At 37.3% G+C, this 72,089-nt stretch overlaps 1 protein-coding gene and 2 pseudogenes across 1 annotated transcript; all 3 read left to right on the plus strand.

Moving 5' to 3' along the window:
• The first annotated feature begins 6,298 nt into the window (after nt 1–6,298).
• On the plus strand, nt 6,299–50,617 carry LOC132309264 (agamous-like MADS-box protein AGL62). Its single transcript, XM_059807584.1, has 6 exons — nt 6,299–6,318; nt 6,786–7,026; nt 7,302–7,409; nt 40,906–40,914; nt 50,145–50,298; nt 50,607–50,617. The coding sequence occupies exons 1-6, from the start codon at nt 6,299–6,301 to the stop codon at nt 50,615–50,617; spliced, it is 543 nt and encodes a 180-aa protein (XP_059663567.1).
• On the plus strand, nt 21,643–21,741 carry LOC132310645 (small nucleolar RNA R71; annotated as a pseudogene).
• Nucleotides 35,325–35,423, plus strand: LOC132310759 (small nucleolar RNA R71; annotated as a pseudogene).
• Nucleotides 50,618–72,089: the final 21,472 nt, after the last annotated feature.

Raw genomic sequence — 72,089 nt, forward strand, 5'->3', positions numbered from 1 at the left:
ATCTGAATAAAGCTTGCCCAAAGGATAGTTTCCCATTGCCAAGGATTAATCAAATGGTAGATGCCACCATAAGATATGAGCGGTTAACCTTCCTGGATGCTTATTCTGGTTATAATCAAATTCCCATGGATCCAGTTGACGAAGAGAAAACTTCGTTTGTTACTGAATGAGGGACTTATTGCTACAAAGTCATGCCGTTCGGATTAAAAAACGCTGGAGCTACTTATCAGAGGCTGATCAGCAAGATTTTTAAGGGCCAAATGGGAAGCACTGTCGAGGCTTATATTGATGATATGGTGGTCAAGAGTAAGAAGAAGAGCGATCATTTAGCGCACTTGCAGGATGTGTTCGATGTGTTGCGCCAGTATGGGATGAAGCTTAATCCGGCCAAATGCCCATTCGGCGTAAGCTCCGGTCAATTTATGGGACATGTGGTCAATCATAAAGGAATTGAGGCCAGCCCAGCACAGGCAGAAGCCCTGATCAGAAATGCAGAGCCAAAGACAATTAAGGAGGTGCAAGCACTCACAGGTAGGATAGCTGCACTGAGCCGATTTATTTCCAAGCTTTCGGACCGCTGTAAACCTTTCTTTGATACAATTCGAGGGCACGGAAGGCAAACCTGGGGGGATGAGCAACGACAGGCGCTAACTAGCCTGAAGGAATACATACGTAATCCTCTGGTTCTGTCTGCTCCCGAGCCGAATGAGAAGCTCTTTTTGTATCTTGGGGTATCCAGTATAGCGATTAGTGCCGTTCTGATCCGTTGCAAAGAAGGAAAGTAGTTCCCGGTGTTTTATGTTAGCAAAACAATGTCTGAGCTGGAAAGAAGGTACTCCAGGGCTGAACGAATGATCTTATCGCTGGTCAACGCAAAAAGGAAGCTTAGACATTATTTCGAATCTCATCCGATTGTCGTTTTAACAACTTTCCCTTTGAGAATGATCCTGCACAAACCGGACCTATCGGGGAGAATGACCAAGTGGGCCATTGAATTGAGTTCATTTGATATTGCATACGAGCCTAGGACGGTAATCAAAGGTCAAGTGGTGGCGGATTTCCTACTTGAATGTGATGCTGAAGATTTGGTGGAGGATTATAATTGGTCCTTGTGGAAGCTCTTCGTGGACGGCTCCTCAAATCAAATGGGGGCAGGGATTGGAATCCAATTGCGAACACCAGAATGAACTACACTGAGCCAAGCGATAAGACTTGAGTTCAACACAACCAACAATGAGGCAGAATACGAGGCGTTGATAGCTGGGCTGAAGTTGGCTAAAGAACTAAAAATCAAGAATCTGATTGCTTATAGTGATTCACAACTAGTCATTCGGCAAGTCAATGGGGAACATGGGGCCAAGGATAAGACAATGGAAGCATACCAAACTGCGGTTCTGCGTGAGGCGAAAGGCTTTGATCAGATCAGGTTTATCCAATTGTCGAGAGAGTATAACGAAAATGCTGACCGCTTAGCTTGTAGTGCATCCAGTTCTGGAGAGACTTTGGCTAGGGTCATCCCGGTTGACGTACTGATCCAACCTTCCATTTTTGATGAGCTGCCTAATCCGAGCGCTCAACATGTTAATGTTATACCATATGAGCCGAGCTGGATTGATCCAATCATGGCTTTCATACGTAATGGTGCACTCCCCGAGCAGAAGGACGAGGCAAGAAAAATTAGGTCCAATGCGGCAAAGTATGCCATTGTGCATGATAAGTTGTATAGACGCTCCTTCTCGGGTCCATATTTGAAGTGTGCTACCCCAACAGAAGCTAGACAGATTATGCGAACCATTCATGAGGGAGTATGCGGAAATTATTCAGGAGGAAGATCTTTAGCACACAAAGCAATGACACAGGCGTACTTCTAGCCAAACATGGCACGGGATGCAGAAGAATTCTCTAGAAGATGCGATAAATGCCAGAGGTTCGGGTCATTGATACATCAACCACCTGAAGACCTGCACGAAATGGCCATCCCATGGCCTTTCGCGCAGTGGGGGATGGACGTGGTTGGCCTTTTGCTGACTACAAGATCACAGAATAAGTATGTTCTGCTAGCAACTGATTACTTCACCAAAAGGGTAGAAGCAGAGCTGTACCCTAGTGTCACCCAAACTCAAGTAAGACGTTTCATCTGGAATAATATTATCTGTCGTTTTGGCGTACCAAGGTCAATCGTGATGGACAATGGAACCAACCTCAATAGCAAGTAAGTGAAAGAGCTGCTGGATGAATATGAAATCAACCAGAAGTTAGCAGCTGTCAGTCATCCCCAAGCTAATGGTCAAGCCGAAATCACAAACAGGACAATATTTGCTTGCACTAAGAAAAAGCTAGAGAATGAAAAAGGAAAATGGTTAGATGAGCTTCCGAACGTCTTGTGGGCTTACAGAACAACCCTAAGACGGCCGACTGGAGAGAGCCCATTCGCTATGGCCTACGGCACCAAGGCGGTGATACCAGTCGAGCATTTGGTTCCAACTGTAAGGAGCTTGGCGTGGGATCAAGAGCAGAATGATAGAATGCTGAGGCTTAATCTCGATTTGCTAGAGGAAAAAAGGGATACGGCTGCAGTAAGGCTTGCCTCTTATCAACATACGCTTGTGAATAGCCATAACAAGAAGGTGAGGCACAGAGACTTCGCTCTTGGTGATCTGGTTCTGAAAAGGAAGGTGGGAATAGTCAAAAAGATGTTCTCCCCATGGGAAGGTCCATACAGAATAGCAGAGGTCATAGGGAAGGGGGTGTACGTCCTAGAAACTATGGCTAGAAGGATGGTCAATAAGCCATGGAATGCTACATCTCTAAAAAGGTACTACTAGTAGAAGTAAAGTTTAATTTCAAGCAATACGCACGCTTTAAATTGCATACTTGCAAGTGTACAAAATTCCCAAGTTTTATAAAAAGTCTCTTCTTTGTCAAAAAATTAATTGACACTCTTCCCATTCAGCAAAGTTAGTGGCAGCTAGCACTTAAAGCCGAATGCCAAACACTTGCTCAAAAAATAAAAATAAACCCAAGTGGCAAGAGGCGTTCAAGCCAAGCACCAGGCATTCAGCAAAGTTAGTGGCTGCTGGCACTTAAAGCCGAACGCCAAACACTTGCTCAAAAAATAAAAATAAAGGCAAGTGGCAAGAGGCGTTCAAGCCGAACGCCAGGCATTCAGCAAAGTTAGTGGCAGCTTGCACTAAAAGCCGAACGCCAAACACTTGCTCAAAAAATAAAAATAAAGCTAAGTGGCAAGAGGCGTTCAAGCCGAGCGCCAGGCATTCAGCAAAGTTAGTGGCAGCTGGCACTTAAAGCCGAACGCCAAACACTTGCTCAAAAAATAAAAATAAAGCCAAGTGGCAAGAGGCGTTCAAGCCAAGCGCCAGACATTCAGCAAAGTTAGTGGCAGCTGGCACTTTAAGTCGAACGCCAAACACTTGCTCAAAAACAAGTAAGATAAAGACATAATGGTGACAAGGCCGAACGTTAAGCACTTGTGAAAATACACTGCAAAGCTGAAAATAGAAAACTTGAAGGATGGAAGTCGTATTGAGCAAAAGCATTGTCATTCATTACCAAAAGGTCCCAAGGTACATAGCTCGATACATGAAAATTAAAAAAAAAAAAAAAAACTGCTACTTGATGTCAGTTCTGATGATCTTCTCCAGGCTGTAACCTGTCATTCTCCCCACCATCATCCTCTGGACCATTGAGGTCTTCTCCATTCTCAGCTGCCCTATCATCCTTAGAAGGGGAGTCAAGATGAATCACTCCCTCAGCAGGCATAGGTCTGTCAGCAGCAACTGAGGAAGAGGGCACAATGGTAGAAAGGGGAAGAATGTTCAGGGGATAAAAGGGTGGGACAATTCCTGAGGATACAACCTCTATACACTCAATGAAAATATTCTCAGCCAGGTTGCAGGGTGGGTTTTGATAATTATTTGGGGGGTGGATATCCAGAGAAGCATCTAATTAATCTGGACCAGCACAAGAGCTTGATTCACCTTCAGGGGGAGAATGGTCAATAAAACCGTCTCTGTACCCTTCAGCATACCGGATGGCACTGGTTCTGGTGAAGCGAGCAAGGAGAGCTTTCATACCCCCTTCGACTTTGCCGATCATGTTTAGCAAGGAAGACCGTTCGTTTAAGAGCTTTTCCTATGAGTTCGCATGAGACAACCGTTCAGCAATGAATGAGCGCTGAAGGTCTCCCTTTTTAGCTTTGAGAGAGTCCCTTTCTGTCAGAGCAACACTCTTCTCAGTTTTCAAGACATCAACCTCATCCTGAAGAGAATCCCGTTCGGTCTTCAGGGTATCCCGTTCAGCTCTGAGGGAATCCCGCTCATTTGCCAGACCGTCCCTCTTTGCCTTTAAGTCAGCAACCCCCTTCTCTGATTCGCTCAGCTTAGACTCCAGCTCAGCAACTTTGGCCTCAAGGAGATTCTCTACTTCAATAGACCTTTTAAGGCCCACATAGAGGGATTTAAGCTTTTTGTTCAGAGTTTCAATAGTCTTTTGAAAAGTGAACATCCCGAATAAAGCCTGCATGAAGAAAAAGAAATTCAGGTTAGACTAGCTACTAAAGAGTCATAGCAGAAAAGAAACGTATTTCAATAAAAAGAAGAGTCACCTCCATAGCAGCAGCTGGGAACCGCTGGAACATCTTACCAAAGGATAGCTTGTTTTGAATCTCAAGGTCCTTGGGGGTCCAGAAACCCTTGTAGAAAGCAAAGGAGGTGAGGGGGTCCTTGTATATTGAGTCAGCGGGGCCAATGGTTGATCCATCTTCACGGCTGAGCAAAGGTCGCCATGGAAGAATGGATGGAATCGGACCAGAGGTTCTGGCCGATTCGCTTTCAGGAATGAAGAACCGGGCAGGGGGCAATGGTTCAGTAACCCTGAAGGAAGCTGTCCTGATCCTCCGGGCTGGTGGGATATCACTCTGATCATGACCGCCCTCAGGCATTGGCCTTTTTCCTAAACTTTTTTCTGACAGACCAGCATTAGCTGGCCCTCCAATGTATTGAGAATTTCCAGCATCCTGAGTGCTCTCCGAGGAAGTATCAGACGAGATGTTGGAAGGCATAATGATGGGAACAGCAGGACGGATCTCAGCATGAGTGAGCTCAAAAGGCGCATCAACAGAACGGTTTGTGACTTGAATCACAGTTAGAACAATCACAACTTGCTCTGGGGCAGAGACAGCAAGGAAAGACGATGTGCAAGTAGGTGTAGATGATGATGTGATAGCAGGAGCGTTAGAAGGGGTGGGAGCAGGACGCCTCCTCCTGCTGAACGATGGGATCTGAATGTTCTCCATTGTAGACCCTAAAAGAGAGATGTCAGAAAGATTGTCAGATGTAAGCAAATCAGTAGCTGAAGGGACTTTGTTCAGCACACTTTCTTGCAAGGTGTCTAGCCTAGCCCTGCAGACACTATAAACCAGTTCATCATGGGGAATTTGAAGGCATCTACAAAGAAAAGTGCAAAAACGGGGAAGACAACTTTCGCAGTGGCATTCAGTAGGATGTGTTTTCAGCTTTTTGTAGCCAGATACAGAACATGCTCCAAAGGAAGAAGGGATAGAGAAGGATTGGCCGAGCGGAGTCTGCCAATTCCCACCAACCACGATTAAATTTCGTCTCCAACCTTTTTCAAATGAGTTCTTATCAGTGCAGATCGACCGTTTGTCAATAAGGAAGAAGTGATAGTACAAATCATTTTGTGAAATCTTATTAATCCGATAGCAGAGGAGAAGGTCAATAATGTCAAGATTGAGACCCCTGTCACGATTCAAGAGTATGAGGACTGAAATTACCCTAAGAAAGTTTGGGTTAACTTGTAGGGGGCAGAGCCCCAATTTGTTGAAAGCATAACAAAAAAATGGGTGTAGGGGGAGCCTAATGACGTTCAAGTGAACGGCGGAGAATAAAACTTCCCCAGGAAGGAGACCTCACCAGATCTCCCGTCCAAGTTTATTGGATAGACTCTGAGAGAAACGTCGTGAGGAATGTAATTCTTGGATCGAATGGCGTTCAGGTTAGGGGGAGCCATAGAGAAGGGGAAGAGTCCTAGGCAGTAAAGGCGTCTTTTTAAGGAGAGATTTTAAAAAAAAAACTGACCTTGAAAGTTTGTGATGAACGCAGCAACGGCACAGTAGCTAAAAATCGAAAAGGAAAGACTCGCCGGAGAAATTGAAAAGGATCGCCGGAATGTGTAGGAAGGCAACAAAGAGTAGAAGCGAGATATAAGAAGAAAGGTGAAGGTTGAAAGACCGGAATTTATAAAGAGAAAAAGTAAAGGCAACATGGAACTCAAAAGGTCGAGGTAAAAAGTGGCGCTGCAGATCTTGAAGCTTGGGTTTTTGTGCCAACCGTTCGATTCCTCGTGTCATTGCTCCGAGCCGTCAGACAAAGATCGTGTCTTTTCAATAATCTCACCCTCATTAATGAGGAGAGAGATTATTAGGGGCAGATGAGGGCACCAAAATGACCCGGGCTTGGTATGATCCGTATTGCGAAGGACGGGTCGGGTATGGACAAACAGGATAGAGCAAGTTTGCACGAGATGGGCCCAAGTCCATAAAGTCATTACAGAAGCCCATATTAAAATAAGAAAAGTTAAGTTCAGGCAAAAGGGAGCAGATATGGCCCAGGCCAGAGGAGGTTGTAACCGTCTATAAATAAGGGAAATCGAGAGGGAAAAGAGGTTAGAAAGCATTGGGAGTGAAGAAATTCTCTCTCTGAAATTGGGGGAAATTCTTTGTACTTTCACCTACCATCCAAAAAAACAAGAAAAGAAAAGAAGCCTAGCGTAGGTCGCCAAAAGATCAAAATAGTGAAAATAGAGATCAAAAATTATTTGTATGTCACGTTCTTAAAATGCCAATCAGGGCTTTTCAAGAAAGCAAGTGAGCTTTGCAGTCTTTGTGGTGTAGAGGCTGCAAGTATAATTTTCTCTTTCGGACACCCTGATGTTGAGGTGATGGTGGATCGTTTCATCACTCGAGACTCTCCACCGAACTTCACCTTTAGGGCCGGTCCTAAGATTGACAAAATCTTGAGAGGTCCTAGGCAAACTTAAATGTGAGGCCCTTTAATTACTGAAATACACATTAACATACACATAACGTAGTAAAGGGCCATATTCATTTCGAATTTAACTACCAAATTTTTAAGGACCTAATTTTGAATGGGTTGTGAATTCGTTTAATTAAAGGGTTCTTAGTTTTTTTTTTTTTTTTTTTTTTTTTTTGAACATATCACTAATGGGCTAAAGATCTTGAGGCCCTCTAAATGTTGAGGACCTAGGCGAGCCCTGATCTCCTTGAGGCTCATCACGATGCCAGCATTCGTGGACTCAATTCACACCTCACTCGACTTCAGAATGAGTTAGAAGCTAAGAGAAAAACCGGTGAAGCACCTTGATCGGATGAGGAAAGCTAGCCAAAGCCGATGCTGGTGGGAAGCCCCAATTGATAAGCTTAGATTGCTAGAGCTTGAACAGCTTCGGGACTTCATGGAGGACTCCAGAAATGGTTCGTCTTTTTTTGCAAAGAATAGTTCTGGATCCGTTGTTCCTTTTGAGAAAAAACCTAATGATTTGAGCCATATCATTTCAGGTAGTACTACTCAAGTGCAAGTATCGTATTATTTGAGTGGTTGGTTTGTTAATGTCCTAAATTTGGAGTCTATGTTCGACCCTTACATCCTCATCTTGCTCTGAAAAGAAGAAAAAAATACTACTACTCAAGTACTCGGGGAGTTTTGAATATGGTGGTCATGGATTTTTCTGAAGTTGTATTGTCCATAATGGGTGGCAGTTTCAAGCTAGTACCTCACTAGAATTTGCTGTCAATTTAATTTTCTATTTTTGCAGTTATGGGCGTACATGAATGATGATGGATTCTCACTTATCTAATGTTCATTGATGCAATAATCAACATGGTATCTATTGTTTTATTCTCAGTTACAAGTAGGATTGCTTACATTATTTTTGGACGTCTTACCATGGGATGCACAACCAATCACCATCCGATATGGATTGATGATCATGATGATATGATTAATATTTTGGATTCTAAATGTGTGATCATTAATTCAACATGAACTTATAGAATCTGTGATATGGATGCCAAGGCCTATATATGCATGTAACTAATTACTTACATAAGAGCATCAGGTTGAGTTCATATGCGAAACATTAGTCTAGCTAGCTATTAGGCATGATAAAAAAAACAAAAATGAATTATTGGTGAAATAAAACAACAAGTCGAAAGATAGACTGTAATAATTAATGATGTATTAATTAAAATCCATATGGTATGTAACAATTCAAAAAATATTGTTGTAAAAAAAAAAAAAATTAGAAATATAAATTGTGGACATTGAGGGTTCTTTTGGCAACCTATATTGGTGTTTTTAAAAAAATATAAAATAAAATAAAATCTTATTACCATTGTTTAGCTACAATAACAAAAACAAGAGAAAATAATTTATTTTTTATTACATATTTGGGTCTTTCCTAAGAACATTGGCATCATTGTTCAAAGTGTTACAAATTTGTCAAAAAAAAATAATAATAATAATAAATAAATAAACATGATTGCCAAAAGAAGCTTTAAGTATACAATATTTCAGTATTAAATTTATAGGATAGGAGAACAAATGGAGAGAAAAGAAGGTTGCACATATGTCATACATGAGTTGGGATGGCAACAGGACAGGTTTGGGCGGGTGTACCCTCCCACGCCCCCACAACCGTTTAAAAACCCCACCCTCGTCTCCGCCCAAGACTGCAATAACGAGAGGACTTTCCACCCCATTCCCACCCCTGTTTAACATCTTTACCCCCGCGGGTACCCAGCCCGCCCTGTTAAAGACAAAAAATTCTCCTCCATTTAATTTTTTTTATCAACTAAAATTATATAATTATTGAAAAGATTCATAAAAAAAAATATGGACAATAAATAGTTTAACATAAAATTCAACATTAAAAGCATTCTAAATGGTCGCGTAAGCTACTTGTTCTAGATTTTCAGATTTTGTTGCAAAACAAACTGTCTCAATATATATATATATATATACTGATGAAATATATATACTAATGAAAGAAGGGTATTAATGTGAAATATATATACTAATAAAATGAGGGTACTTAAGTAATTTACCTATATAAACGGGTGGGGCAACCTCCCCTCGTTCCCACACTGAACCCGCACAGATTTTGAATATATCAAACCATTCACGCCTAAACAAGCAAAACGGTCCCCCAAAGCCGCTAAAAACGGGGCGGGGCAAATTGCCATCCCTATACATGAGTGCAAGAAGGAGAAAAAAATTTAAAAAGAAAACAGGAAAACAAAGAAAATGGAAATATAGAGTACGGATGAAAAGGGTAAAAAAAAAAAAAAAATAGATTAATTTTTAGGGAAAAAAATATTTTAAGGGGATGCATTCATAGAATTTTATAAGTTATATATGTAATGAACTAAGAGGGGGAAGGGGTGAATTGGTTCTTCCACTTTCTTTTAGGGTTTTAAACACTTTTCTCAACTAAGATAACCACCACGACTTTTAAAGAGTGCTAACAGATATCACTAGCTAGGGTTTTAAAACCCTAATCCATCACAAGTGTTTTACACAAAACCACAACCACTAGTACACCAGATTTTTACAAGGAAAACCCCCTCAGTAGGGATCAAAAACCTTGGTTATTGGGTACATGCATACCCAATGCAAAATCCACTAATTGTAATGCAAGTTGATACACACTCTGCACACACCCTAACTCACACAATGTACACACAACATTCCCTCTGTCCTAAGCAACCCTACTTGGACCAAATAAACTCTCGCAGCTCATCAAATACATAATAGAATTTGTACAACAAAATACTAAGGCTATTACACAAGATTAGAGTGAGTATATAGCTCAACGTATATATCAGTACAAGTATTTTACAAGTTTTTGCAGCATATGTGGTCTGAAGGGTAAAATTGGAATGCACTCAATACAGACTTGAGCTTGGTTCCCACAACCTTATATCAACAATATACACTTGCTCAAATAATAAACACAATGGGAATAACAAGGTATAAAAAAGATAGTACTCAAATAGGCTTGGTTTCTGTAGAAAACCCTAACTGTCAAGGTATAGAAGGACAAATCCGAAATGACCATTTCTAGTTTGAAAACTCAACCTGAATAACCTCAAATCATCTAAACAAACTTGCTTAAATGTTGTTCATGGAGTTCATAGCAAGATATCAATATATATAACTTAGATTGGAAGCATAAACCAGAAAATCAAAACATATTTGAACGTTGAGAATATGAGAGTAAACCTGGTTTCTACAGTTGTGCATTGACAAAAAATATATATATCAGCCTTCAAGAACCCCTATGATGCCTCACACCAGTATTAAGCCTTTGCACCAGCTTCTTACACCAGAAAATCTACACACAAAATGCCTTGTTTTTTATCTTCAATTGTGTACACTCAATATATATAATTCTGAGAGCCTCTTACTTAATCAAACACTCAATTATTATCATGTTCTTGAATGTTTCGAGAGTTATACCCAATGCATTTCCATCAGGGCTCTCGACTTTCACAAAAGAGACACATAACTGCTATAACTATAACATTGTATATATAGTACTAGTACAATGAGATGAAATCTTTCCCTAATGAGAAAAGAAATGTGACACATTCCACCAATCATTGATAGGGCTGCAAATGAACCGAGCCGAGCCGAGCCGAGCTTGGGTCTGCTCGGGCTCGGCTCGTTTGTTTACAGGGTCTGCTCGGGCTCGGGCTCAGCTCATGACGAGCTTAGAAAATCGAGCTCGGGCTCGGGCTAGTCTTAATTTTAAAAGCTCGGGCTCGGCTAATGAAATTTTTTTAAAAAAAAAGTTTCTTCTCAAAATTAATTAATATTCCACAAAAAAATCAATGAATTCATGCTCCATCATTGTAATTATAATAAATCAATGCTAAAAACTTTTAGATACCATCATTGTAATTATAAAAAATCAATGATTTCATGCTCCATAACAAATCAATGCTAAAAACTTTCAAATACCTAATTATAAAAAATCAATGATTTCATGCTCCATCATTGTAATTATAATAAATCAATGCTAAAAAGTTTCAAATACCATCGTTGTAATTATAAAAAACCTGGCGAGGACAGTAGACAGCGATGACAGAGAACGGCGAGGACAGCAATTTGTTGGACCCTACTTCTACTATTTAACCCAATTAAAGTTATAAAAAGAAACTAAGAAATATATTTTATAATAAAAACAAAATTGTGATGTTTAGCTTTAGATCAACATGATGATGATTCTCCAATATTAGTTTGTTTGATATTATTCTTGTGGTATTTAGCTTTTAATATGTTAATTATTAATTTAAAATAATTATCATTTCTACCGATAATGCTTAAAAAAATTGTAGAATAATTATTGATTCTGTTAAAATTGTCTTTGATAATCTATTTAGTATATGTATATTAGTATATATTAATCAATATTGTACTTTGAAGACACAAAGTGGATTAGTGGTAGCCTGGTAGGAGTGTTAGGAGTTATATTCTTTCATGCCCAAGTCTTGGGTTCGAGCTAAGCTAAGTTATGTTTTTTAAGGTGTCACTTATTATATATTATATTATATTATATTATATATATATATATATATATATATATATTTATATTTATATATATATTGCGAGCCGAGCTCGAGCCTTGTTCACGAGCCTCAACGAGCCTTGCTGAGCCCCTATTCACAAGCTTTTATGAGCCGATCCTAATGTTGTTCGGGCTTGGCTTGTTTAGTAAACAAACCTAAAAATTGGGCTCGGTTTCAGCTCATTTACTAGCAAGCCGAACCTAAGCTGAGCCTGGAACGAGCCAAGCCCGAGCTGTTCATGAACAGCTTGGTTTATTTGCAGCCCTAATCATTGGTGAGGGTATATTTTGATATTCCTTGTGTGAAAGGACCACAATGTCTTTGCCCAGCTCATTATTTTTGTATACTAGTGCACGCACATATTTTGCATTTCATATACACTCACAACAGCTGTGGAAAGAAGAATTGTAAATTTGGTTCCAAAGAAATGAAATATGGTTCATCAGCTTTCTCTTAAAAGAACCATAATGCACATGTCAGTCATGTGCATAATATACACAGAAGGATCAAAATGCCCATATGAATGACACTTGTCACATTTCTTAGAAAAATGTAATGCAGTGAGTATACTAACAAATTGAATTTCTGATCTCAGTGAAGCAATATAGCATCCAAAGCAAATATGAAATGGTCACACACGTGTAAAAAGATTGAAATGCCCTTGAGTGTGAATGCGGTCATTTTTTAAGAAAAATGATACATCCTCTGAATTTAGAGGATACCGATTGAGCGTTGTAGAGATACACCCTATTCACACATTCCCTAGTCAACATGTGATACCACCGAATTCCTATATGTGGGTTAGGCAGGCCCATGCCCGAATACCCGAGGATATAAAAAATAAATCGGTAAATCGAACACTGAGTACAAAATAGATAAATAAGAATAAATAAATTTCTGAAAGAAAACTAAAATGATAATCATTTAATTGAAACCTCATAATAAAATTTCATTAAATAATAAATTATTCTGATACAATTAATCCTCCATTAATACAACTCGGGAATCCATACTGTGTGGACCCCTAGAAAAATCCAAAACTGAACAATTAACAGTAATGACTGTCTACATGAAACAAAAATGAATCTCCTAAATAAACTCAGAAGAGTGAAGTAGACTGATCCCTGTTCAGCACGAACAATCCTCTACATCTAAAGAATACCTAAAAAATAATGGTGGATCAGGCCCAGAAACAAGTTCTACTCTATTACAATCCAAGTAGAGATCCAATACACGTATACACCTTAGTCAATCCAATAATAACTAGTAGCCGTATATATATATATATATATATATAGATACACACTAAGGGACTCTCACTGGACTACAAGGCGGTCTCAACCTGCTTAGTAGGCAACATACAAAACGCACCTGAAGTAGGCCTGAGTACCTAGACCTTACAGGGTACACCACTAACCATCATAGCCAGCTATGCATCCCACTGCATATACGTTCCCTAACCATCGATCATAAGACTCAAGCTCATATTATGGAATCATAATCATATATATAAGTAAACCATCCTAATCCAAAACATAAAATAAACATCCGGTATGTCATCCAACTGATTCAGTTGACCTGACATGAATATATGTAGGATTTAACATTTTAGTTAATCCATTCCGTTATACATGAATAGGTAGGACTTAACGTTTTTAATTAATCCATCCCTAATATGCCACCATCCCATACTGGCACATATAATGCATATGATCCATAAATGATACAACAATTCTAATATCAACATCAAATACATCCAGAAATAAGCATAATAGACATCAGATATATACATGATCAATTATGCAGCCAATATATGATTAAAATCATATAACCTCCATTTAAATTACTAGAATAGTTTTAAGCAATTAAATCATCCACACGATCCAATAATTGATGAAATAAGTAAAATAAAATATCAATTAAATCCAGAACCAAGCATAATAAAATCAAAAATTAAATTGAATATATTATACTACTAATACACGATAAAAATCATACAACATCCATTTAACTTGCTAAATTAACGTTAAGCAATTAAATCATCTGTTTACAATATGCAAATTATTTAAATTTCATATTGTTCAAGTCCATGGCATATTATTATAAATTATGCATCCTGAGTATTTAACATGTCCATCGTAGTCATTTACAACTCTTAAGTTGACCTATACAGCCCTGAAATACCCCAAAACCAAATACAGTAGCCAAAACCCATGCATAGGTGAAGTCCGAGGAGTAGAGCCGCCTCTACTCCAAGTATAGCTGAATCCATTCTCAATGGAGTCGCCTCCATTCGAGTAGAGCCGCCTCCACTTCGAATGGAGCCGCCTCCATTCCTGTTATTTTCCATCTTCTTCATCGATGGCATCCTCTGATCACTCCGACCATTTTTCTTAAGGTTCCTAACGTTCTATTCTAAGTCCCAGATGATCCCAATAAATTTATAAAGTCCATATGCATTATAAACACAAATTAAAACAAAGTTCCATGCAATTAATTTCAAGATTAATCAAGAACACATATAAATGCACATATACTGTTTTAATTCAAATTAAGCATTCATATTAAGTCGATTTAATATCTAATTCACCCTAGAATTAACCTAAGCATGTATAGAAACACGAAATCTAAGGGAGAGAGTTAGAAGAAGAACTTGCCTTAAAGGTTTTGAATTAAATCCCATCTCCTTCTTCTCTGGCTAATTCATCAACTCCGATAGCCTTTGGTTGCCGTCGTTATCCTCCGCTGAATTGGATAACCGCCATGAACAACCTCCTTCCTTTCCTCCTAAGGTCAAACCAAATCCTTGGCCGAACTCCCCTCTTTCTCTCCTCACATTTTCCTTCTCAAAAGGTTCTCTGTAAAACTTCTCTCTAAATGATATAACTCGCGTAATATAATTTATAGCCTCCCACATACCTATACTATTGTATATATACACAACATAAAACCCTAATCCTAGTTTAACCCTAAGTCTGCTAAGAAAAAATAAGGAGAAGGAAAGTTTATTAAAAAACTTTACAATATATATTAACTATATAAGTGATAAAGTGATATAAATATATATAATATATATATATATAACTTATAATTATATACATAATACTGACTATATTTATTAATATTAACTATTTAGAATACTAGTAAATATAATATCCAAATATACATATATATCTATGTATTACAATCCATAGGTAAATATTCGTACCCATTAACCTCCTATCCAAGGTGAGTGAGATTTGCACTCTTTGTGGTGTAGAGGCTATAATAATAGTTTTCTCTCTTACAAGGCCGTCGCTTGCACATGCCAAATTGAAGTTGTGAGTGTGGTTCAATTAAATCCTTTTTGGTCAATTTTGAATTTATAAAAACCACTACTACTTCTACTACTAACATAGCAAAAGTAAGTAGGGATCGCCCCAAGGGATTTGCAAGATACTACGGAATCAATATTGGATTAGTAGGTCGAATGATCATAAAAAGGGTTTGGTTGGTTGAATTAAGCTAATGATTCAATTAAAAACATGCAAATTAAGAACAATCTAAAGGTTAAGGTATAGAGAATGAGAGAAAAGTCTTGGGGCATAGAGTTCACCACTAAGCTTCACTTCACTAAACATTTAGCATTTGTCAATTTAGGGAGATTCCATGTTATAAATAAAGTGTGTGTGTGTGTGTCATTAATTGAAATACTAAGCATGGATGAGAAATTAAGCATAAATTGTCTAATCAATCTAGTGAGTAGCACAACCTATAAAACTAAACCATTAAACATTCAATAAACCCACAATTAATGCACACATAAAAATCTAGAGAAATGTACTACTTGTACTCATAAACATGTATCATCAAACAACAAGAATGGATTATCTACCTATTTAGGAATTTAAAGCAACCACACTATAACTAGACTAATGACAAGGAAATTAAACTAATTAAGCTAAGGAGGTAGCACGATCCATCAAGAAATAAGCATAATATATCAAATAAAGAATAAGAGTAATCAATTAAGCTCCATGCCTTGACCATTACTAGATTTATAATTCCAACACACATAGACATGCATCAAACTCATAAAATCTAGTGTAAGCACAGGACCATTCATTCTAGCATACATAGACATATGGATAGAAATAAAAGATTAATTGGAAGAATTAATCCTTACAAATCATGTAAAAACTCAAGATCTATATATATTCATGGTTAAATATTATTTACAACATAAATCCACAAAAACGACAAATACTAAGTTTATGAAGCAAGCCTAGGGGCTATCTCTAGCCCCAAGAGAGGGATTTAGCCACTCAATCGAAAAAAAGGCGGTGTTATCCAACCCTCAAGGGCTATTTTCAATGTAGGCACTATTTTCTTCTTTTTTGCTTTGCTCCAAAAACCTTAATTCTAGAGAGAAAAAAATATCTAATAGCTATGTCTAAAAGTTAGAATAATTGGGAACCAAAATTAGCAACCCTATAGAATTGGTTTCATTTGATTTAATTACAAGTCTCTTTGAGTAGGCAACAAGTCAAAAAATAGGCCTTTGATTAGTGCAAACTTGCAGCTACAAAAGTTAGTGGAGTTCGGGCGCGCTCGGGAATTAGACAGCTCACTTCCAGTTGGGTCTTCGATCGAAGATGACGTAGCAAAGATATTTTGATAACTGGCAACCTTATCCATTGAGCTGGCACCGCCTTCTTTTCGATCAATTGTAGATATCTTCGATCGATCAAGGCTTCCTTCGATTGATCGAAACTTGAACAATGCAGTTTTTTTTTCTGACTTCTTCTTAATTTTCTTCTTGACTCCAAAAAGGAGATAAAAGGTTTTTTTTAGCCTGTTTAAACCTAATTGACCTGAAATAGATAAAAACACAAATTAGAACTAAAACGGGAAAGTAAGATAGATGAATGGACTAAAATATACTAGCTTAGGTACTAAAATCCATCACATTTGAGCACTTATTACATCCCCAAACTTAGATATTACTAGTCCCTAGCAATGAACTACAAAGAAAAGAAAGAAATAAACAACTATACAACTATGAACTAGAAAGTAATGCAACAAGCCTCTTAAACCCCTAAGTTACCCATAGTAGAGGAGTGAAGTCTCGTGAGGGTTTCTAAAAATGATACCCACAAACATTAAGCTCTTTCTCACTAAAGAGGCACCAACATACAAAACAAGCATTGGGAGAAAATTACCACAAGTATGCAATTTTTCAACCATTTCCAAGCAACTCTCCAAAATTTCAATAACAAGCAAGCAAATATGGTCCTCCACACATCAAGAGAATGATCATGCAAATCAAAACAACTCTAGAATCTTTTTTAAGTGAACTGACATCAAATATGTTGTTATCTTAGCCAACTAATGAAATGGTCACAACCAGCCTCAAGCTAGCACAAAAATCTAGTACCGATCATTAAGACAAAGAATGAACCTTTTGTTAATGTGTTTATTTAACTAGGTGCACTTATTATTTTCACTCAAAAATTTATTTATTATTATTTTTTTATAGGATCAAAGATGGAAGCATGGTGCAATGTAGTGATCTTTTAAGCTTTCTAGAAGATTCATGAGGTGAACGTTAGGTCAATAACTCCCAAACCAAACGGCTTTACGGCACTAGGTATAGAGACACCCCTAAGAACTTACAAGCTCAAATCAACTAGGCTACAAATCAAAACAACCACCATCTAATCATTTTCTACTCCTTACCTTTGGTAAGAAGTCCTCACTTTATTTGCTTTTGCAAATTTTTTTTTTTTTTTATTATTTAAACCTAGAGTTTGGGCCCTCCACATTTCAGCGCGAGAAATTCAATGCTTGATAAGGCTATAATTCTGGCTACTTAGTTAAAAGGGTTTGTTATCTACATTTGTCAAGAATGAAAGTTTTCAAAGCATTACTAGCTCAATTGGGATATAACCTAATTAATAATCAACAAAGCATGTACCCCACAGATGAATGCTAGTGTACGCCTGTGCTAGTGTAGTGGTGTTGTTCGTGTCGCCCCACCACATCAAGCTTGAATGAGTGTGTGCATTATAAGGCGAGGGCCAAGAGTTTTACATTTATAAAAGTCACTACTACCTTTCACTATAAATATAGCAAAGGCGAGTAGGGATCGTCCCAAGGGATTTGTGAGGATCGAGCAATATTGTGGAATCGTTATTAGGGCTAGTAAGTCGAGTGATCAAACAATTGGTTGGTTGGTTGATTAGAGAGAATCTAAGTTAAACTAAGTGATAGCAAAAGAATGCAATTAAGAGTAAGTAAGAGAGAGAGATCTTGGGGTTTAGAGATCACCACCAAGCAATGCATTTCTACACCATTGCCAAGTGATTAATGAGGGCAAATGTTATGTTGCAATATTGGTGTGTATGTGTTTGGTTGATTCAACAAGCAAGGATGACTAGTTAAGCATGTATTGTCTAAACATCATGTGAAAAGCACAATATATCTAAGAAATGAAGCATATATTGTTTAAACAACATGTGAAAGGCACAATAGATCAAAACAAGTCATTAATCCTTTCATTAAGCTCACAATCCAAATACAACACAAGGATAGAGACATATGTTACTTGCATTCAAAAACTTGGATGATCAAACAAAAAGCATAGATTATCCTCCCATTTAACACTACACTATAACTACACTACATCTACACAACTAGCATGAAAATAAACTAGGGGAGAGGCACAATCCATCAAGGAATAAGTATGAACCATCAAGAGAATCACAAGAGCATTCCTTTAAGCACTATGTTTTGACAATCTCTAAATCTAAAGCATCAATACACATAGATATGCATCAATAACACAAAATTTAGAGACAAGCACATGAACATCTATTCTAGCATACATAAACATATGGATAGAATGAAATAATCAATTAGAAGCATTAAACCACATAAATCATTGAATAAACAAGATCTATCTATATCAAAGTGTCAAAACATAAATTACAACATTAATCCCTCAATAATACATAAGATTAAGATATAGAAAGCATGCTTGGGGCTAACTTTAGCCCCAAGAGGATGTCTAGCCACTCATGGTGATGTTACTCCAACCCTCAAGGGCTAACTCCATAGTTAAATCTGCTCCTTGTTGATGAAGAACTCCAATGGTGTCTTTCGCCTCCTCCTCTATGCTTCCTCTCCAAGAGATGATATGAAAATAATACTGGCTCTCTTTGTAAAAAGCAATCATTATCCTTATATAGGTAAGTCAAAATGACACTCAAAATGAGCTGGGGTCGTGCACACAATATTCCCTAATGATTGGATAAAGGTCAACTTTCAATGAGATAGAAATTTAACTTTTTCGCACTGGAGGAAGTTCGATCGATAGAACCTTGGACTTGGATCGATCAAACTGGCTGAGATCTATCGAACTTAGGCTGGATCGATCCAACTGGTTTATCTTTTTGGGAAAAGATGAATCCGAGATATTTTGGAGAGATATTTATGGGAAAAGGACAAAAGTGGTTAGTAGGTGGTACAGCTGTGAATAGGATCAATCATTTGAATAAGGACAAAAGTGTTCGATCAATCGAAGAATGCTGTTGGATCGATCGAACTTTTGGACTTTATGCTTATGGGTCTAGGCTTGGATCTATCTTGAAGTGCTGAAATCGATCATTGTTCGATCAATCGAACCTTGAACTTAGATCGATCGAACTTTGCTGCTTGTCACCTTTGGCTTCATTTGCTTCCTTCTTTCTCCACTTAGCTCTTTTCTTTGTTTAATCCCAGAATTGCTTCAATTAAGCTCTTATTTGGCTGAGTTAGCTTATTTTCGGGATAAGTGCCTGAAAATGGAAATAATACGAAATCAATCTAAAACGGTAAAGTAAGATAGATAAAGGTACTAGAATGTCTAAGCTTAAGGGGTTTAAATACGCACTTTTCAGCACTCATCACACCCCCAAACTTAAATATTGCTAGTCCCTAGCAATGAACTAGAAAGTAAAGGAATGAAATGAACAACTATACAACTATGAACTAGAAAACAATAAATGGTTAACGCCACTTTCGTAGGGAACACGATTGCACTTAGCATATGCAACAAGCCTTTTAAACCCCTAGGTTACCCCTAGTGGACGAGTGAAGTCTCGTGAGGGTTTCCAGAAATGGTACCCACAAACATTAAGCTCATTCTTTCAAAAAAGGCACCAATATTGCAAACAAGCATTGGGAGAAAACTACCTCAAGTATGCAATTTTTCAAACATTTCCAAGCAATCTCCCAAAATTTCAATATCAAGCAAGCAACTATGGTCCTCCACACATCAAGAAAATGATCATGCAAATCAAAACAACTCTAAAATTCTTTTGAGTGGACCGGCATTAAATGTGTTGCTATCTAAGGCAACTAAAGAATTAATCACATCCTTACCCTCAAACTAGCACACAAATCTAGTACCGAGCATCAAGATAAAAAGTAGACCTTTTATTAAAGCTTTATTGTTCTAGGTGCGCTTATTCTTTTCACTCGATTTTTTATTTTTTTATTTTTTTATTTTTTTAATAGGATCAAAGATGGAAGTATGGTGCAATGTGTTGATCTATTAAGCCTTCTAGCGATTCATGAGGTCGAGCGTTAGGTCAATGACTCCCAAACCAGACGGCTTTAGGGCATTAGACATTCAAATACCCCTACGGACTTACAAGCTCAGATCAACTAGGCTACAAATTAAGACAACAACCATCTAATCATTTCTCACTTCTCACCTTTTGCGAGAAGTCCTCACTTTTTATTGCTTTTGCAACTTTTTTTTTTTTTTTTTGGAAAGTTCAATTATTATCCTAGAGTTTGGGCCCTCCACCTTTTGGCTCGAGAAGTTCAGTGCTTGATGAGGCTAGAATCCTGACTACTTAGTGAAAAGGGGTTGTTATCCACCTTTATCAAGAATGAAAGCTTTCAATGCACTACTAGCTTAATTGGGATATAACCAATTCAATAATCAACAAAGCATGTACCCCATAAATGAATGCTAGTGTGCACTGGTGCTAGTGTAGAATCCTAGAATGAATCTCACAGCAATCACAAAATTAGGATGATGTGGACCACAAGTTTAAGCAAGATATTAATTTTTCAAAAAATTTACTCCTAAATGGTATTCATAAGGCATACATGGAGTATTGGACTCTCAAGTCAAGTAATTTTTAAATTTTAAGCAATATAATCCTCAAAAGATCAAAATCATAGCTAGATATGGACCAATCATAGAAATATCCATGATTAATTCTTCAAAGGCGGGACTTCTAGTATTACCTTGGGAATAAGATTGGTTGGGAAAATGAGAGTTAGCAAATTGATTCCCTTGTGATTGATAAGGTTTATAACCTTGGGATCCTTGGTTTTGAAGTGGAGGTGGAATGTACTGCCCTTGAAAACCGCCTTGGGAAGGGTTTGAACCCTCTCCTTAGTTTTTCCAAAAGAAATTTGGATGATTTCTCCAACTTGGATTATAATGAGTACCATAAGGATTGTTCCCTTAGTTAACAAAAGCCGCATTGACTTGTTCATTAGGTTCATTTTGCACTTGTCCGTGAGGACAATGAGAAGTAGAATGAAGAACACTAGAACAAGTCATACATGTTTCATTTGATGCACGATGAGAATGGTTAGGGAAGGAAGATACTTGGTTCGCCGAGTTTTGGTTAATCAAAAATTGATCAAACCTTTAAGATAAAGACTTCATTTCGGCGACTATTTCATTTGAATGGTCGACTTGATGTAAGCCAACACTCTTCCTACCTTGTGAATTTCTACCATTCTTGGATGATAGTGTTCTATGTAAAGAATTTTCATTCATGCTCTCATAGAGACGCCACAAGTCATTCTCGTGCCTATCAATGTATGAGCCACCCATGGAAGCATCAACCATGCCCTTATAGTTGTCCGATAAGCTGTCAAAGAAATATTTAACTAATTGCCATTTGGGCATGTCATGATGTGGACACTTCCTAAGCAATTCATTGAAGCTTTCTCATGCCTCATAAAACGTTTCTCCATCCCTATGTGAAAATTCTCGAATTGAGGTTCTCATGGCATTGGTCTTAAAAACTGGATAGTACTTCTTCAAGAATTCTTGTTACATTTCCGCCCAAGAAGTGATTAAAAAAGGCCTAGGATTGTTAAACCAATACTTTGCCTTGTCTTTTAAGGTGAATGGAAAAAGTTTGAGTCTTAAAACCTCTTCCGGCATGTTCGTATATTTTACGGTGGAACATACTTCAAGAAACTCATCCAAATACTTGTAAGGTTCTTCACTTGGAAGTCCATGATAGTTAGGACGCATTTGAATGGTTTGTGGCTTAATTTCATAATGATGTGCTCTAAATGGAGGCAACTGGATGCATATAGGTGCAATATACTCATTAGGCACATAATAGTCTCTTAAAGCAAGAGGTGGATTAGCTACTTGAGGTGCAATATAAACACCTTGGTTATGAATTCCTTAATTGTTGATGGAAGGTTGTGGAGCATACATTGGCCTTGGCATTCCATATGGAACTTGGCCTTGTTGTTGTGGTGGTTGGTGAATGAATAGCCTAGGCATGCCTAATGGTACTTGTATGTTCTCATTGTGCACATTGGGATGAAGGATACCTTGTTGTTCTATGTGACCAAGGTCCTCAACATGATTATCATTATGGTCATCCATTGATAGATTGGCTCTATTTAAACTTCCTCTTCCCCTAGGATTTCTAATGATAGATTCAAAATGCAAATCAAGAGGGACAAGAGTTGGTCTCAATGAACGACGTCCATGTATGCACAATGCAAAACACAACAAACACAAAGAATGACAAACACTATGCCTTCACCATAATGCAATTAAACTTCTTCCACAAACACTTAATTCATACTCCCATGCTTTAACAACAATGATGCAAGACAATTAAAAATAAGCCTCCACGCGGGCCGACGATTTAACTAAGGGATTGAGTAAAGAAAGTCTCACAAAGGTCCTTTAGCACTTCAACTCCAAATTTAAAGCTTAGCTTAGCAAATTTTTAGAATTTTTAGCTTTTTACTTTCTTTGCTTACTTGAATGCTTGATGGCTTCTTTGCTTGCTTCCTCTCCAATAATACACCTAGTTAAGTAAGAACAACACAATAAGTAACCAAAAAGAAAAATAAAAATAAAAGTAAAGACACAATCAAAAGAGTACTAATCCTAATCAATTCCACAAATTCGACATTGCCAAATCTAATCAATCAAATCCCCGGCAACGGCACCAAAAATTGGTGCGGTTTGTGTCGATACCGCCGCACCACCGTCAAGCTTGAATGAGTGTGTGCATTATAAGGCGAGGGCCAAGAGTTTTACATTTATAGAAGCCACTACTACCTTTTACTATAAATATAGCTAGGGCGAGTAGGGATCGTCCCAAAGGATTTGTGAGGATCGAGCAATGTCGTGGAATTGTTATTAGGGCTAGTAAGTCGAGTGATCAAACAATTGGTTGGATGGTTGGTTGATTAGAGAGCAACTAAATTAAACTAAGTGATAGCAAAAGAATGCAATTAAGAGTAAGTAAGAGAGAGAGATCTTGGGGTTTAGAGATCACTACCAAGCAATGCATTTCTATACCATTGACAAGTGATTATTGAGGGTAAATGTTGTGTTACAATATTGGTGTGTGTGTGTGTTTGGTTGATTCAACAAGCAAAGATGACTAGTTAAGCATGTATTGTTTAAATATCATGTGAAAGGCATAATATATCTAAGCAATGAAGCATATATTGTTTAAACAACATGTGTAAGGCACAATAGATCAAAACAAGTCATTAATCCTTTCATTAAGCTCATAATCCAAATACAACACAGGATAGAGACATATGCTACTTACATTCAAAAGCTTGGATGATCAAACAACAAGCATAGATTGTCCTCCCATTTAACACTACATTATAACTACACTACATCTACACTACTAGCATGAAAATAAACTAGGGGAGAGGCACACAAGAGAATCATAAGAGCATTCATTTAAGCACTATGTTTTGACAATCTCTAAATCTAAAGCATCAATACACATAGACATGCATCAATAACACAAAATCTAGAGACAAGCACATGAACATCTATTCTAGCATACATAGACAAATGGATAGAATGAAATAATCAATTGGAAGCATTAAACCACATAAATCATTGAATAAACAAGATCTATATATATCAAAGTGTCAAAACATCAATTACAACACTAATCCCTCAATAATACACAAGATTAAGATATAGAAAGCATGCTTGTGGCTAACTCTAGCCCCAAGAGGATGTCTAGCCACTCATGGTGATGTTGCTCCAACCCTCAAGGGCTAACTCCATGGTTGAAATCTGCTCCTTGTTGATGAAGAACTCCAATGGTGTCTCTAGCCTCCTCCTCTATGCTTCTTCTCCAGGAGATGATATGAAAATAATATTGGCTCTCTTTGTAAAAAGCAATCCTTATCCTTATATAGGTAGGTCAAAATGACACCCAAAATGAGCTAGGGTCGTGCACACAATATTCCCTAATGATTGGATAAAGGATAACTTTCAATGAGATGGAAATTTAACTTTTTCGCACTGGAGGAAGTTCGATCGATAGAACCTTGGACTTGGATCGATCAAACTGGCTGAGATCTATCGAACTTAGGCTGGATCAATCCAACTGGTTGAGTTTTTTGGGAAAAGACAAATCTGAGATATTTTGAGAGATATTTATGGGAAAAGGACAAAAATGGTTAGTGGGTGGTACAGCTGTGAATAGGATCAATCATTTGAATAAGGACAAAAATGTTGGATCGATCGAAGGATGGTGTTGGATCGATTGAACTTTTGGACTTTATACTTATGGGTCTAGGCTTGGATCTATCTTGAAGTGCTGAGATCGATCATTGTTCGATCGATCAAACCTTGTACTTAGATTGATCGAACTTTGCTGCTTGTCACCTTTGGCTTCATTTGCTTCCTTCTTTCTTCACTTTGCTCTTTTCTTTGTTTAATCCCAGAATTGCTTCAATTAAGCTCTTATTTGGCTGAGTTAGCTTATTTTTGGGATAAGTGCCTGAAAATGAAAATAATACGAAATCAATCTAAAACAGTAAAGTAAGATAAATAAAGGTACTAGAATGCCTAAGCTTAAGGGGTTTAAATACGCATTTTTCAGCGCTCATCATGTAGAATCCTAGAGTGAATCTCAAAACAATCACAAGATCAAGATGATGTGGACCACAAATGCAAGCAAGATGTCAATCTTTCAAAAAATGTACTCCTAAATGGCGTCCACAAGGCATATAAAGAGTATTAGACTCTCAAGTCAAGTAATTTTTAAATTCTAAGTATCATGATCCTCAAAAGATCAAAATCATAGCTAAAACTCCTAAATCATATCATATGCATAGAAACTAAGTGCAACATGTCAAATGCTAACATACCCCCAAACTTAATTTGTACATTGTCTTCAATGTACAAAGAAACAACAGATAATGAAAAGAGTATACCAAATGACTATAGCAAATAGGACCCGGCAACAGAAGCTTAGCATTGGAAAGCGCACCCCCAAACTTAGATTCCGAAAGCCTGTCTGAAAATGATCACACTAGAAACTGTCAAAGTATATGCATCGATGATATAAATGAGATATGAAATGGAGAACTGGGCGTAAGACCATCGCATATAGCAATATAAAGCTCAGAATATCCAAAACCAAAATCAATGATATCATAAATCCCAAAAATCCATAGATGCAAATAAATCAAAAACAATATCCAAAAACCATGTGTAAAGCATCAAAACAGTGCAAATTTCCATTAATATCAATGTAAATATCTCAAAACAGTGCAAAAATATACCAAAAATATCAGAGTATCAAAATGTAGTAGGGCAAAAAATGAGCAATAGAGATAGAGAGAATAGTGGAATTATGGTGCAGCATCCGGCGCAAGCATGTCAGTAATGATCTGGAGCATATTTGGCATCTCCCAGCTATGTCGAGTGAGAGACGTCTGAATGTCTATTCGCATTTTCAAATGTCTCTCCTTGCATCTGCTACAGCTCTAGTCAAATCGTCAGATCGCCTAGCTAAGTCATCATGCCGCCTCACTAAATCATCATGCCGCCTCGTCATGTCAGCATGCCACTCCTTCATGTTAGTTTTAAAAGAAGTAAAATCTTAATGCAGCTGAGTCAGGTCAGCTCTGTGGCTGAAATCTGAACTGGCATGATGAGAGCGAGTGTCGGCCTGTGGCATCGGCCTGTGGCATCGGCTCTGTGTGAGGGACATGTGAAGGGCCTGTTGTGTCAGTTTTTACTTCAATAATAAATAACCACTCGCAATAGAACAAATCTTTGTAAGATAGTACTATAGAGAGGGTGTCGAACCCACAGGGAGATGAGTGTATTATGTTTTGCTTTTAACTAATTTCTATCGGTTTGCAGGTAACTGGTTGAATTAATTGATTGGTTGTCACGATTATAAACTAAAATTAGACTGAAATTAAACTAAAGTGATCAGAGAGATAAAGGTCTTAGGGCTTTGACTTCACCACAACATTCATACTATGGTTAACTATTTCAACTCTAGGGATTTAAAAAATTATATTTCAAATGAATTGAACTCAATAACATTCGTTCAATTCGGTTTTTAAAGAAAGATATTTTACAAATTGCAGTTAACTATAACCTATTTGCGGTTAGCATGGACTATCCACCTACCTACTCTAACTAATTTTGTAAACAATCCATCTTTCCTAAAGCATATACTATGAAAACATTCATTTATAAAAAACATTAGAACACCATTACATGACTTCCATTCTTATGTTTGGCAGGGCTTCGCTAGATACCATCCAATAAGAATGGGTTGAGAATAAAATACGAACAGTTATATCCAAGACAAGGTAATAACAATTTGACAACTATTTAAAACATTAAAATCTAATTGAGTTGTCTCAATTGCTCATAATCATGTAATCAGAAACATAATATATATTAAAAATAAACCAGAGTTAAAACAATCAAACCATAGTACTACATTGGGTTACATCAGTACCCTAAGAGAGGAATTAGCTACTCATGACGATGCCGAATATCATCTGTGTTGTAGTCGTCTTCATCGTCACGGATGACATTTCTCTTCTCAGGATCTACACCTTCTAAGGTTATGGAAACCCTAAAAGCCGCCACCACAGTATCGGCCTTCTGAATAATACGAGAAAAATGGACTTCTTCTATCAAGGTTTGTGCCTTCTTTTATAGAAGAAAATAAAGGTTTGGTGGGTTTTTAGGTCTAGCCCATCTGGAGTGAAAATACGACTTTGAAAAGAATAATCCCGTAACTTTAAATCAGATATATCATGGAAGGCTCGAGCTTAGGAAGTAGAGCTCGAGCTTTGGGAACAAGGCTCGAGCTTCAATGAATTATAGCTTGAGCTTCAAAAGATGGTGTTTGATCTCTAATTTCATACTTAGTCAAATTTCTTCAACTTTTTTCCGAAGCGTCTTTTCTTTTAACAATTAGAATATTCTAGGATTCTCTTCTTTTAACATTGCTCGATCCAAACTTCATAGGGCCCGAGCTTTATGTACTCAAGGCTCGAGCTTTGAATGATGATACTCGATCCTTGAGGTCTAGCACGAGGCCCTGGGAGCTTGGTTCTTCTTTTAAAATCGACTCTTCAAATTCTGACGCCTTATGCTCGAGCTTGAAGGCCAAGGTTTGAGCACCCTGAGGTTAGGCTAGAGCACCACTGAGTAGGGATCGAGCTCTGAAGGTCCAAGGCTCGAGCTTCAATGCCTTATTGATTTTTCTTCTTTTTCTTGTAGGGCTCAAGCCTCAGGACTTAGGCTTGAGCTTTGGTTCTTGAATTTTTCCAAACTTCACTATTTGAGCTCTCGGCTTGCTTTGGATGACCGGCAACGACTCTGTAAGCTTCAATATCAGTCTTTTCATCATAAAGTCCAGTTTTAACCATTTCTCTGAGAAAGTACCTATAAACACACATTAAACATAAATTAGTCTAACAATGGATAGAAGTATCACTTTAGGCCTTAACATACGTATATTTAGGGGCTTGAATATGCAATATACAGTGCTCATCACCGGCCTGCTGAGATGGATGAGGAGGAAGAGGTGGACCTAGCTGCGACGTGGATGTGGAAGTAGTAATACAATGCCTCTGTCTAGGTTTATAGGAAGAAGGTGATCCCTAGGATCCCTCTGCTGCTCCCTCCTCGGCTCTCTGCTGAGCTCCCTCTCTTTTTTTCTCTCTATTCTTTCTGTTTTTCAAGCAAGCATTGTAAGTCTTGATCCACTATTTTTTGTTATAAACCCTCTTCTCTCTCTGCTCTGCAGGCTCTGGGATCTCAGCTGGGTCAAAAGAATAGCCCTGGTCAATTAATAGTTATGTAATCAGATGGCCAAATGGTAATGGCCAAGCATCAACTTTGGAATTGTGCTTGAAGATCAGATTTTCCCAGTACTTGTGGATAATCTCCCAAATAAGAGTAGGAATGGATATCCAGCAGCCCTGACTCAAACAGTATAGAGCCTGTAGAACCCCTTCTCCCCTCTGTGTACCATGGCCTAAAGGAAAGGCATTGAGATGCAGCACAGAATAGAAGAACCAGTAGCGGAAATCAATATCAACCCAGTCTGCAAATATATTACCTTCGAAGGTAGCCTGTGAAGAGAGTGTAGCAACCATGGTCATCTCAGTAGGGTAAACTAGAATGATGGGGTACAGTGTATCCTCAAAGTCAGCGACCAATGGTGAGAGATGGGGGCATCGGTAGGTAGCAGCAATGGCAGGGATAGAAATATCAATGTCCTGACCATATATAGTCGTATACATCAACTGACAGTCATCCTCATCCATCCAGAGGTACTGGAAAAATAGAGCAACCAACCAGGGATAGACTATAGTGTCTGCCAGAGTCATAATAGCATCAATGCCCCTACAGGTGAGATCATCAAAAAACCATTGTGTCTGTTCTAACCCAGCAAATAATTCTCTATCGAATCTAAATTTCAGTTCCAATTTCCTACCGAAGAAAGAGAGAAAAGGTACTGCTCTGATAGTGGGACCCTGTGCCTCCATGAAAGATGGCTTTGAAGATGCAGATGTAGATGCAATATCCTCGGACGATGAAGATGACTCCTCCGCTGGAGATGGAAGAGGCTATGGAACTCTGGCTACTTGCTTTTGGGCAAGAGTCTTTTGCTTACACTGTATCTGTAAAAGCAACAAGTGTATAAATCAGTGCACATGTATAAAATGTGGTAAGCATCTGATAAGAAAACACAAAGCATGCCTAAATCAAGTTGAAACAGAAAATAGACATATAGGATCATGCTTGTGCAAGAAGTGATCAGGAAAGCTTCAAGAATATCATTCAATATGCTTCAATAAGACAAAAATAGATTATGACACAACAAGCAGTCTTAGATACGCAAAATAATGCAATGATAGCATAGAAGGGCAAAAAAGTCATTTTTGGAAACATTTGAGCAAAAATGGGATCAAAAGGACAAGTATAGGATGTGATATGCATAAAGTATGCAATGTGCATTCACAAACCTAAAACTCAAGAAGATTATGCAATTTCATAGCAAATAGACCCTGGGATGGTATCCTATCAATTCCTAAGTAAAAATGTCTACAAATTCAACATTTAAGACCAATGGAGCAAGTAGGATAACATGGAGAATATGATCATGGCAATTGTCTACCTAGGACTCGAGAAGCATGTATATCATGAAATAAAGACTAAGGGAATTGCATGGTTGCAAAACACTTCAATCGTAGGCATGTTATGATACACAAGTTAAAAAATGAACCCGAATATAGTATGCAACTATATGGCATGTATCTGAATGATGCACAAATAACAAAGTCAAACTCCAGTCACAGAAATATTTCGTACTCCATTTCAACAAAATCAAAATCCTATGATCACTCATGGCTCTTGATCCCCTCTAAGCAATATATAAGTAGAAAATTGATCGTTTATGGCTCGCAACCCCCTTTAAAGCTTAAATGAAGCGAATGGTCAAAGAATGATAACAGCAAGAAACTTACCCTTTTTTGAATCAAAATCATAACCGGCAATTAACCTCGGTCTCAATCCCTTATTAGCTTTTCATAAATGGATCACAAGTATATAATCAAGCAAATGGCATTTTGAAAGATCAACTTTCCAAGACAAAACAACATACTCCCAAACTTACTTTAAATTGCATTTTAAAATTCAAAATAAGGTCAAGAATAGATACTAAGGCCAGAGAACAACAATGACATCCCAGACATGTATTTTGAACTCTAAACATTCATTTCCCTCCCCCAAAGTTATTCAAAGATCAATGCCAAAAAGATTTATTCAAAATTTGCACACTAACTTTTAAAACCATCAATGTGACAAAAGTGTGTGCAAAATGTGTATATACAAGCAATAAGTTGTAAATTATTCCAAAAAGCACACAATTATTCAAAGAATATCACATTTGACAAGTTTTAAGCTTTTCAAGCAACATTAGACATTTGACTTCAAAAAGTTTGGTTTAGAAAGTCAATTTTAACACATTTTTCAAGAAAGTTCAAAATCATAACAATTGAGCTCAAAATGTGATGACCTTGTGGGCGGGTGTGCCGTGGGTGGGTGGGAGAGACACTGTCAGGCTACCACACTGGCGAGCTACGGGTGCATAGTCCCACATCGCCTGGGTAGAGGAAAGGTGAAGTGCTTATATATAAGTGTATCACCTCCAATTAGTATGAGGCCTTTTGGGGTGAAGCCCAAGAACAAAAACCATGCGGGCTCAGGCCTAAAGCGGACAATATCATACCATGTGGTGGAGCGGGTCGTTACAAATGGTATCAGAGCCTGACCCAGCCGGAAGTGTGCCGACGAGGAAGTCGGGCCTCCAAGGGGGGTGGATTGTGATGACCTTGTGGGCGGGTGTACCGTGGGCGGGTGCGAGAGACACTGTCAGGCTACCACACTGGCGAGCTACGGGTGCACAGTCCCACATCGCCTGGGTAGAGGAAAGGTGAAGTGCTTATATGTAAGTGTGTCACCTCCAATTGGTATGAGGCCTTTTAGGGTGAAGCCCAAGAACAAAAACCGTGCGGGCTTAGGCCCAAAGCGGACAATATCATACCATGTGGTGGAGCAGGTCGTTACACAAAAGATATCAAACTTATACCCTAGCATGCCAAGAATCAAGAATTTAGCACAAACAAGTTCAATAGCACTAGCACTTAGCACATGCATTAGGATGAAAAGGAAACAAACAGAACAAGTTTCAACTCATTTAAGGGCATTTTGATCAACTTTGAAAATTTTTAACAATTTTGGGGTATATTTGGAATTTTGAAAACTTTGAGGTCCAAACATTCACATGCATTATAGATAAGCATCATAACAAGAATCATGCATTGAATATTCAATAAAGGAAGGAATTAAACAACTCGACTTCTCATTTTCAAAACAAGTTCAAAAATTCCTTTTTACATTTTAGAAACCAACAAATGTGATCACAAAGGCATTTAGGCATTCAAGAATCAATTTGCCAAAACAATGCACCTTAACCATGAGCAATAATCAATTTAAGATCAAAAACTTTCAAAAAGTTCCATTTGAAATCACATTTATGCATTTTATTATGACTTTGCATTTTCAAGTTCAAAAGCACAAGTTTCAACTCAAGTCATGCTTTATGCATTTAAAACAACCTAGAAACAAACAACATCCATGCATTTCATACTCAATACAGACAAATGAACCAAGTTGGGAATCATGTTCATCAATATTCAACTTCAAAAGCCATTGCAACTTCAAAATTTTCAAGAATTTTTCAAGTTAAAAAGGTTAACAATTTCAATTCAATTCTTTTAAAATCAAAACCATTTTGACAATCAAGCTTTCATTTCAACTTACAAAGCAAACATTCCAATTTCATACTTCAAAATTCCATGGCAACAAACTTCAAATTCCATTTACAAGTTGAAATCTCAAAACACTTTCCAAGGACTTGTTATTTTTCTTTTTCAATTCCAACATTTAACTTTAAATCTCTTTTCCAATTTTCATTTCAATTCTAGTGACAAAAATAAACCAAGTGCTATTAAAGAATTTAAAACCAAAATTTAAGTTTATTTTTGCAAAATTTCGGTATTAGTACCTCTTAAATATGCATGCTAACAAAAATTTCAACAAAGGCACAATAACATGCATATACACAATCAATTAAAATCAAATTCCATTAAACATTCATAACTCAATCAAGTCAAAGTCTCAAACTCCATTCAACAAGGCAAAAGGGACACAACCCACAACACAATCCACATTACATTTTGTCCATTCTCCTTCTACTCAACGAATTATACCCATACTCCATTCACAAAAGGGGCACATCCAAAAGTCAAAGTCCAATTTTAGTCCATTCTCTTTATTTTCTTATTTCCAATTTTTTGAAATTTTTTTTTTTTATTTATTTTTTTTATTTCCATTTCTTGATTGAACAAGTATTTATATACAAAAATATATTCATAGAAAGATAAAAATAAAATTAAAAAATGCAAAAATAAAAGGAAAATTAAAATAAAAAATAAAAAATAAAAAAATGAATTTTAACATTCCCGGTTCAGAAATGAGAAGAGGAGATGGAAATGGAGAGATTCAGAATTAACTCAAGAAATCTGGCCTAACCGTGGCCGGAAGTGACAACCGGAGTCTCGCAGGGGAGCTTGCCGAAAATTACAGAGAGTCGCTGGAGACGATTCGGCTTCTCCTTGGCCCAAATCGGCCATAGAAGAGTGATGTGAGAGCTTCCAAGAGAGATTAGAGCGAGGATAGAAAGGGAAGGCTCGAGCTTAGCCGAAAGCTAAAAGCTTCGCCCCGGAATCAATGGATGGCGAAGACCTTGGGCTCCTCTTTGGGGCTCGCCGGAGGTTGAGAGAGAAAGGAATAGTGAAGTTGATACTTCACTAGAAGTTGAGGGAGAGATTGGGTGGAGGGAGTGAGAGGAGATAAGAGGGTTTATGGGAGGAGAGAATCAGGGAGAGAGAAAGAGAAGGGAGGCCGAGAGTTAAGAGAAGAATAGAGAGAAAAAGAAAGGAAAAAGAAAAGAAAAAGGAGGATAGAGAAAGAGAAAAATTAATAGAAAAATTTGGATTTTTGGAAGGCCAACGGCCAAAGCAGTTTTCTCAGAATTTGAAAAGATGTAATCTCAATCAATTAAAGAGGTCTTCAATTAATTGAACAGTTACTTCGATCGATAGAAAGGTACTTTGATCGATAGAGTGGAAGATGAACAGCTTGATTTTAAGAATTTCGATCGATCCAAATGTACTTTAATCAATCGAAATGATGAGATCTTGAGAGCAATTTCCAATGCAAAATGGGCCTCAGCAAAATTCGATCGATCAAAGAGGAGAAACTGCTCGGAAACTTGAATGATCAACTCGAAACATATCTAGACGACGCAAAAAAGAACAAAACAAGAAATGAAGGAGGAATAGGGTCAAAAAAACCCTATGAAGTACTAGTGTTTAACATTACTAGAAAGACGTTAGGTTCTTTTAGCCTAGATCAAAGATCTTGTTAGACATCCCCTTCTGAACGGGGTGAATTGAACTTCAAATCCCACCCAACAAATCATTCCCAAAGGAAATTGTTGGGTTTGATTCAAGTGCACTTGACGACTTTTGATCAAAGAAACTTTTGTTCTTTCAGGCTCTTTCAACATTGGAATTCAAGACAACATCTTTTGAAAATTCATTCAAAGGCAAAACATTTGATTTTTCTACACAAGGAGCTAACTCATTTTTATTAAGTTTGCTTTCAAAACTTTTTTCCACAACAAAAATCTCTTCATGCTTGTCCATTGCATTAGGGGTTGGATTAAAAATATTCAACTTTACCTTCATTATCCCTGTCCTACAATTGATGCTAGCATTAGCGGCCAAGAAAGGACGGCCAAGGATAACTGGTATTTGGCTCTTTGGATTGGGAACCAGTTCCATGTCAATGACTACGAAATCGATCGGGAAGAAGAATCTTCAATTATACCCCGAGGCTTTTTGATAGATCGGTCGGCTAGTTGCAAAACTACCGACGTTGGCTTTAGATCGCCCAAGCCCAATTGGACATATACCGAGTAGGGAAGAAGATTTACACTTGTCCCTAAATCCAAAAGAGCCCGATTAATGACATGGTCACCTATAGTGCAAGATATAGTTGGTGAACCGGGGTCTTTGAATTTGGGAAGAATGTTGTGTTGCAAAATGGAGCTCACTTGCTCGATAAGGACAACTTTTCTTGGTGCTTGGCTTTTGTTCTTTCCCTTTAGAGTGCATAAATCTTTTAAAAACTTGGTATAACACGGAATTTATCTAATTACATCCAAGAGAAAAAGATTAATTTTAACTTGCCTAAACACATCAATGATTTCATTCACCTTACCTTGTTGTTTTTCAAGAGATGTGGATGCTTTCAAAGCATCCGAAAATGGAGCCTTTGGCTAAAAAGATTTTTCAAAAAATTTTTGTGAAGCATTTTCAACAACGGGGTCCTTTGCACTAAATGAAGGAGGAATAAGATGTGAAACGGGATGGGTGTCAACACTAGGTAGCACCAGTTCACTCTCTTCATTGGAAACGTCAACTTGGTTATCAATTACCCTTCTATTTCTCAAAGTAGTCACCGCATTAACTTGTTCAAGTGTAGGACCTTCCAAAGGGGAAGTTGTCTCCACTACAAATTGTTGCTTAGGTGGGGGGGTTAAGAGGCATCTTTCCTTTTTCTGTCACATTCAATGTGCTAGCTATTTTCCCTACTTGGGTTTCTAGCTTGGCAATTGATTGTGAGTGAGAATAAAGCAATTGAGTGTTCGCCTCTAAAGTACCTAAAGCGGACAATACTTTTTCCTCAAAAGCGGGACTTCTTGAATGACTTTGAGAATAAGATGGTTAATTGGGAAAATGAGAGTTTGAAAATTGATTTCCATTGGAAGCTTGATAGGACGGACAATAACTTTGAGAATTTTAGCCTTGCAAGTGGGGTGGAACATACTTCCCTTGAAAACCACCTTGGGGAGGGTTTGAGTCTTCCCCTTAGCTTTTCCAAGAGAAATTGGGGTGATTCCTCCACCCAGGATTGTAATGATTGCCATAGGGATTATTCTCTTAATTCACAAATTCGGCATTGACTTGTTCATGATGGTCATTATGCACATGTCTATGGGGACAATTGCAAGTAGTATGCAACACACTTGAACATGTCATGCATGATTCATTAGAATGATGATGATTAGGGGAGGAAGACACTTGATAAGCCGAATTTTGATTGATAAAAAATTGATCAAACCTTTGAGTTAAAGACTTCACCTCGGCGACTATATCATTAGAATTTTCCACTTGATATAAACTTGAATTCTTTCTTCCTCCATTCACATTTCTATCATTCTCAGAAAACAATGATCTATGCATTGAGTTTTCACTCATGCTTTCTTATAAACGCCATACATCATCTTCATGTTTGTCCAAATACGAACCCTCCATTGAGGCATCAACAATGCCTTTGTGAGTGTCTGACTAACTTTCATAAAAATGTTAAACTATTTGCCATTTAGGAATGTCGTGATGAGGACACTTCCTAAGCAAATCATTCAACCATTCCCATGCCTCATATAACATTTCCCCATCCCCTTGTGAAAACTCTTGAATTGAAGTTCGCATGGCATTGGTTTTGGAAACGGGATAATACTTTCTCAAGAACTCTTGTTGCATTTTCGCCCAAGAGGTTATAGAAAGAGGTCTTAAATTGTTAAATCAATACTTTACCTTATCTTTTAGGGTGAATGGAAAGAGTTTTAACCTTAAAACTTCTTCCGGCATGTCCGTATATTTTACAGTGGAACAAACTTCAAGAAATTCATTCAAATGCTTATATGGTTCCTCATTGGTTAGCCCAAAATAATAGGGAAGCATTTGAATGGTTTGTGACTTAATTTCATAATGATGTGCTCTAAATTGAGGAAAACAAATACATGTGGGTACATTGTATTCATTAGGCACACAGTGATCTTTTAAAGCCATGGGAGGATTTGCAATTGGTGGCTTTATGCGATGACTCTGGATTTTTACAAACCCAGTGTGTCCTGTGATGACCCGAAATGGATCCAAAATATGGAAGCTAAACTTAAACAAGTCTATAGATATGTACGTCATCCCTGAGACACAAAAACATCCTTCCGAGGTGTCCCGGACTCAGCGGAAGCAAGAGCGAAGTTAGGGTTCTAAAGCCCTCCAATGAATGAACCAAAGGCAAAATTGTCATTCTAAACTGAAATGAGTACCATCGTGCACACCATTGGAAAGACAACAAAAAATTAACAAGGATGGACTTAAGAATAACTTGATTCAGAGTCTGGACGATAAAGATAACAAGTCTTAAAGTCGAAAGAAGAGAAACCCCATCCCGGTTCGAACCAAATCCTGACACTACCTCACTAAAATTTGAATATCTTGTTCTATAAGTAGAATCCAAATCTACAATTAGTACTATTGGAAAGCTTATTTCGACGCGGTCAATTTAGACTCAAGAATGGACCAATTCGGAGTTAAAACAAATGATATATGATAATTTGAAGTCAGAGGTGAGGTGCTAAAAAAAGGATAGACGAGCGCTCGTCATAGCGCTCGTAAATGAGCATGCCAAGTCAGTGCCCACTGCCCTGATTACGAGCGCTCATCCCCCAGGGACGAGCACTCGTCCTGTAGACAAGCAAAACAGCTTTTCGAACTTGAAATGTGATTTTGAGGACTTTCCGGACCTTTTTGGAAAACAGTTGTGAAGTAACCCCCCTTAAAATCATGTTTTCTGGTCAACCATGTCAAGACCAACATTTATTTTTCAAGTAATATACCAAAAATGCCCTTAAGATCAGATTTAGCAAAAATGTGAAAATGAATGTTACTCTAAGTGTTCATTTCATCAAGAATGGTGTTGTGTGCCAAAGTGAACATGCACGCATATGTAAAATGATATAGTAGACACACTACAATGGCCTACGGCCTCATTACAATCCATTTACAAATTTCGACATACCAAACCTCCAATTTTCACAAAATAGGCTATGAGGGCACTACTTGTGTTTTAAAACATACTTGTGAACTTTAAAGTTAATGGCCCTTAGCCTTATGTCATACATACAAAATAAGTATTGACAAGTGTACTTAGATACACATTACACATCAAGGAAGCCATCCTAGCTTCAAAAATATCATACATCCATGGTATATAAAATATATCATACAAAAGTAAAGCATGCTAAACAAGGGCATGTCAATATACAAAAATGTTCCAAATTGTTCATCAGGCACTAAGGATGACGAGCATTCGAGAACATAGTTTCCTTACCTGTAAAATAACCCAAACAATTAGAGGGAGTAATCAAGTTACTCTTAGGAAGAAGCATATGCGTATACCCTAAATTTTTAACATCATTGTAAGATTAATATAGACGAATACAAGGGATCATTCCACTTAACGTCTATGTTTAAGGTGTTCTAAGGGATCATCTTAAACTAACTTAAATGATTCTTTAACAACACAATATCAACATCAATGTACTTAACAAAATCAATTCGCTAATAACCACATTCACAAGTCACAATTAAGCACTGGTTGTCAACTTGGAATTGAATGCGAAATCAAATAGTGGAAAACTTGAACATCAAATCTCGGATAAAGCTAGGACCTAAATGGTTATTCTGGGCATTAACCCGTTGGGAATACCACCCTAGTGTGCACTATAAATGGGGAGAACTCATACCTCCCGCACTAGAGCCAAACTCTAGCCATGTCATTTGTAACAATGTCCCAAGAGAAACCAAAATATATCAAGTTCAAAACTCATACACAATTATTAAGGCAAATATACCACCTTCCATGCACAAGTATTTTAAAACCACACAAACCGTATCTTAGGGTTCCAAGTCTATAATGGTATAATAAATGACAAGTTCTCCTCATGATATAATGTGCAATAAAATACCACTAACTTATCAATTCAAATCATGCCTCATTAATAAGCTTTATATACTAAATCTTAACATTATAGTAATAAGTCTCTAAAATAATTGCAAATAGCAACCAACAAGTATATAGAATTATCATTACAATAATTATAGCAATTCAATTTAACAAGACTTGCATATAACATCAATAATTCTACAAGAGTTCTATATTACTACCACATGTGAAAATACTAGTATCTAGCATACCACTAAATCATATACTCTTTTTACATACATATCATACATGCTTCAATCAATAAACCCTAAGTCAAGATGCGAGGGTTTCCTATAATATGCAAGACTATCATATTAAAAGTATATACACAATATATATTAAACCCCAAAGGATTTAAAACAGTTGAAGTATAAACATACTACCACCCATACCTCAATAGATAATTGAATCTTTATAATCCAAAGCAACCAAGCTCAAAATGGAAAACAAATCTAGGGTGTTATAGAGGAGAGTGAGAGGAAACTTTTACTTCCGAAGGTTAATGGTCTTAGATGGGTGGAAGGAGGCCAAATGAAACAAGAAGCTCTAAACCAAGCTTTCCTTCAAAGGTGGCTAGGTTAGGGTTTTGAGAACAAGTGAAATGAAAATGATAAAGTGAAATGTGGTGAGCGGAGGATCTAGTATTCCTCCACTCACTGTATGCTCTTACACTACCTCTCACACATACACAATGCAAGACTTAATTTGGTGTATACACTTGTCACCGATGCATGGCTCCTTCCTAAGCTTAATTCTAAGCCTGCACTTGTCAACCATCCAAGCCAACAAGTGCACCTATCCTAGGCCAACAAGTGGGTGAATCTCCACCCTCCACATTTCACAAGGTTATGCTTCCAAGTAGCTCCACCCTAATGCCAACAAGTGGCTTCATGAGACTGTTACACTTGTCACACTTCCCAAAAATTACAAAAAAGTCCTTTTACAAAATATCTTCCAAATTAAATTGCAAGATGGTCCCTAAGATGAAAAATAATTACTTTGCATAATTTCACTAAAACCCCAAAAATTAAAAATATTTCTAAGAAAGTATGCATCCATGCCCTTTACGAAAAAGTAAACAACTAGTATGTATTTTCTACGAAAGTAAAAATACAATTACCTTGGAAATCAAATATCATGGATGCATGCAAAGCCGGAATCAAATCCAAGCACAAAAAGTGAGGTTATGCAAAGAAAAACGATAAACGGGAAAATAACAAAATAGAGAAAATGACGAAAAAAGAAATTACCGAAAAAAAAAAGAAGGAAAATGACCAGGTCATTACAACCTACCTTCCTTAAAAGGATTTCGTCCCCGAAATCAAGTTGTACCTGAAAGAGAGAACAAACTGGGATACTAAGAGCGAATCTCCTATTCAAGCTCCCAGGTAGCCTCCTCAATGCAGTGATGTCTCCACAAGACCTTAACCAATGGAATGGTCTTAGTCCGTAAGACCTGCTCCCTTGAATCAAGAATCTGGAATGGACCCTCCTCGTAGGTCACGTCCTCATTAACAACATCTCTCTATCATAAAATATACGATGGATCCGGCTCGTACTTCCTTAACATAGAAACATGAAAGACGTCATGAACCCTATCCAGGTCTGACGACAACGCCAAACGATAAGGAACTTCACCGACGTGCTCCAAAATCTGAAATGGCCCAATGAACCTAGGAGACAACTTGCCTGTCTGCCGAAATCTCAGAAGTCCCTTTTATGGAGAAATCTTGAGAAAGACATGGTCCCCAACCTCAAAAGACAAGGATCTCCTCCTCTTGTAAGCATAACTCTTCTGCCTGCTCTGAGCTGTAGCCAACCGTTGCCGAGTCAACTTAATCTTTTCTGTCATCTCAAAGACAATATTGGGACCCAAGGCGACTGTATCACCTACCTCGGTCCAACAAACTAGAGATTTGCAAGGTCTACCATACAATGCCTCAAAAGGTGCCATGCCAATACTGGTCTGGTAACTATTATTGTAGGCAAACTCAACCAAGGGTAAGTAGTCTTCCCAACTACACCCAAAATCTAAGATGTAAGCCCGTAGCATATCTTTCAATATCTGAATGGTACGCTTCGACTGACCATCAGTCTGAGGATGGAATGCCGTACTAAAATGAAGCCTCGTGTCAAGAACCTCCTAAAAACTCTGCCAAAAGTGAGACGTGAATCTGGGATCCCTATCCGAAACAATGGATACGAGAACCCCGTGAAGCCTAACAATGTGCCCCACATACAATCCACTAAGTCTCTCTACATCATCCATCACTGCCATAGGCAAAAAGTGAGCCGTCTTAGTTAATCTGTCAATAATGACCCAAACGGCGTCATTCCCTACCTTGGATCTCGGAAGTCCCGTCACGAAATCCATAGTGATTTGCTCCCACTTCCACTATGCCATTGGTAGTGGTTGCAACAAACCCGCTGGCCTCTGATGCTCTATCTTCACTTGCTGACAAGTAAGGCATTTAGCCACGAACTGAGAAACATCCTGTTTTATACATTTCCACCAAAATTGTCTCCGCAAATTGTGATACATCTATACCACCAGGATGAACTGCGAGTCAAGAATTGTGAAAATCCCGAAGAACAATGTCACGATAAGACAAAGGAATAAACATCTTCCCTCTGTACCTGAGACCACTGTCTAAATGCAAGGTCTAACCCTCTACATTCTCGCCGCCTGAAATCCGATCGTGAATGGACTTCATCTCCCCATCCTCCTGCTGTGCCTCAATAACGCTGCTAACAAGAGCTAGTTGAGCCACAAGGCTGAACAAGATAGCCGGTGAAACATCCTCATATGACTGTAAACCAAGATCTGCAAGCTCTTCTAGCATCTTCCATCTGTGGACGGAAATGCTAGCAAGAATATTCCTTGACTTCCTACTCAATACATCGGCCACCACATTGGCCTTTCCCAGATGATACTGTAACTCAAAGTCATAGTCCTCCATAAACTCAACCCATCTGCGCTGTCTCAAATTCAAATCCTTCTGAGAGAAGAGGTATTTAAGACTCTTATAATCGGAGAAAACCTCGAACTTCTCCCCATACAAATAATGTCTCCACCCTTTCAGGGCAAAGATAACCGCTGCCAACTCCAAATCATGTGTTGGATAGTTCAACTCGTGAGTCTTTAACTGTCAAGACCCGTAAGCTACCACTCGTTCAGTCAGCATCAGAACACACCCTAAGCCTTCTCGCGAAGCATAACAATAGACCACGTAACCCAAACCACGTTCAGGTGTGATCAAAACTAGAGCTGATGTCAACCTAACCTTCAATTCCTGAAAAGCAAAATTACAAGCCTCATTCCATATGAACTTGACTCCCTTGCGAGTAAGTTGAGTCATAGGTGCCGCTAGATAAGAGAAATCCCAAACAAATCTCCTGTAGTAGCCGGCTAGGCCAAGAAAGCTCCGAATCTCAAACACTATTTTCGGACGCTCCCAATCCATCACAGACTCAATCTTCGATGGATCCACTGCAACACCACCCCCTAACACTACATGTCCAAGAAACTTCACCTTCGGTAGCCAAAATTCACATTTCTTGAACTTGGCATACAATCAATTATCCCTAAGGATCTGCAAAATTACTCTCAAGTGATACTCATACTCTTCCCTCAAAACTGAGTACATAAGAATGTCATCAACGAACACCACTACAAATCTGTCAAAATAGTCCCTGAATACACGGTTCATCAAATCCATGAAAGCCGCTGGAGTATTGGTCAGACCAAATGGCATCACCAGAAACTCATAATGGCCATACCGTGTACGAAAAATGGTCTTAGATATATCCTCATCCTTAACCCTCAACTGATAGTAACCCAACCTCAAATTAATTTTTAAAAAGCATGTCGTTCCCTTCAATTAATCAAATAAGTCATCAATCCTAGGCAAATGATACATGTTCTTGATCGTAGCATGATTCAACTTGCGATAATCGGTACAAAGTCTCAAAGACCCATCCTTTTTCTTCGCAAATAGAACCAGTGCTCCCCATGGTGAAGCACTAGGACGAATAAAGCCCTTAGCTTTCAAATCATCCAACTGACCGTTCAGCTCATCAAGCTTTACCGGTGCCATACGGTACGATGCCATAAAGATGGGTGCTGTACTGGGAATGACATCAATGGAAAAAATAACTTTCTTTAAAGGAGGTAACTCTGTCAGTTCCTCTGGAAAGACATCAACAAAATCCTCAACAACTGCTAGAAGAACACGGCCCAAACTACTATCCTCGTCAATTAGCAAAATAGCCAAGTAGGATCTGTGGCGACTCCAGTCACCAATGCTGAAAATCATCATCGGGTGGGAATCACTCCGATCTCCCATAAAATGGAAACAATCTCCCTTGGGACTGCAAACAGACACCTTCCGCGGAAGCAATCAATCGTAACCCGAAATAATGATAACTAATCCATCCCAAGAATGACATCAAAGCCCGTTATATCGAGAACAACGAAATCGATCTCTTAGGTCCGCCCAGCTATCTCAATAGTACAACCCCGACAAACACGATCCAAAGATACTGGACCCACAACTGGCGTATCAACACAAAGAAGACTGTCCCAAAGTGTGACTTCCGGACCCAATGAATGTGCAAATGATGCAGAAATAAAAGAATGTGATGCACCTGTGTCAACAAGAACCCAGGCCCAAGAACTGAAAACTGGAAAGATACATCGAACTGAAGAGGTCCCTGCGGAAGCATCCACCTATGGAAGAGTGTAGGCTCGTCCTTGAGCCCCTGAGCCATGCTATGAATTGCCATGATAGTCTGACTGACGTATAGAAGCAGTAGGAGTAGAACCCCTGGCTGGATAAGTGCCAACTGGCGCCACTGGCGCCACTGGCTGTGGTGCCTGGGAACTCTTAAACCAAACTAAACCACTGCAGACTGTGCCTGTGCTGGTACCATCTGTGAATTTGTGCCACTACGTGGCTTATTCAACAACTTTGGGCAATCCTTATTGAGATGACTTAGTTGCCAGAAGCAAGCTCCCTGCCCTGTTCTTGTAGAAACTGATGACTGACTGGCCTGTGGTCGAAGCTGTGGGCAGCGAGGCTTGATGTGCCCCGGCTACTGACAATGGTGACAGATCACACCCCAAGTTGATCCCGAAGATACAGGGATAATGGGTGCGGAATGAATCTGCTGTGGTACCCCCTGTGAGTGCATACTATTCCTTGCCTTAGCCTTCTTCCTCTAACTCCCGAAAGATGATAGAGTGTCTCCGCGAGGCTACTTATGTGAACCCCTAACTCGTAACTGATCCCGTTCCTCTGCCTCAGCTAGCATAGCCCTCTGGACCACCTCTCTGTAAGTCCTCAAATCAAAAATTAAGACCCGTGGCCTGATGTCAAGATGTAGTCCATCCTGAAACTTCATTGCCCTGGCCTTATCTGTCGCCACAATATCCTTAGCATAACGAGAGAGAGAAGTAAATCATGTCTCGTACTCAATGACACTCATGGTGCCCTGATAAAGACCTGTGAACTGTATCCTCATCTCCTGCCTCATAACCCTAGGAAAGAAGTGCTCGAAGAAAAAGTCTCTGAACTCATTCCATGTCATCAACTCAATATTGTGGACATTAGTTATAAACCTCCACCAGATGTCTGCATCTCCCATGAACATAAAAATAATTAAGGAAATCCTCAACCTGTCCGTGGGTACGGCCATATTGTCCAACTTGCGAACCATAAGGTCCAACCAAGCCTCTGAGACTAACGGATCTGAACTCCCTACAAATGGGTCAATCTTAACCCTCTGTAGTCGCATGACGTACTCCAGTGCCTCATTGACTATCGGTGCCGGTGCCGGTGTCAGAATCTGTATTCCTACCACCTGCCTACGTATCAATTACTGTAGAGATTTTGCAATCCCCTAATTGATTCCTTGAGCCACCCGCTCCTTGTAAGTCGGTGCCAATGACGGATTAGCATCCACACCACGAATTGAAATTCTGGGCCTCACTGGACCCCTTGTAAACTCGGTGTCATTCATGTACTCCTCAATGCCCTGACATGAAGACTCTCCACATGTGACAACCATGATGCTAGATATACGAAAGGAAAGAAGTCAATAATAACACAAGTTATTATGACCGAATGCAATTCACACTACGAGTGCATAAAACACGAAGCAAGAAAAGGTATGCAACATACAGTCATGCTAAAGCAATCGAAGAAAGTCTTTAGACAGTTAAACACTTAAGCAAATAAGCATACATGTCAAACAAAGATGCTTCTTAAACACATAAACATATAAGCATAGAGACATGTCATAATACCAAACGTATTATCAAAAAACACATAAACATGTTACAATGCCAAAACATGTTACCGAAGGCATGTGAAAATATCAAAGTAGATCAACAAAAGCAAGATATGAACCCAAAACCCGTCGTCCTAAGGTATTCAAACCTAGGAACTCTGATACCATTTACGACGACCCTAGATTTTTACAAACCCAGTGTGTCCTGTGATAACCCGAAATGAATCCAAAATGCAGAAGCAAAACTTAAACAAGTCTATAGAGATATGTACCTCATCCCTGAGACACAAGAACAACCTTCCGAGGAGTCCCGGGACTTAGCGGAAGCAAGACCAGAGTTAGGGTTCTAAAACCCTCTAAGGAATGAACCAAAGGCAAAATGGTCATTCCAAACTAAAATGGGTACCATTGTGCATACCATTGGAAAGACAACAAAAAAATAACAAGGATGGACTCAAGAATCACTTGATACGGAGTCCAGACGGCAAAGATATCAAGTCTTAAAGTCGAAGGAAGAGAAACCCCATCCTGGTTCAAACCAAATCCTGACACTACCTCACTAAAATTTGAATATCTTATGCTACAAGTAGAATTTGAAGCTGTAATTGGTACCATTTGAAAGCTTATTTCGATGCGGTCAATTTAGACTCAAGAACAGACTAATTCGAAGTTAAAACGAATGAGATATGATGATTTGAAGTAAAAGATGCAGTGCTAAAAAAAAGAATGGACGAGCGTTCATCCAAGGGCGATGAGTGCTCATAAATGAGCACGCCAAGGTAGTGCCCACTGCCCTGATTACGAACGCTCGTCCCCCATGGACGAGCGCTCGTCCTGCAGACAAGCAAAACAGCTTTTTGAACTTGAAATGTGATTTGAGGACTTTTCGGACCTTTTTCGGAAACAAGTTGTGAAGTAACCCCCCCTAAAATCATGTTTTCTGGTCAACCATGTCAAGTCCAACATTTATTTTTCAAGTGACATACCAAAAATGACCTTAAGATCAGATTTAGCAAAAATGTGAAAATGAATGCCACTCTAAGTGTTCATTTCATCAAGAATGGTGTTGTGTTCTAAAGTAAACATGCACACATATGTAAAATGATATATTAGACGCGCTACAATGGCCTTCGGCCTCATTACAATCCATTTACAAATTTTGACATACAAAACCTCCAATTTTCATAAAATATGCTCTAATGGCAATACTTGTGTTTTAAAATATACTTGTGAACTTTAAAGTTAATGGCCTCGGCCTCATGTCATACATACAAAATAAGCATTGACATGTGTACTTAGATACACATTACACACCAAGGAAGTCATCCTAGCTTCTAAAATACCATACATTCATGGTATACAAAATATATCATCCAAAAATAAAGCATTCTAAACAAGTGCATGTCAATATACAAAATTGTTCCAAATTGTTCATAAGCCACTAAGGATGATGAGCATCTGAGAACATAGTCTTTTTACCTGTAAAATAACCTAAACAACTAGGGTGAGTAATCAAGTTATTCGCAGGAATAAGCATATGTGTATACCCTAAAGTTTCAACATTATTGCAAGATTAATATAGACGAATACAAGGGATCATTCCACTTAACATCTATATTTAAGGTGTTCTAAGGGATCATCTTAAGCTAACTTAAATGATTCTTTAACAACACAATATCAACATCAATGTACTTAACATCAATTCGCCAATAACCACAATCACAAGTCACAATTAAGCACTGGTTTTCAACTTGGAATTGAATGCGAAATCAAATAGTGGAAAACTTGGACATCAAATCTCGAATAAAGCCAAAACATAAATGGTTATTCCGGGCATTAACCCGCTAGGAATACCACCCTAGTGCGCACTATAAATGGGGAGAACTCATACCTCCCGCACTAGAGCCAAACTCTAGCCATGTTATTTGTAACAATGTCCCAAAAGAATCCAAAATATATCAAGTTCAAAACTCATACACAATTATTAAGGCATATATACCACCTTTCATGCACAAGTATTTTGAAACCACACAAACCATGTCTTAGGGTTCCAAGTCTAGAATGGCATGATAAATGACAAGTCCTCCTCATGATATAATATGCAATACAATACCACTAACTTATCAATTCAAATCATGCCTCATCAATAAGCTTTATATACTAAATCTTAACATTATAGTAATAAGCCTCTAAAATAATTACAAATAGTAACCAACAAGTATATAGAATTATCATTCTAATAATTATAACAATTCAGTTTAACAAGACTTGCATATAACATCAATAATTCTAAAAGAGTTCAATATCACTACCATATGTGAAAATACTAGTATCTAGCATACCATTAAATCATATACTCTTTCTACACAAGATATATACATATCATACGCATTAAATCAATAAACCTTAAGTCAAGATGTGAGGGTTTCCTATAATATGCAAGACTATCATATTAAAAGCATGTACACAATATATATTAAACCTCAAAGGACTTAAAACAGTTGAAGTATAAACGTACTACCACCCCTACCTCAATAGATAATTGAATCTGTATAATCCAAAGCAACCAAGCTCAAAATGGAAAACAAATCTAAGGTTTTGTAGAGGAGAGTGAGAGGAAACTTTTACTTCCCAAGGTTAATGGTCTTAGCTGAGTGGAAGGAGGCCAAAATGAAATAAGAAGCTCTACACCAAGCTTTCCTTCAATGGTGGTTAGGTTAGGGTTTTAAGAACAAGTGAAATGAAAAAGATAAAGTAAAATGTGGTGAGTGGAGGATCTAGTATTCCTCTATTTATTGTGTGCTGTTACACTACCTCTCTCACACACACAATGCAAGACTTAATTTGGTGCCTACACTTGTCACCAATGCATGGTTCCTTCCTAGGCTTAATACTAAGCCTACACTTGTCACCATCCAAGCCAATAAGTGCACCTATCCAAGGCCAATAAGTGAGTGAATCTCCACCCTTTACTTGTCATAAGATTATGCTTCCAAGTAGCTCCACCTTAATGCCAACAAGTGGCTCATAAGAGTGTGACACTTGTCACACTTTCCAAAAATTACAAAAAGGTCCTTTTACAAAATATCTTCCAAATTAAATTGCAAAATGGTCCTTAAGACGAAAAATAAATACTTTGCATAATTACACTAAAACCCCAAAAATTAAAAATATTTCCAAGAAAGTATGCATCCATACCCTTTACGAAAAAGTAAATAACTAGTATGTATTTTCTACGAAAGTAAAAATACAATTACTTTGGAAATCAAATATAATGGATGCATGCAAAGCCGGAATCAAATTCGAGCACAAAAAGTGAGGTTATGCAAAGGAAAACGATAAACAGGAAAAAAACGAAATAGAGAAAAGAACTAAAAAATAAATTACCGAAAAAAAAAGAAAGGAAAATGACCGGGTCATTACACTTTACATGAGCTCCATTATTAGCTTGGACATTTAGTGGTGGAGGCGGCACAAAGAATAGCCTAGGCATTCCAATTTGTACTTGGCCTTATGGTTGAGGAGCAAAAGGTCAAGGCATGCCTATTGGAACTTGCATATTATCATATTATTGCACATTAGGATGGAGAATGCCTTGTTGGTCTATATGACCAACGTCTTCAATATGGTCATCCATTGATGCAATGGATTCATTTGAATTGCCCCTACCCCTTGGATTGCGCACAATTAACTCAAGATTAAGATTCAATAGAATAAGAGGAGGATTTAAATACCTACGACCATTCATGAACAATGCAAATCAACACAATCAACAACACAACAAATAGCAAATACTTCTCCTCTACAACACAAATCAATCAACAACAAGCCTCCACATACAATGATCCCATACTCCCATGCTTTTCAACAAATGCAAAAAGTAAGTTACCTCCACACGGGCCGATGATAAACAATGAAATAAAATTGTCTCCACACAAGCTGATGATTTGAACTATGTAAGAGGAGTTTAGAATAACTCATAAAGATCCTTAAGCAACTTCAAGAATTTTTAAGCTTTTTGCTTTGCTTTTGCAATTTTTTATTTTATGTTTTTTATGCTTGCTTTGAAGTTCCTTTGCTTTGCTTCCCTTACTCCAAATACCTAGTCAAAGAGTGACAATGTGAGAAATAAAATAAAAATAAAGTAAAGCACAAATCAAAGGAGTACTAATTCCTAATCAATCCCTAGTAATGCATTGCTAATCCTCGGAAATGGTGCCAAAACTTGACGAGGCTGTCGCTTGCACATGCCAAATTAATGTTGTGAGTGTGGTTCAATTAAAGTCTTTTTGGTCAAATTTGAATTTATAAAAACCACTACTACTTTTACTATTAACATAACAAGAGTAAGTAAGGATCGTCCCAAGGGATTTACAAGATACTACGAAATCAATATTGGATTAGTAGGTTGAATGATCAAAGAAGGGTTTGGTTGGTTGAATTAAGCTAATGATTCAATTAAAAACATGCAAATTAAGAACAATCTAGAGGTTAAGGTATAGAGAATGAGAGAATTTTTGGGGTATAGAGTTCATCACTAAGCTTCACTTCACTAAACATTTAGCATTTGTCAATTTAGGGGGATTCCATATTATAAATGAAGTGTGTGTGTCATTAATTGAAATACTAAATATGGATGGAAAATTAAGCATAATTTGTCTAATCAATCTAGTGAGTAGTATAACCTATCAAACTAAACTATTAACCATTCAATAAACCCACAATTAATGCACATACAAAAATCTAGAGATATATACTAGTTACACTCATAAGCATGGATCATCAAACAACAAGAATGGATTGTCTACCTATCTAGGAATTTAAAGCAACTACACTACAACTAGACTAATGACAAGGATATTAAACTAATTAAGCTAAAGAGGTGGCACAATCCATCAAGAAATAAGCATACTCCATCAAATAAACCACAAGAGTAATCAATTAAGCTCCATGCCTTGACCATTACTAGATTTACAATTCCAACACGCATAGACATGCATCAAGCTCATAAAATCTAGTGTAAGCACATAACCATTCATTCTAGCATACATAGACATATGAATAAAAATAAAAGATCAATTGGAAGAATTGATCCATACAAATCATGTAAAAACTCAAGATCTATATATATTCATGGTCAAAACATTATTTATAACATAAATCCCCAAAAATTACAAATACTAAGTTTAGGAAGCAAGCCTAGGGGTTATCTCTAGCCCCAAGAGGGGGATTTAGCCACTCATGGTTGGTGTCATCCAACCCTCAAAGGCTATCTTCAAAGTAGGTACCATCTTCTTCCTTTTTGCTTTGCTCCAAAAACCTTAATTCTAGAGAGAGAAAAATATCTAATAGCTATGTCTAAAAGTTGGAATAATTGGGAACCAAAATTAGCAACCCTATACAATTGGTTTCATTTGATTTAAATACAAGCCTCTTTGAGTAGGTAACAAGCCAGAAAATAGGTCTTTGATTGGTGCAAACTCGTAGCTACAAAAGTTGGTGGAGTTCGGGCGCGCTCGGGAATTAGACAGCTCACTGCCAGCAGGATCTTCGATCGATTGAAGCTTGTTTCGATCGATCGAAGGTGACGTGGCAAAGATATTTTGAACTCTGGCAACCTTATCCATTGAGCTAGCACTACCTTCTTTTCGATCGATTATAGATATCTTCGATCGATAAGGGTTTCCTTTGATCGATCGAAACTTGAACAGTGCAGTATTTTTTTTAACTTCTTCTGAATTTTCTTCTTGACTCCAAAAAGGAGCTAAAAGGCTCTTTTTAGCCTATTTGAACCTTATTGACCTGAAATAGACAAAAACACAAATTAGAACTAAAACGGAGAAGTAAGATAGATGAATGGACTAAAATACCCTAGCTTAGGTGCTAAAATGCATCACTTTTGAGAAGTTATCACAGTCCTACAGGGAAGGTACTCTTCTATTTCGGATACCCTAATGTTGAGGCAATAGTGGATCGTTTCATCATTCAATACTCTACACCGAACTCCAAAACTCTCCATCGAGGCTCATCGTGATGCCAGCATTCGTGGACTCAATTCACAACTCACTCGATTTCTGAATGAGTTAGAAGTTGAGAAAAGCTAGCCAAAGCTGTTGCTGGTGGGAAGCCCCAATTGACAAGCTCGGATTGCTAAAGCTTAAACAGCTTAGGGACTCCATGGAGGAGCTTAAGAAGAATGTTACAAATCAAACTGACAAGTTTTTAGTCAAGGCTAGAAATGGTTCGTCTTTTTTTGCAAAGAATAGTACTGGATTCGTTGTTCCTTTTGAGAAAAAACTTAATGATTTGAGCCATATCGATTCAAGTAGTACTTTTCAAGTGCAAGCATCGTGTTGTCCGAGCAAATGGATTGTTCATTACGTTTGGAGGCCGTATTCGACAATTATACTAATCATTGACCCCTAACATTCTTGCCCTGAAATTAAAAAATAATAATAATAATAATACTACACTACTCGAGTTCTCTAGAGTTTTGGATATGGTGGTCATGGATTTTTCTGAATTTATATTGTTTGTTATTGGTGGCAGTTTCAAGTTAGTATCCACTAGACTATGATGTCAATTTAATTTTCTATTTTTCAATTGTGTGTACTTAAATGGTGATGAATTTTCACCTATCTAATGTTCATTAATGCAATAATGAACATGGTATTTATTCTTTTATTTTCAGTTACAATTAAGATTGCTTACATTATTTTTGGATCTCTCACCGAGGGATGCACAACCAATTTCCATTTGATATTGATTGATGATTACGATGATATGATTCATATTTTAGATTCTAAATGTATTATATGATTTAATTAGTTACAACATGAACTTTTAGAATTTGTGATATGGATGCCCAGGGAAGTACACCTCCCGAATCTTTCCAATGCCGCTATACCCAAGGGCGAATCCAGCATTTCTGAATAAGGTGGGCTGAAGCCCACCTTCGTCTTGAAATTCAGAAAAATTAAAATTATATTCGATGTTTTTTTACTCACGGTGTTACATCCAATTTATAGAATAGGACCTAACAAAAATAGGTAACTAATTACCTACCAATCAGCCCTAAATCAGGGAGTAAATATTTCAATCCTACAACTATACTATAAGAGATAAAATCTCAACACTCCCCCTCAAGTTGGTGCATAGATGTCACACATGCCTAACTTGTCTAAAATTTTGGAAAACACTTGATTTGAGACTGCTTTGGTGAGAATGTCGGCTAGTTGATCCTCAGATCGAATCTTTGCCAACTCCATATTTTTTCCATCTAACTTCTCCTTAATGAAGAATCTGTTTACTTCGACATGCTTCATACGATCATGTTGAACTGGATTATGGGAAATATCACATGTTGCTTTATTGTCACAATATAGTCGAATAGGTTGCCTAGGTATATAACCCAAATCCCGCAAGAGTAGTCTTAACCACAATGTTTCACAAAGTGCAAGAGCCATACCTCTGAATTCAACTTCGGCACTCGAGTGAGCAACAACATTTTGTTTCTTGCTTCTCCATGTAACAAGATTACCTCCTACAAAAGTAAATTAACCAGAAGTAGATCGCCGATCATCTATAGCTCCAGCCCAGTCAGCATCAGTATATGCATCTATGTTTTGATAACCAGCATTTTTAGTGAACAAAATTCCTTTTCCAGGAGCAAATTTCAAATACCTCAAAATGCGCATAACTGCATTCATATGGCTAACAATGCTCAATGCATAAGCCAGATCCGGTCTCGTATGTGATAAGTACATCAATCTCCCTACAAGTCTTTGGTATCTTCCTTCATTAGCAGGTACTTGATTGGACTCAACACATAACTTCAGTCCTTCTTCCACTGGTGTCTCAGCTTGTTGACATGCTGTCATGCCAATCTCTTGTAATAGATCTAAGGCATATTTTCTTTGAGATAGAAAGATTCCTTTATTAGATAGAGATACTTCAATCTTAAGAAAATATCTCAAAGAACCTAGATCTTTCATTTCAAATTCTCTGGACAAGTACTTCTTGAGAGCCTTCATTTCTTCAGGATCATTCCCTGTAACCACCATGTCATCTACATATACAATGAGTGCAGTGATCTTTCCCTATTGTTTCTTCAGAAATAATGTATGGTCGGAATTGCTCTGACAGTAGCCAAAGGCTATCATAGACTTTGTGAATATAATGATTTCTTTAACCTACAGACCTTCCGACTATACTTTTCGGGTATCATGCATCCTGGTGGGAGATCTATGTAGACTTCTTCAGATAATTCACCATGCAGAAAGGCATTCTTCACATCGAATTGTTGCAATGGCCAATCCAAGTTCGCAGCTAAAGACAACAAGACTCGAATTGTGTTGATTTTGGCTACGAGTGCGAACGTCCCTATGTAATCGATGCCATAGGTTTAGGTGTAACCTTTCGCCACCAATCTTGCTTTAAAGCATTCAACTGTGCCATCGGCTTTATACTTCACAGTGTAAGTCCATCAACATCCAACTGGTTTCTTTCCTGGTGGAGGATCAATGAGTTCCCAAGTTTCATTTTTCTGCAAGGATTTCATCTCCTCATTCATAGCTGCTTTCCACCTATGGTCAGCTAAGACTTCCTGCACACTATTAGGAATAGATATAATAGATAATTGATTTACAAATGACAAATTTGATTCTTACAAACGATGGTTCGACACATAATTGCTCATAAGATACTTAACTTTACTAGAAAGTTCGGGTTCATATGTAGGTTTAGGAATACCTCTTGTGTGACGCGGTGGTAATTGTTTTCTGAGTGGCTCATGCACTAACTCAAGAACATTCTTAGCAAGGATTGGTTTGATATGTCAGTTGCGAAGGACTTGAACTCGGACAACGATGGGCTTGGAGCCATACTTTCCATTGGTGTTGGTGCCATACTTTCCATTTCTGGGCGTTCATCACCACTTTGATACAAACTTATACCACTTGAATCCAATTTGCCCAATTCCTGATTGGTTGGGCTAACTTATGAGTCATCAACACTAGAATCGCCGTCCTCAAAAGTGTGATAATCATAATCTAGAGTCTAAATTTCGTTCTGGTACTCCCCCTGAAGTTCAGACGTAGAGAAAAAATACATTGAGTCTTCATGGAAGACAACATCCATTGTGATATACATTCATCGAGTTAGAGGGTGATAATAGTAATACCCCTTTTGATGAGTAGCATATCCGAGAAAAACACATCGCAAGGCGCGAGGAGTTAGCTTGTTGCGTTGATGCTTATGGAGGTGTACAAATGTTACACAACCAAAGACATGAGAAGGTAGATTTTGGACCGTTGGGGCAACAACTGCGTCAGTGAGAGCTTGCAGTGGTGTTCAGAAGGCAATAGAGCTGGAAGGTACTCGATTGATGAGATATGCTGCAGATGTAAGTGCTTCTCCCCAATACGATAATGGCATATGCGCTTCTATCAATGAAGCACGAACAACCTCCAACAATTGTTGATTTTTCCGCTCTGCGCACAACCCCGTTCTGCTGGGGTGTATTGGAACAGGAGGTTTGATGAATAGTTTTATGTGCTTCCAAATACTGTTGAAGGTCACTACTCTGATATTCTCCACCATTGTCACTACGGAGAACCTGAACATGTGCATTGTATTGAGTTGCAACCATTTTATGAAACTTCTGAAATAATAAAGCCACTTCACCTTTGGACTTCATTACGCACAACCAGGTGACTTTGGACGGACCCTAAACATCAGAATGTACAATCATAAAATGAAGCGGACTTTTATGCAAACATAATGGATACGAAACACGGTGGCTCTTTGCTAGTGCAAAAACATCACAGCGGAAACTAGAAACATCACATTTTTCAAACAAACTAGGAAAAAAAAAAATTCAGATAACCAAATGAAGCAAGCCCCAGACATTGATGCCACAGCCAAATTTCAGATTTTTTTTCCTCCCCCTCAAAACAATCCACTGTCAATGCTTGTCGTAGCTTGTTGGAACTTTTGGACATCAAGTCCAAGTAATACAATGTAATACCCCTAATTTTAAAATGATAATCTTGGTATTTAAATTATTGTTTAAAATTGCTTTTGTTTTTTCCTTTGGTTTGATTTACTTATTTTAATTATTTTAAGCTGCATTTGTTTACTTATTTGTTTTAATTACTGAAATTGTTTTAAATTAATTTGGTTACTTGTTTAATTTACTTCAATTTAATTAAGTTAATTTGTTTAATTGATTTGTTTTAATTAATTATTTTATTTAAGGATTTAATTGTTTTAAGTGAAATTAAATTTAATTGGATTCGTTAAATTATATTTAATTGGTTTCAGTAGGTTGTAACGTGACTATAATTTATGGGGTTTATAGTTTTTCATAGACAGCCGACAGTGTATAACCTAGGTTTGCCTATGGACCGTATTATACATGGATTATGGTTTAAAGTTTAAGGTTATAAATAGGCTTATAGGTGGTTTAGGGTTGAAGGGGAAAGAAAATAAAACCGTGGGTTTTCTGTGGAGGCATAGAGGAAACAGAGAAGGAGAGAGCACACAGAGGTTCACCGGAGAACTTGGGAAGAACCGTCGGTGTAAGGCAAGTTTTATATCTAACTCAATCCCTTAGGTTGCGTGTTCTTTGCATCACTAATTCAGTTCCAAGAAGTAATAACGTTAAATTAATATGGTTGCACAGTTAGTTGTTTCAAAACAGTATGTTTCTATGCATGCGTTTTTCTTCCGTCTATAAACTGTTTTTGCTTGTTCTTCTTTTGGATAAATTTTTATTAACAAAGAATGAATTTAAATAGCTTTAGAAAACCTTGGGGCTTAGTTTTAATCAGTAGTGAAGTTGGTTTAGAGGAACAAAGCGGTCAAATACTGCCGGAGTGGAAGGAGACGACGCACAGAGGAGGAAATGGGTCACCAAAGCACAGAGCAGGCTCCACACAAAGTGGAGCCGGCTCTAGGATTTAGTGGAGGTGGCTCCACCATTATTTGGAGGCAGCTCCACTTTGTGTGGAGCATGCTCCTCCCAGTTTTTCAGTTTTTTTATTTTGGTTTGTTTTCTACGAACCTAGGCTACTGTACATGGATGTTTGAAGTTTCCAGAATGTATTAGAAGTGGTTCTAGGGGAAATTAGTGATGTTTAAACCCTTGGTAAATTTGCAGAAGGCATGGAAATTCATAAATTATCATAAGAGGCTAAACAGGAATATAGTCTGAAACTCAATAGGGTAGTTTTCAGGTTTATTTTGATGGTGATGATCAGAATTGCTTAGTTTTGAATTAGCAATTTTAACTTAGAATTTATATGTTTAAATCATGTAACAATGATCTGAGATTAAGCATGTCAATTAATATAAATTCGGTTAATGCTTAAGGTTAAACTAGTTGATATTTTTCGAAGAACTATGTATATCAACTTATGGGATGTTGCGGGGTGGTTATTAGTAAGCATGTTAATTCTGTTCTAATTATTACTATGCTTATTGTGGATTATAGAATGGTTACAGTTATTCTCGGATATTTATATTTGTTAGAGAATTAAGTACTGGATGTATTGAAACAAGCATGCTAATTATAGATTCCTGTTATGCCTATGTTTGGATAGGTTGATATTTATATGTGTTAATGTCAATGATATTACCAATAATTGGATGGATGGTGTATACTTGCTATGGATTGGTTGATTAGTTGATGTTGAAATGTTTACTGTCTTATATATTATCAACACTGGATGGATGGATTGTATGCACCGGTATGGGACGGTGTCATACTAGGGGGATTAACTCAAAAATGCTAAGTCCTACCTACTCTGGATTAAGGAATGGATTAACTAAAAGTTAATCCTATTTTATTTGTAGTGTTAAGGCAACATATAGTTGAGTGACACTACTATGGATTTTGGAATGGAATTTAATTATATATTTTATGGTGCCACGATGTGAGCCTAAGTCTCAGAGTCGTTGGTTAGGGAGCGTATATGCATGGGGATGCATAGCTGGCTACGATGGTTGGAGGTGTACCCTGTTTAGGTCAGGTACACATGCCCACTTTGTGTGCGTTTTAGCATGTTACCTCTACTCAGGTTGAGACTGGCCTATAGGCCAGTGAGAGTCCTTTAGTGTGATTATGTGTGTGTGTGTGTGTGTATATATATATATATATATATATATCTGCGAACTATTTAGCTATTGTTGAACTGGTTAGGATGTACATGCGTATTGGGCCTCTGTTTGGGTTATAGTAGTATAGAACTTGCACGTGGGCCTGACCCACTTCTATTTTTCAAGTACACGATAGTTCCAGAATTAGATGTGTTCGTGCTGAGCAGAGGTTTCTATTCACTCTACCGACGATGTAGGACTTCTCTTCGTAGCTTACTTCTGGATGCCTTATCAGTTATTTTTATTACTGTTTGGATTATTATTAAGGGTCCACTAGAGATGGATTCCCGAGTTGTACTCTTGGAGGTTTTGGAATTGGTTTATTCAAATTTTAAGTATTTAACTTTTAAGGATTGTCTTTTAGTTTTCTTTCAGCTATTAAATTTTTAATTCTTATTTCATTTAGTAATCTATGTTCGTTATAACATATTAATTGTTTGATATCCCTTGGGTTTGGGCCTGGGCCTAATCAACCCGTGTCTCGGATTTGAGGGGTATCACAGTTGGTATCAGACCACTCTAGGTTCAAGTGTCTCTAGGATTGGAGTTTGTGAAAGACTATCATTTCTCTATACAGTACCATCCAGGGAAAGCGAATGTGGTGGCGGATGCACTCAGTCGCCAACCTATTGGTAGTCTTTCTGCCTTATTCACCACTGAGTGGAAAACTTTGAAGAATATAGATGAGTTGTCGGACGCTTTTATGGCTTGCATGGTGGTTACACCTTACATCATTCGCAAGGTTTTACAAGCACAACTCATCGATCAACAGTGTATCGACAAAGTTGCAGAGATAGCTTCAGGAGAGGTTCTATTCTACTATGTTGGGGCTGATGGAGGTTTGCGGTACAAGGGTCAGTTAGTGGTACCTTCTGCTGATGATTTGAGGAAGGATGTGATGACCGAGACGCACCACTCTGAGTTCTCTGTTCATCCGGGAGGCGACAAGATGTATCAGGATATGAAGCGGCAGTTTCGGTGGGCAGGTATGAAGAGGGACATTGCTCTTTTTGTCTCACGATGTAGTACTTGTCAGATGGTCAAGATTGATCATCAGAGACCGCCAGGAACTTTGCAGCCATTACCGATATCGAAGTGGAAATGGGAGAGCATTTCTATGGATTTTGTGGAAGGTTTGCCAAATTCCTTCAAGGATCACAATTCCATTTGGGTCATTGTGGATAGACTGACTAAATCAGCTCACTTCTTGCCTATTCACACTGACTACACTTCGGAGCAGTTGGCGAGGCTTTACATTTCAGAGATTGTGAAGTTGCACGGCATTCTATTGTCTATTATCTCGGACAGGGATTCGAGCTTTGTGTCTGGATTCTGGAAGAGTTTCCAGCAGGCTTTGGGTACAGAGTTGCATCTTAGCACTGCTTATCATCCTCAGACTGATGGACAGACTGAACGGGTGAACCCGATTATGGAGGATATGCTTCGGTCATGTGTTCTTGACTTCAAGGGCCATTGGGAGGATTACTTACCACTTGTGGAGTTTGCTTATAACAATTGCTTCCAGAAGAATATTGGGATGGCACCATTTGAGGCGTTATACGGCCGACCATGTCGATCGCCTGTTTGTTGGATGAAGGTTGGTGAGAGCAAATTCTTGGGTCCTGAGTTCATCAAGGATACTTCTGAAAAGATTGCTCTTATTCGAGATCGCATGCGTATTACTCAAAGTAGGCAAAAGAGCTATGCTAATCGTCGCACTCGTGCTTTGGAGTTTCAGGTTGGGGATCAGGTTCTACTCAAAGTGTCACCTATGAAGGGTGTAATGCGCTTTGGGAAGAAAGGGAAGTTGTCACCGCGATTTGTCGGTCCATTCATGATTACGGATCGAGTTGGAGCTGTCGTTTATCGGTTAGCACTTCCGGATAATTTGGATCGCGTCCATAATGTGTTCTATGTTTCCATGTTACAAAAATTTCTGCGCGATGAGGATCGGTATCAGCATATCGATGTTGGGGAGATTGAGTTGCAGCCATATGTAACTTATTTGGAGCCACCGTGTCGTATTGTCGACCGTCGGGATCAAATCCTTCGTAACAAGGTTATCCCTTTAGTTCGTGTTCAATGGAGTCATCACAATGAGGCTAAGTCCACTTGGGAACAGGAAGATGTCATTCGCTCGTAGTTTCCTGAAATATTGGAAGAAGGTAAGAGCGAATTCCGAGGACGGAATTCCTTTTGTTAAGGGGGAAGAATGTAATACCCCTAATTTTAAAAGGATAGTCCTGGTATTTAAATTATTGTTTAAAATTGCTTTTATTTTTTCCTTTGGTTTGATTTACTTATTTTAATTATTTTAAGCTGCATTTGCTTACTTATTTGTTTTAATTATTGAAATTGTTTTAAATTAATTTGGTTACTTGTTTAATTTACTTCAATTTAATTGAGTTAATTTGTTTAATTGATTTGTTTTAATTAATTGTTTTATTTAAGGATTTAATTCTTTTAAGTGAAATTAAATTTAATTGGATTCGTTAAATTATATTTAATTGGTTTCAGTAGGTTGTAACGTGACTATAGTTTATGGGGTTTATAGTTTTTCATAGACAGCCGACAGTGTATAACTTAGGTTTGCCTATGGGCCATATTATACATGGATTAGGGTTTAAAGTTTAAGGTTATAAATAGGCTTATACGGTGGTTTAGGGTTGAAGGAGAAATAAAATAAAACCGTGGGTTTTCTGTGGAGGCATAGAGGAAACAGAGAGGGAGAGAACACACAGAGGTTCACCGGAGAACTTAGGAAGAACCGTCGGTGTAAGGCAAGTTTTATATCTAACTCAATCCCTTAGGTTGCGTGTTCTTTGCATCACTAATTCAGTTCCAGGAAGTAATAATGTTAAATTAATATGGTTGCACAGTTAGTTGTTTCAAAACAGTATGTTTTCATGCCTGCGTTTTTCTTCCGTCTGTAAACTGTTTTTGCTTGTTCTTGTTTTGGATAAATTTTGATTAACAAAGAATGAATTTAAATAGCTTTAGAGCACCTTGGGGCTTAGTTTTAATCAGTAGTGAAGTTGGTTTAGAGGAACAAAGCGGTCAAATACTGCCGGAGTGGAAGGAAACGACGCACAGAGGAGGAACTGGGTCACCAAAACACGGAGCAGGCTCCACACAAAGTGGAGCCGGCTTTAGGATTTAGTGGAGGTGGCTCCACCATTATTTGGAGGCAGCTCCACTTTGTGTGGAGCCTGCTCCTCCCAGTTTTTCAGTTTTTTTATTTTGGTTTGTTTTCTGCGAACCTAGGCTACTGTACATGGATGTTTGAAGTTTCCAGAATGTATTGGAAGTGGTTCTAGGGGAAATTAGTGATGTTTAAACTCTTGGTAAATTTACAGAAGGCATGGAAATTCATAAATTATCATAAGAGGCTAAACAGGAATATAGTCTGAAACTTATTAGGGTAGTTTTCAGGTTTATTTTGATGGTGATGATCATAATTGCTTAGTTTTGAATTAGCAATTTTAACTTGGAATTTATATGTTTAAATCATGTAACAATGATCTGAGATTAAGCATGTCAATTAATATAAATTCGGTTAATACTTAAGGTTAAACTAATTGATATTTTTCAAAAACTATTTATATCAACTTATGGGATGTTGCGGGGTGGTTATTAGTAAGCATGTTAATTCTGTTCTAATTATTACTATGCTTATTGTGGATTATAGAATGGTTACAGTTATTCTCGGATATTTATATTTGTTAGAGAATTAAGTACTGGATGTATTGAAACAAGCATGCTAATTATAGATTCTTGTTATGCCTATGTTTGGATAGGTTGATATTTATATGTGTTAATGTCAATGATATTACCAATAATTGGATGGATGGTGTATACTTGCTATGGATTGGTTGATTAGTTAATGTTGAAATGTTTATTGTCTTATATATTATCAACACTGGATGGATGGATTGTATGCACCGGTATGGGACGGTGTCATACTAGGGGGATTAGCTCAAAAATGCTAAGTCCTACCTACTCTGGATTAAGGAATGGATTAACTAAAAGTTAATCATATTTTATTTGTAGTGTCAAGGCAACATATAGTTAAGCGACACTACTATGGATTTTGGAATGGAATTTAATTATATATTTTATGGTGCCACGATGTGAGCCTGAGTCTCAAAGTCGTTGGTTAGGGAGTGTATATGCATGGGGATGCATAGCTGGCTACGATGGTTGGAGGTGTACCCTGTTTAGGTCAGGTACACATGCCTACTTTGTGTGCGTTTTAACATGTTACCTCTACTCAAGTTGAGACCGGCCTGTAGGCCAATAAGAGTCCTTTAGTGTGATTATATATATATATATATATATATATATATATATATATATATATCTGCGGACTATTTAGCTATTGTTGGACTGGTTAGGATGTACATGCGTATCGGGCCTCTGTTTGGGTTGTAGTAGTATAGAACTTGCACGTGGGCCTGACCCACTTCTATTTTTCAGGTAAACAACAGTTCCAGACTTAGACGTGTTCGTGCTGAGCAGAGGTTTCTATTCACTCTACCGACGATGTAGGACTTCTTTTCGTAGCTTACTTCTGAATGCCTTATCAGTTATTTTTATTACTGTTTGGATTATTATTAGGGGTCCACTAGAGATGGATTCCCGAGTTGTACTCTTGGAGGTTTTGGAATTGGTTTATTTAAATTTTAAGTATTTAACTTTTAAGGATTGTCTTTTAGTTTTCTTTCAGCTATTAAAATTTTTAATTCTTATTTCATTTAGTAATCTGTGTTTGTTATAACGTATTAATTGTTTGATATCCCTCAGGTTTGGACCTAGGCCTGATCAACCCGTGTCTCGGATCCGAGGGGTATCACATACAGTTTCCTTCGCCTAATACCACAACCAATCGTCTGCTTTGTGTGGATGTCCTTGAACACACAAAAATCCGGCCAAAAAATTACAACACAAGATAAAGCTGTGGTTATTTGGGAAACTAACAAAAGATTAGAATCTAAAAATGGAACAACTAAAACAGAATCTAAATGTAGATTATCAGTGAGTGTCAAAGATCCTTCCCCAATAACTAGGGTCGAAGTCCTATTGGCATTAGAAACAAATTTGTGTGAGGATGAATTAAGAGGTGATACCTATCTATATATATATATATATATATATATATATATATATATATATCTATTATATTTACAAAAAATAAAAAAATAAAATTAAGTGAAACAAATATTGAATCTTCTGGAGCAGACAAGTGTTATACTATTCTAGTTTTGGATTAGTTCAAAACTAAACTAGTTTTGTAACCTCATTTGAAGACGAACCAGCGGTAGAGCTCGGTCGTGAGCTCCGGTCGAAGAAGGCGACAGGCGATGCGACGGTGGTGGGTCGTCAAGAGATCGGCGACTTCACAGAGAGAAAATCTGGTTCGGTTCAGCAGTTCCGATAACGGCGATAAGCTAGAGCTTAGACTCGAGGCGTGGCAAGAAGATCCGGCGATGCGACGCGATCTAGTGGCAGGCAACGATGCAGCAGCGATACTATTCAGCAGATCGCCGGTAGCAATTTGACGGCAAATCGCCGGTAACGGTGCAGCGGTTCGGGATAGCCATGAAAGTAGAGCAAGGACAGCAGGTTGACTGCGACTTGTGATGGCAGTGGGCATGAGTTCTAGGTTGGTGAAAAGGATGATGATGGTGACTATATGTGTATGGGTATGGATGACTGTATGTGTATGGGTATAAGTCTTTGAATTGTGTATTGGCATGGGTATGTGAATTTATGTGTATGTGTATGGGTCTTTGAATTTCAAAGATAAATACAAAGAAATTCAAAGTTACGATTCAATGATGGCTCTGATACCATCTTAAAATTCAGAAAAATTAAAATTATATTCGATGCTTTTTTACTCATGGTGTTACATCCAATTTATAGAATAGGACCTAACTAAAATAGGTAACTAATTACCTACCAATCAGCCTTAAATCAAGGAATAAATATTTCAATCCTACAGCTGTACTATAAGAGATAAAATCTCAACACTTCGCCCACCCATGAATCCGCGTTTGAATGGGAAATAAAATTGATTTCTTTAATGTGTAGCAGCATTGTCAACAAATGAAATTCACAACATCTTTACACTCAAAGAAAAAAAGAGAATTCTTTTATTATGGTTTCTGTTAGTTTCTATCATCCTATTTTTATTTAAGAAATGGTGCTTTAAATGGTCAATAAAACAAAATAAAATGAGACTTTTTTGACCCTATAACACAGTCTAACAAATTAGATGAGAGGAAAGGTGCATGAAAGGCAGTTGAATAGAGATGATTATGGATTAAAAATAGTTAACAAATTAGAAGACAGGAAAGGTACTCTCAAGCAAGGTGTTGGTTTTTAATTTCAAATCAAGTTCTTATTCGAAGTTCGAACATGAATACTAAACCCAAATGGCATTGATATGAGCTCTTTAAGATTCTGAACTCAGAACCAATACCCTATACTTAAAACCTACATTAATGCATGATTTAAGGAATTTTTAAATATAGGGCATTCAAAGGTTGCTTTTTTTCTTTGCCATGGCCAACAATTCCATTTTCCATCTTCAAGAACTAAACAAATCAAACAATTAATTGAGACTGTACAGGCATTTTGGACAATGTGTGTACGAAGAATTGATACTTGGGAAGCGAACTCAGCCGGAAAACTCGAAATTGAGGGTGTTGTATTGGAATGGTTGGCGACCGGAACAGCCGGAGATAACCAATGGCGGGGAAGATGTCTTGGAAATATTGAATCAACCACATCCGACACTCTTGTATTTTACTCATATCCCACATTGGATATATAACATATACTATTTCGAGTTTATAATACTTTGTATGAACTGGGCCGTTCAGCTTAAGCTATTGGATTGGATAACCCATTAAATTAAAGAGTTAGTGAACATAACTTACAGGGGAGAGAGTCCCCAGTTATTATTGGCCTTATAATATTAGAATATTATTTTATTAATATTTATGTGACTGGTGTTAAAATTAAGACATGATATTTATTTATTTATGTATAACTTTAATTTCGGTTACAATAGAATAACAAAATAATATTATCCTTACTTTTTTAATAATATTTTACAAAATAATGATATATATAATTATGAGTATCTATTCCAAAAATCATACACCAAAATAAAGAAAACTGAACGTATCATTAAAAAATTTCTTTTATAATTTATTTATTTATTATTAGGAAAATTCACGTGCGCGAGATGAAATAAACATTTTATATGACAAATAAATTTTAGATAAAAATCGATACATTGCTTTTGTTTTTAAAAAACAAAAAAACAAAAATTATTGACAAAAAAAAAAAAAAACCATTTCACTGTACAAATCATGCGTAAATATTCACTTTATATTGATGTTTAACTCAAATAATGATAACCATTTGAATAAGCATAAGCAAATAGAATATAGGGTAAAGTGCAAAAAACCCTTTTGAACTATGTTTGAATTTGCAAATAACCCCTTTAAACTATATTTTGCGCATAAAACCTCCTAAATTATCTCAATTTGTTGCAACATACCCCAAGGACTATATTATAGTTCATTAAATGACCATAATTCCCCTTCTCATTGAATTACATTTAATATATTTTTCTTATCTAAATAAATAATGAAAAAATCATACTAATTTGATGAGATATTTTTCATTAAATTTGCATAAGTTTACCTTTAATTTTTTAAATCAATTATTTAAATAAAAATTTTAAGTACAATTTTTTTAAAAAAAAATTAATTAATTTTTTAATTTTTAATGAATATATTACATGAAAATAAGGTATTTTTTCAGAAGTATTTTATTCATTTTTCATCAATATATTGTATGAAAAAGATGAATTTTTTTTTTTACGATAAAAATGTTGGTTATTATACGTTTTATTATAAATAATAAAGTTTTAATAATAAGTTAATCAATTTAGAAAATGGTAGTTATAAATCTATTTATCTTTTTTTTCATGATAAATTGATAGTAATAATAAAATTAAAGTAAATAGTGTTGGGATTATATGCCCTATAAGCCAATTAATTAATATTAATTTGATATTTTATTTATAAATATGATATTCATGCATTGAGCTTTACATATATTTGCATGAGATGCATTATTGTCCTCAAGTTGTATTATAGGTGACTTAAGTGTGTAAATGAGATTTACACGCAGGAAATTTGGGCTCACTGGTTTCTTGCACCTTGGCATTGTTCACAGTCAGTGATAAAAGTTGGGCACTTTAATCTGTAAGACTGTAACACACTTTACCTCTATTAGATAGGATGATTTGTCTCGACCATTTGGGTAGTTGACTCTAAGGCAGTGTACTAGTGTGTTTGGAGTACACTGAACTAGATCACCATAAGATCACACCATATAAATTACTATTATTATTTTGGTGTGATTCTTATCTACTAAATACATTAAGCTCTAAATCCTGAGAGATTTAGTGGACTCAAGTTTCAGTATTGGTCATTTTGACTTACCAACATGTGAGATCTTTTAAGGTAAATACCATGGTATCTTGGGTGGCTAATGTTGGAACTCTGGGAACACAAATGCTTAACATAGAATCCACACTCTTTATAAGAGTTAGAATATCCCCTTGATGCAATTTAATAAGTTTGATCACTGGAACCTGACCATAGCATTTTAGTAAAATGTTTACTAAATTATTTATTTTGAAAAATATTTATTTTGAAAATTCTTTTATAAAAGAAATTCAGTGATCATAAGGACTAAATTGGTTACTCAAGGAATATAAGAAGTAAGCACGCCTTAGGTGGGACAATATTTATTTTCCTAGGGGCTACTTATGGATATTCGGTAGTGGATGACTTATATATAGTTATTTAGTATAAAAGGGCCTTGTTGTAATTTCTGAATCCTAGAGTACAATTACAATATTATTGTGCTATTTATTGTAATTAATTAGATAGGATAGAGTTATGAGATAACTCTATCTCTATCAATTAGATAGGATAGAGTTATGAGAGTTATGAGATAACTCTATCTCTATCTAATTGGAGCTAGGATAATATAATACCCCTAGTTTTTAAAAGGATAAAATGGGAATTTAATTTTGATTTTTATTGCATTTTTATTTAATTATGTACTTACGTGACTTATGTGTTTTTTTCTTCATTGATTAATTGTGTTTATTTAAATTAATTGTTTAATTGTATTGGTGTATTTCTTTAAATTAATCATTTAACTGTAATTGTTTTATTGGTTGTATTTTTAATTGATTAATTTGTGGTTTAAATGACGTGCGTTCTATATGACTTATTTATATAAATTATTTGTTTTATTTGGTCGTGTATGTAGTTTAGGATTATGGTTTTCTTTTATAGAGATTAATTAGCCGACATAGTGTAGTTGGAATTAGAAGTAGGTTAAAGAATAACCTGTATATATAGAGCATTATATGTCTGCTAGGGTTGGAAAAAAAAACCCTATTCACGTAGTGGTGATTTGAGAGATAAACAGAGAGGGTTTTGAGAGTTTGATTAAGGGAGTTGCTCATGGGTTGAGTCAAGAAGCAATAGAGGAAGAAGAATAGTGAACAGAAGAGGAAGGGATAGTCTTGGGGTTGCCGGAACTTAGAGACGATGTTGAAAGGTTTCGAACCGAAACCTAAAGGCAAGTTTCATTCTATCTCCTTCCTGTAAACTTGTGTTCTATGCATTCTAAATACACTCCAGGAATCTAATTACACTTTTAAAAAGGACGTTTATGCATCTTAGATTAAGCGGTAATCTGTTTTACGTTCTAGCAACTTAAACTGTTGTTTTGGCATAAACTTTTCGGTTGTGATTTAAGTTTTTGTCAATTAGTTCACACTGGAATATGAGGAGTTTCTAGGACTATAAAAGCTTAAATTACACACTAGAAATGTTAAAAAGACTTGGGATAGAGGGTGGAACTTCGTCGGAAGCGCAGACGACAACCGGACGAAGCAGATACGAAGCAGTGAAGCAAAGAGGGGCTCTCAGGGGGAGAGCCGGCTCCCTAATGGAGGGAGCCGGCTCCTATGAAGAGAGAGTTGGCTCTCCATGAGGGAGAGCCGGCTCTGGAAGTTATAAAGCCGGCTCCCTTGAAAAAAAACCCCTACGAGGTGTTTTCGGACAGTTTTCTGATTCCAAGGCTTCAGTGGAGTTTCTGGAAAGTTATGGGAGGTTGTAAATGTTTAAAATTAATATGTTAGACCCTTAAAATAGTTAGTATAAGTTGGTGTGCTAATTGTAGAAGACATCATGAATTATAAAATATTTTGTTCATGCTGTCAGGAAGGAGGGAAGACTGCATTGCTAGTTGTTTTAGCAAGATAAATGAACTGCTATAAAAGGGATTGTTAGGATTTTATATTAATGATATATATAACATATTTCAGTTCCAGGAATGTTGGTTATGCTGTGGTTATGGACGTCATGTAATTTTAACAAGTAAGTTGCATGCCGTCGGGAGTTATAGAAGTTTTAGTTGCTAGTTTTGTGTTAGCGAACTAAATGGACTAGTATGAAGTTATAATTGGGAATTCATATCGTGTACTGTGTCTAGACTTTTGAGTGTCATTATATCGGGTGCAGGATCTATAAATGGAGGATTTAAGGGACGTCATGGGATTTAAATACTAATTTGCATGCCGTCAAGGATTGAGGAGGATTTAATTACTAGTCTTTATTTTAGTAATTTAAATGAACTAGTATGAGGGTATGGTTTGAGATTTCGAGTATAATGTACTCAGTTCATAATTCTGATTATCATTATAACATGCTATGGATGTAAATTAATGAACTGTTATATGCTCTGTTTTGTCAATTGGATGGATATTGATGATTTAAATTGTATATCAGTACTTTAACAATTTAAACTGAAATTCTATGATTATAATCATATACTGGATGCATGATAGGATCTTTTCTATATCTGATTTCTATTATGTTGGTTTCTGGATATATTTTATGTTAATTTGAGTGTGCATCATTTATGGATCATATGCATTATATGCACCGGTATGGGATGGTGGCATATTAGAGATGGATTAGATCAAAAAGCTAAGTCCTACTTCTTCATACATAGAGAATGTATTAACTAAAACAGTTAGATCCTACATGGATGCATGTCCTATCAACTAAAACAGTTGAACGACATAACGGATGGTTGTTTTATTCCTCTGTACTAGGAAGGATTTATATATATACTTATGGTATCATGATACGAGCTTGAGTCTCCTGATCACGGTTAAGGTGCGAATATCGCCTCGGAGGGATGACTGGACCTAATGATGTTTCCTGGTAGGTCAAGGTGTGCATGATTACGCTTCATGCATTCTGCGCGTTACCTTCTACTCAGGTGTGATAACTATAGGCTAGTGAACATCCTATAATGTGTATTTATATATATATAGACTATTTTAGTTATTGGTGGGCTCTCTAGGATGTATCTGCGTATCGGTTTATGTATGGATTGTAGTAGGATGGAACTTGCATGTGGGCCTGACCCACTCTTATTTTTTAGGTGTTCGTCAGTACTAGGCTTAGAGCTTGATCGTGTTGATGCAGATACAGACACTCACTCTTCCGACTATATAAGATTTTCTTTCTTATTTTAGTTTTGATTTTTGTTTTTGTAAATTTATTTATCGTTTGAGATTATTAGTGGCCCACTAGATGGATTCTCGAGTTGTACAGATTGGAAATATTTAAATTATATTAATATTTTATTTTGGAGGATTTTCGTATTTAGAATTCTTCTCACCTTATTAATTTATTTTTATTTTATTTTGTATTCCTGCTTGTTTACATATTAATTATGTGGTATCCCTCGAATATGTGCACTGACTTGATCCCCCATGATTCTCGAATCGAGGAGTATCACAGTTGGTATCAGAGCACTCCAGGTTCTAGTGTCCTTAGGAGTGTCTTTCGTTATAGGAATTCTGTGTTGCGTCTCTTAAAACTTAGAGCCATATTAGGATTCATTATACTCTTTTACAGTTCGTTAGGAGGGGCAGATGTCAATTATATTTCATAATTATGGAATGGTTGACACTAGGAGGAGGATAGGGTCCAAGGCGACAGCGATACAGACCCAAAGGAGTAAAGGAGTACGTTATCGAGTTCTTTGTCAGAAGTAGAACTTAGGATTGAAGGTTTAGTTTCGGTTGGTGTTACTTTTAGAAGTATAAGCCAAAGAAGGATTTAGGAGTATGTTTTAGGTCACCTCATAAAAGGGACTAACACGATTTCAGTTGTTCTCATAAAAGCGACAAACGAGGATTAGGAGTTCGAAGAGGATTCTAGTGGAGGAGATTTCAACATACCCAAGAAAAAGGGTATTGAATCTTGAAAATCAATGATCGTGTGAGGATGATCTTGTTCGCTCATAGTATAGTGAACGATACCTATAAGAGTTGGTGTGGTTAGACCTGCATATAGTTAAAGTTTTGGGTTACCTTAAAAGAGGTAGATAAAGAGAACTCTTCAGGAGTTCAAGAATTAGATGGAGTTCTTACCGGAACATAGCAATGATTTTTTTTATCATGATTCCGGAGGGTATGGGGGAGTAGGTTGTGACGTTCTTAGTTGCTTTATAAAGCTACATTAGACGATTTACATTCCACGTATAAGGAGGATGAAGGTTAAGCCTTTGGAATTTGTTGAGGCAAATGGATTTTTTTTTTTTTTTTTTGAGCTATGGTTTGAGCTTATGTTTCGAGGTTGGATATTTACCTCCGAAACTGTAAAAAAGGAGATTGTGAACCAATCAGGTAAAGTTGATTTCCAAAAGAGACTTTCTTTTCTAGGAGGAATGATGTTTTACGTAGGATTATATTGTGTTTTATTGTGTGCATTATGTGTTTCATTTTCATCAATTATTTAGGATCGAGATTATGGTTTAGTTGGGGACACAAGTGTGTGATTAGCCAACTACCGTTTTGGAGGAATAGCGTTAATTATGCTAGGATTTTGGGCATGTGGTCATCGGATTTGGTAAGTATACCTACCTTTAGCCAATCTGATGAACCTAGACATGCGTAGTAATAGTATGTTTTCAGGATAGGATTAGTAAACCAGCAGTTCGAATCAAATGATATAGATTCATTTGATAAACTGTAACGCTACGATGGTTTATCGGAGGAACTGACTTTGCTAAATATCTTCTCAGAAATTTTTAAAAAAAGGTGTTCCCACGTCAGTATGAGGATTTTATACTGGTTTAAGTACTTATTAGAATGGCACCAACTGAGAATAGTGGATAGACTAACTGTTCATCAGTCAATTCTTAATCAAGAATTTTATTTCATGAGGGGGTGTCAGTAGGAGGAGTTGCTGGAGTGGCATATCAAGGAGGAGGCAAAGTCTCTTCATTTGTACAAATAATATGGGAATTTTTTTTTTTTTTTTTTTTAGGTCACAGTTAGCAACAAACAGCTGTTGCTCAGAAATTGTTGACTATTTGGAGGATGGAAAGATTCTGTATTCTTTTGAAGTTAAACAGAAAGTCTAATAGACACTTATTTGTGTTGAAGACGTATGATGTCAAGGACTTGAAGGTGAGGCCGAACATTTAAATATGGAAGATGGTGTTACCAGACTAACGATACTTTCATTAGACAAATTTGAAGGAGGATGTAAGGACTGAGGTTCACAACTCTTAGTTCTTTATTGAGCCTAGAGGAACCATGATGCTTCACAGAAGGAAGCAGATATTTGGAAGATAGGTAGGAGGAGGGACACGATGATTTTGTCTTAAAGTCAGATATCTATGAGATAATCCAGATGGACCGTCAGAGATCATTAGATCCTTAAAGCCACTTCTCATACTAGAACAGGACTGACAGAGTAGTTTCCATGGATCTAGATGAGAGATTGTTGATTCTACACAAGGATCAGGATTCTGGTTGGGATAATTGTTTGACTGATAAAATTAAATCAGCTTCACTTTGTCTATTTTGGAACTGGTAAGATATCAGTTCCTACGCATAGCATGGATCACGAGATGGCTTAGATGGATAGATGTGGTGATTCGCACTTTGCATTAAGTTTCGTCTGGTGAAAATCATAGGGAGGAGTGAGATACCCCTCGGATCCGAGACACGGGTTGATCAGGCCCAGGCCCAAACCCGAGGGAATATCAAACAATTAATATTTTATAATGAACACGGAATACAAAATAAATTAAGAAATGAAATTAAAGCTGGAAGGAACTAAAAATAGAATCCGCAAAATATTATAATTATTAAAATCCATCAAACCCAAACTCCAAAACTCTATCAGTTTACAACTTGGGAATCCATCTCTAGTGGACCCCTATTAAACATCCAAACGGAAGATAGAACAACTGTAATAAACGTCCAGAAATAAAACTATAGAGAGAGCCCTACATCGTCGGAAGAGTGAATAGAGACCTCTGCTCAGCACGAACATGTCTAAGCCTGGAACTGTCGTGTACCTGAAAAATAGAAGTGGGTCAGGCCCATGCGCAAGTTCTATACTACTACAATCCAAACAGAGGCCCGATACGCATGTACATCCTAAACAATTCAACAATAGCTAATAGTCCGTAAATATATATATAGTCACACTAAATGACTCTCACTGGACTACAGGCCGGTCTCAACCTGAATAGAGGTAACATGCTAAAACGCACACGAAGTGGGCATATGTACCTATACCTAAACAGGTTACACCTCCAACCATCGTAGCCAGCTACACATCCCGATGCATATACGCTCCCTACCCATCAGTCCTGAGGCTCAAGCTCATACCGAGGTACCATAACAGTACATATATAAAATCCATCCAAAATCCCTAGTATTGCCGCTCAACAAGTAGTTGCCATGACAATACAAATCCACGGGACCGAACTTTTAGTTAATCCCATCCTTATTCCAAGTAGGTGGGTAATGGTATTGTTTTAAAAACCAAACCCATCCTTAGTATGCCACCGTCCCATACCGGTGCCTACTTTCCAATCCTCCAGTAGTCAATAATACCAATAAATCAAGTATATATCAACTAAATTCCAACATCCAACATTCAATGTTAGCAGTGATAAAATAAGCATTGATAAACAGGGTCACAACAACAATATATACATGCCCAATTTAAGTTGTTCCCTTTAGTCTAATATAAAGACATAATTAATTAAAACTTCCATTTAACACCTTACAAATGACATACAGATATGTAGGGTATGTATCACAAAATCCTAACCTCCACAGTTCATACTAACTGTGATAATGTAAGCATCAAAACAATATTCACAATATGTATGTAGACATGCTCAAATTATAGTGTTCCACAAAACCGATCTAGTGTTAAACTCAAATCCTCCTAGTATTTAAGTTCCAACAGTTGCTATTACAGAAGTTAAGATAGCTATCATCTAGACCCATCCTTCCAATAATTTATACTAGCAATGGTAAGGAAAAACGTGAACCACAGAACCACAATGCATCCACAAACATGCTTAGTCTAGGTTGAAAAAACATACAACATTACTGTAACTACCAATCTCATAGCAAAACAGATATCATTTTAGTTTGGTTTAATCTTCATTAATCCTGGAATCATTTAAGAGTGCAAAGAGTATGAAGCCTAAGGGAAAGAGTAAGGATAGAATCTTGCCTCAGAAACTTTTGTTCAAAGTTTCAACGTCGTCTTCTTAAAAAATCCCGGCGAGTTCCAAAACCCGGTTACTTCTCATGGGTACGAAACACTGTTCTCAAAGTCAAACTCTGATCTTTACCGTTCAGATTGTGCATCATTGAGTCGTGAACCTCTCCTCCAAAATTCAGCTCGATCGGACCACGGATGAAGCGGGATCGGA

This window comes from Cornus florida, unplaced genomic scaffold (assembly GCF_030987335.1).
Source record: "Cornus florida cultivar Cherokee Brave unplaced genomic scaffold, ASM3098733v1 CherokeeBrave_3.0.0_Hap2_Chr05, whole genome shotgun sequence".
In the NCBI taxonomy this organism is placed as follows: Eukaryota; Viridiplantae; Streptophyta; class Magnoliopsida; order Cornales; family Cornaceae; genus Cornus; species Cornus florida.

What these genes read in the sequence shown, in the direction of transcription:
- LOC132309264 (XM_059807584.1), top strand. Translation starts at nt 6,299, where the DNA reads ATGGAACTCAAAAGGTCGAG. An exon ending in ATGGAACTCAAAAGGTCGAG is followed by an intron (nt 6,319 to 6,785) that starts GTAAAAAGTGGC and finishes CAAAAAAACAAG; the next exon opens with AAAAGAAAAGAAGCCTAGCG. An exon ending in CACCGAACTTCACCTTTAGG is followed by an intron (nt 7,027 to 7,301) that starts GCCGGTCCTAAG and finishes TTGAGGACCTAG; the next exon opens with GCGAGCCCTGATCTCCTTGA.